At 37.8% G+C, this 71,758-nt stretch overlaps 4 protein-coding genes across 4 annotated transcripts; all 4 read right to left on the bottom strand.

The window, feature by feature from the left end:
* Positions 1-40,116: 40,116 nt before the first annotated feature.
* Positions 40,117-41,782, bottom strand: LOC127562139 (C-C motif chemokine 3-like). The gene is made up of 3 exons (XM_051997606.1): positions 41,642-41,782; positions 40,938-41,049; positions 40,117-40,492 (listed from the first exon to the last, which is right to left on the bottom strand). Exons 1-3 carry the CDS (start codon positions 41,712-41,714, stop codon positions 40,387-40,389), a joined length of 291 nt encoding a protein of 96 aa, XP_051853566.1. The 5' UTR covers positions 41,715-41,782; the 3' UTR covers positions 40,117-40,386.
* Positions 41,783-46,555: 4,773 nt separating this feature from the next.
* On the bottom strand, positions 46,556-48,293 carry LOC127562138 (C-C motif chemokine 3-like). Its single transcript, XM_051997605.1, has 3 exons — positions 48,093-48,293; positions 47,398-47,509; positions 46,556-46,952 (listed from the first exon to the last, which is right to left on the bottom strand). The coding sequence occupies exons 1-3, from the start codon at positions 48,271-48,273 to the stop codon at positions 46,847-46,849; spliced, it is 399 nt and encodes a 132-aa protein (XP_051853565.1). The 5' UTR covers positions 48,274-48,293; the 3' UTR covers positions 46,556-46,846.
* Positions 48,294-53,437: 5,144 nt separating this feature from the next.
* On the bottom strand, positions 53,438-55,270 carry LOC127562137 (C-C motif chemokine 4-like). The gene is made up of 3 exons (XM_051997604.1): positions 54,986-55,270; positions 54,288-54,402; positions 53,438-53,840 (listed from the first exon to the last, which is right to left on the bottom strand). Exons 1-3 carry the CDS (start codon positions 55,056-55,058, stop codon positions 53,753-53,755), a joined length of 276 nt encoding a protein of 91 aa, XP_051853564.1. The 5' UTR covers positions 55,059-55,270; the 3' UTR covers positions 53,438-53,752.
* Positions 55,271-62,193: 6,923 nt separating this feature from the next.
* Positions 62,194-63,804, bottom strand: LOC127562136 (C-C motif chemokine 3-like). Its single transcript, XM_051997603.1, has 3 exons — positions 63,676-63,804; positions 62,994-63,108; positions 62,194-62,579 (listed from the first exon to the last, which is right to left on the bottom strand). The coding sequence occupies exons 1-3, from the start codon at positions 63,746-63,748 to the stop codon at positions 62,465-62,467; spliced, it is 303 nt and encodes a 100-aa protein (XP_051853563.1). The 5' UTR covers positions 63,749-63,804; the 3' UTR covers positions 62,194-62,464.
* Positions 63,805-71,758: the final 7,954 nt, after the last annotated feature.

Below are 71,758 nucleotides of genomic sequence, written 5' to 3'. Positions count from 1 at the left end.
AAATCAAGAAGTTAATAGTATAAAGAGCTAGATTTAGTAGTTCTCTAGGGTTACCTGTGGCTCCCCCTTTCTTTTGTTTTTGGAGCAGCGTCTTAATATCTCTGTTTCTCCTCTCTACTATTGCCTGTCCTTGAGGATTAAAGGGTATGCCAGTGGTGTGTAAAATCTTATACTGTGCACAAAAGTGTGCAAAATGTTTGGAGGTGTATGCAGGACCATTGTCTGTTTTTATTGCTTGTGGCACACCCATAATGGCAAATGCTTGCATGAGAAATTCAGTGACCACTCGGGCTGTCTCTTTTGCTGCTGGTATGGCAAAAGTGAATCCTGAAAAGGTGTCTACCACAACATGGATAAAAGACAGACGACCGAAAGATTTATAATGGGTCACATCCATTTGCCAGATTTCATTGGGTCTCAAACCACGAGGGTTCTTCCCTGGAGGCAGTGTAGGAGCATGGAAAGGAAGGCAAGCTGTACAGCTTTTTACTATGCTCCTAGCTTCCTCTTTTGTAATCCCAAATTGTAAACGCAAAGCTCGAGCAGCCTGATGGTATTTAGAATGGGATTCCTGGGCCTCCTGAAATAAAGGTGTACTGGCTAACATAGTTAAAAGGCTATCTGCCTTTGAATTCCCATCAAAAATAGGGCCTGGGAGCCCACTATGTGAGTGGACATGCAAGATATAAATCTTACCTGGATGTTTTCTCACTTGCTCCTGAAGTTCCTTAAAGAGCTGATATATATTAGAAGCTGCAAATTTTATTTGGGCTGTGGCAATTCTTTGTACCACACCTGAAGTCAGGAGGATACTGTATTTCTAAGAATACTTTGCCTTTACCAGCTACTTATTCCATGACTATGATGGACAGTGTTGAAAAAGTCTCAGAAGTAGGAAATCATTTAGTTGAATATGTATCTGAATAGAATCAGGGTCTCAGAGGCATCTATTTCAACCCATATCTTAAAAGTTATTTCTTTTATAATGTTCTTAGAAATTGTCATCTGGATTTGCATTGGAGAACTCCAGTAAAAGACCAAAGTCTTCAGAAGTGTTCTATTCCATGTTTAGATACCTCTGATGTTTTTTTTTTTTTTTTCATATATCAACCTAAAACAAAACTCATTCCTTCTAGTTTTACTTTCTAGAGCCAAGGAAAACTCTATTCCTTCTTGCATATGTTAGCCCTTAAGATAAATACTTAAAGATAAGTACAGTGGTATTTTGGCACTTGTCATTAATTGGATACGATGAGGGGTGAAAATGATGAGTAGTGAATGAATTTTTCCCATAGAGTCCAGTCCAATACAGCAGCCTAACCATCCCTCCTCATCCAATTCCCCAAAGGAGCAAAGTGGGGCTTCCAGTATTGCTCCTCCTTCTTTTCCTCCTGCTGCTGCTGAGCACAGCTGCTCCATGCTCCTTTCAGTATTACTATTTTGGGAGCCAGGAGGCATGTGCTATATATCTGCAGGATATTCCGCAGGAACTTCCCCCGTCCTATGACTTGGGTTTCTGACATACAAGTAACCTCCAACTTGACAGCCCTCTTCAGCCTTTGATCGTAAGGATCTGGCCACAGGGGCTGGGCAGTATTTCTGGCCAAACTTACAGTGCTTACTGCTCAACCTAGACAACCACCAAGTGTGAGGAGTGCAGAACAAATATCAAGTGCTGTAGCATTTTTTTCTCTTGGAAGAGAATTCCATGAGAATTTGAAGAGTTTCAAAGAAGGTGCTGGGGTTACCACTATACAATGTACCTTCTAAATTCTCAGGTTAAACAAGTTCTCCCTCACTATTTCTTCAAGGAAAAACTAAGTGATTATATTTCAGAGATTCTTAGACAGATATTGGTTGGAAAGGCTTTTGAGATCCTTTTGTAGTCAGATTCTGTAATTCTATGAACCTCATTGCCTGTGGCTTAGTTTCAGATACCTGCTTTAAGTCAGAGTTCTATGGGTAAACTCCCTCTCCAAGTTCTGCTGTAGAATGATAGAACTGGATTTTCAAACCCTAATTCAGGCAAACATTGGACCCACCCTGGTTAACACTACTGTAATGACCCGTGTGTTTAAAGTCAGCCGGAGTCAGGAATTCAGGTTAAGGGAAAAATCTTCAATATTTATTGAAGTGAAGAGGTGAATAAAGATTGCTATAGCAAATATAGGCTAGAAAGATTGCGATAGCAAATATAGGCAGTTGCGACAGGAAGCCAGCTAAGAGAGAGCGACGGGAGCCGAGCCAACAGGAAGGGGAGGAGATGGCTCAGTGGATAGAGCACTAGCCTTGAAGTCAAGAGGACCTGAGTTCAAATCCAGCCTCAGACACTTAACAAACAGAAAAAGTAAGTGGAGGCAACTGTGGCAATGGCAGTCCCAAAAGTCTCTCCTTCCCCTTCCTTCTCCACTCCCCTGCCTCCACCCACCAAAATCGTCATTTCCTATACAACACATCAGGACTTGCACAAAGAGTGGGTGGGGGCCATTCTCTCTCCAAGCTTATCTATTAATAGAGTATGGTCCAATTACTATTTAGCCTCATGTGCTTGGGACCTCAGTGCATCAACTCAAGCCTCAGCCCATTACAAGTCCCTGCAGTTCTCTCTCTGGGTTTAAATGGCTCTTTTCATCACCAAACCATTGCAACGGGCCTGAATCACTTCATTGTTGAAAAGACCCAGGTTCATCAGAACTGATTATCATATAATCTTGTTGTTGCTGTGTATAATGATCTCCTGGTTCTGCTCATTTCACTTAGCATTAGTTCATATAAGTCTCTCCAGGACTCTCTGAAATCTTCCTGCTAATCATTTCTTATAGAACAATAATATTCCATTATATTCGTATTCCATAACTTATTCAGCCATTCTCTAACTGATGGGAATCTGCTCAGTTTCCAGTTCCTTGCCATTACAAAAAGAGCTACCACATTTTTGCACATGTGGATCTTTTTTCCTTTTTTATGATCTCTTTGATTTCCTCTAAGTTTGTAGATGAGGAAGTTGAGGCTTAGAGAATTTAAGCGATTCCTCTAAAGTTATATTTGCAGTAAGTCACAGAGACAGGCTGCCTGACTACAGATCCCATGCTCTTTCTAGTTCCTCATTTTACCTTTCAATGGATTGTAATAGTGCAAGGACAAATGAATGAGGGATGGCCACCATGCTGTGATGATTATTTGTTTTATATGGAGGGGTCCCTGAGGACTAAGAACAGGACCGGTCAACATGGAAGGAGCGGGAATTATGGTTTCTAATAGCAAGCCTCACTTTGGGAATCTCTCTGCAATGGAATCCAAAGGTAGGATTCCAAATGCAATTCTTACAATTTCACTAGTAAGCTGAATGAGGGATTGAGGACCGGAAGCTCTTTTTTCAGCCCTGCTGAGAGAGTGGACAGATGTCTTCCCTTCACAGACAGCTGAAGGGTAGCCAGAATCTTAGTCATTTCCTTAAGGGTTGAAGTCAGAACTCAGAGGCAGCTAGAGAGTGGAGGCTCTTTTCTGCCATGAGCATGCATCATCATCCCTGAGTCATATCAAATTGCATTTTAGAGAGAGGAAAGAAAGATCCCATCAATTGGGAGAAGTTTTCCAGTCCTCTCATGCTTGACTAGCCTGTTTTCTAACAATAACTTCCATTATTGTGGGCAACACTATTCAACTTTAGTTGGAGTAAGGCATTGTGGCTACAAGCGATCTGTGATCTTCCTAAATTACAATTCAGTATACATTTGCGTAATATTGTTGGTGGATGACAAAATTATTGTGGGAAAGAAGCGATGATTGATGTAGTTTTACTTTTTTTTTTTAACATCTGATCTATGAGACCTGAGTGTGTATATTTGCTATGGTAGAGGAGGAGCTTGTGGAGAAGAAGGGAGATGGTGGGGACTACATTATTGGTGATGCTCCTTCAGAATCTAATCAGACTTTATGGGGAAGTAATGGGTATGGTTATTAGGACGCAGACTTAGCTTGAGAAACTGAATGTCATACTTCCAAACTAGATAAAATATGAAAGCAACAATGGAAGATGGACTTCTTCAGTCATACCCATACTTTCAGAGTCTTGATTTCTAAATGGGACCCAGCCACTGGTCACAAGACTCCTTACCTATTTTAATAAGGGAAAGTGCTTTCCTTGGGATGCTTTGGACCTAGAGAACAATAAAAAACAAGGTGGGGGAAAGGAGGGGATTGTCATAGGAGAAATGGAATTAATTTGAGTTAAAAAAAAATCTCTTTGAAGCCTGTTTCACAAGCTTTAAATCGTGGCAAAGTTTAAGGGCCATTAGTTTGAATTGGGGAATAATACAGCAACCTCTTAAGAAATGCAAGTAAGGCTTGAGTTCTTGCATTGTTAATGATTTATTAAGATGGAAGCCTGGCCTTCCCTTTCTCTCCCACCCTTTAATCTTTCCCTTCCTGTCCACCCTCTCCTTCCCCACCTTCACAGCCCATCACTCCTCCCCTGCAAGCTTCCATAATCTATCTGATTTTCTTTTTTTTTTTAATATATATATATATATATAATAACTTTTTATTGATAGAACCCATGCCAGGGTAATTTTTTACAGCATTATCCCTTGCACTCACTTCTGTTCCGATTTTTCCCCTCCCTCCCTCCACCCCCTTCCCCAGATGGCAAGCAGTCCTTTATATGTTGAATAGGTTACAGTATATCCTAGATACAATATATGTTTGCAGAACCGAACAGTTTTCTTGTTGCACAGGGAGAATTGGATTCAGAAGGTATAAATAACCTGGGAAGAAAAACAAAAATGCAAGCAGTTTTATTTATATATATATATATATTTTTAAATAACTTTTTATTGACAGAACCCATGCCAGGGTAATTTTTTACAACATTGCACTCACTTCTGTTCCGATTTTTCCCCTCCCTCCCTCCATCTCCTCCCCCAGATGGCAAGCAGTCCTATACATGTTAAATTATCTGATTTTCTAAGGTAAGAACTCCAGCAACATATGATCAACTCCCAGTGGACTTTTCTTCAGTGATTTCTTCTCTAGTGTGATTCTGATAAATGAAACAAACAAAAACACATACAAAATTAAAGCAAGATTCTTACATACTGAGTGAGTCTACAACTGCCCTGACTTGTCTAGCTGCTTTCCACTATCCATAGCCATCATATTAACAGAAGCATGTGACAGGATCTCTGGGGGAACCTTGGTCTCCCTTGCCAAGAGCAATTTCAAGTGTTCCTTAGGGCCTTTCTGGCTCATTTAGCTCATACTGGAGAGTTTCTTCTTTCTATGGTTGACAATTTTTGATCCAACTGATTCCTTTCTGCAATAGTGTGCGTCATAACTTTGCATGTGGTTTCTTAATTGTGGGAGCGGATAAGGGAGAGAATCTAGAACTCAAAAATCTTAAAAACAAATGAAAAAATGGTTTTGAATGTAACTGGGGAAAATTATTAAATCAATTAATAATAGTCTGTGTCATAGATAGCCAAGAAAGCCAGCTGGGAATGAAAGTCAGGCCTAAGTGGAATAGCCCAAATTCCCATATCCTCATTTCCTAAATCGTTTACTTTCATCACTGAACAGTTATCATCATGATGCTTTAAACATTATATAAATCCCATTGAAAGATAAGATACCTGCCCTCGATGTGTTATAAACTTAGAAGATACTAAAAGCAGATATATACTATAAAGCAAGGCAGTATGAGATAATTTTAAAATAAATTGGTATTCATATAGACTTTTAAGATCTGCAAAGCATTTTATAAATATGAACTTATTTGAATTTTATATCACCTTGTAAAGTTGGTATCACAAATATCCCTATCCCTTTTTACAGATGAAGCTTTGTGGTTCAGTGAGGATAATTGACCAGACAAGGGTCTGGTTAAATAAGTGACTACTCTTAGTGTCAGAATCAGGATTCCTATCTGGCAAGATTGTGGAATTAATTCACTGGTTACCTTAGTTCAAATCATTGGCCCATAGATCTAATATTGGAAGGAACCCCAAACATAAAACCACAGATTCAGAGCTAGAAGAGATGTCAGAAATGATCTAATCCTACTCCTTATTTTCCAGATGAGCACTGTGACCTCAGTGGAGATTAATAAACTTGTCCCAGATTACCCAGGCAGAAAGCATCACAGATAGGATTTGAACCCAGATTCTCTGAGTAAGAGGCAATTATCATTTCAGTATGTGATGTTGCCTCATCCCTGGCTCTGCCACTTTCTAGCTATGGGGTCTTAAACAATCCCTTTCTGTTTCTGGGCCATCTATAAAATGAGAGGGATGAATTAAATGACCTCAAAAGCTCCTTCTTGATATTTATGAAAGTGCTTGGAAGAAAGTGCTGTTATCAAATACTTCCTAATCGAGGGGGGAAGAAGCAATTTGACTATTTGGTATTTTTATTATTATTATTGCTATATGGATTGTTTTCTCAGATTACTTACATGAGAGAAGATAAAGAGATGAATGGAATGTTAGAGAAATCAATCTTTCCCTTCAATGCCAACATTTTCCTTGGGAAGGACAGTTAAGTGGAGGGGTGAGAGTTTGATGAGGAGACCCCAAGAAGGAAGAGATGCCCAGAGACACAATTAGGCTTTTGCTCATCAATGGTTAACTAGACCTCTGTCAAGGTAATGAAATGAATTGGAAACAGGTAGTTCTCTTACCTAAAAATAACTGTCTGAGCAGAAGTGGTCACATCCATCGCTGACGCACTTTTCATTAGGCTCACAGTCCCAGTCCCCATCACAGAACTCTACACATTTTCCTAACATCAGGAAAAAATCAAAGGGAGAAAAGTAAACCATATAGTATGTAACAGCAAGTAAAACCAGCTATGCATAAGGATTCATTTTGATTTAGAAAACCACATGCTAACATTATCTGTTGTATTTTGGTTTTGTTAAACATTTCCTAACTATATTTTAATCCAGTTCCTGACAGAACTGCTGTCCCTGGTCTAGTATTTGAAACTTTTAATTTAAACAAATCTTGTGTTTTTGCTCATTTCAGCTCTTTGGTGAGAACTGCTAATGAGTAACAAGGTTACTGTTGTTTGGGGGAGAGGTCTTGTGTGTGTGTGTGTGTGTGTGTGTGTGTAACATAATTAGAAATTCTGGAGTTTGGGAAATAGATCAAAGCTGGAATCATATATGTAAAGGTGATCCTTGAAGTCAAAAGAAGGAACAGGATCATAGAAGGAGAAATTGCAGAAAAGGAACAGCTGAAAAATCAAGGACAATAATGTGGGAAATGTGCATATTATGGTGGGAGAGAAAGATAGAAAATGAGGCTAATGTAATTTTATTGAAGCCAAAGGTTACGGTTTCAAAAAGAAAGTGATTACCACTGTTAAAAATTTAAGAAAAGTCAAAGAGGATGAGGACTTGGTGGGGGGAGTAATTTAAATTTGCTGATTAGGGATGTTATAGCTGACCTTTGACACAACAGTTTTAGCAAAATAATGTAAGGATTGAGTTCAAAAGAATTCAAGGAAGAAGTAGGTAGGGAAGTAGATACCATGAATATAGATTAATGTTCCTATAAGTCTGGCATTTGAATAAAGAGATAGGAAAGCAGATCCTATCTCTCTTAAGGTTTTGCGGGAAGTTTTGCATTTACATATTGGCTTTAATTTAAGTGACACATGCAAACCAATAGAGAGGGAAAGACTGAAGATACAAGAGAAAAGGTGACTGATAGAAAAGGTAGGGAGGAATGAGATTGAAGATACAATGGAGAAAGGATTAAAGAGTCATCAAAATAGAGCTGGAAGAATCTCCAAGTTATTTCTACTTATGTAACTATGAGAAAGTCACACAAATTCTCTTCAACTGTAAAAGGAGAATTAGATTAGATTAAGAATTCTTTACCTTTTTGTGTGTTGTGGAGCCCTTAGATAGTCTGGTGAAGGCTATGAACCCCTTCTCAAAATAATGGTTTTATAAGTATAAAATAAAATACATAGGTTTAGAAAGGAAGACAATTACATTGAATAAAATCATCAAGCCATTGAAAAACCAATTCATGGATCCTAAGACTAGATTATCAATTCTTCTAGGTCTAGACCCTGAAATTTTTAGAAAGAAATCAGGATACTTCTTTTGAAGCAACTCAAAAGGAAATTATAAAGGGTGAAGATCTAGGGAAAGTTTGATGTGGAAAGGAGAGTGTTGATAAAGCCATCCCTTATCTGGTGATTTCATGCAGAAGATGTCTCGGGATTCCCTGCTTTGGTCTTCCATTTTCCTTCTTTCTGGTTGCCTTCTTTAAAGAGAACTTTTTTCCTGACTTACCCAAGAGTGAAGTACGGATCTCTCTAGCTTCTTGCTGGCCAATGCTGAAGGTAAGGAGGACCAGAAGAAAGAGGAGGCCACTTGACAACTTCATGTTGGATCCCAAAGCTTTCAGGTAACCAGAAAGTCAGGCCAGAGCTAGTAGTTATACCGAACCTTATAAGAATTCAGGTTCAGGGCAGGGCATAGTTACCTAGAGAGGATGGGCCCTGGCAATGAACTGACATTTCTGGAAAGTGTGATTCATGTTGCCAAATTCATATGTAAATACTGTGTAATGAAAACAGGCCCTTTGAGCCAAGGACAGCCCAAAGAAAGAAAGAAAAGGAAAAAAAAAAAAAAAAAAAAAAAAAAAAAGGAAAGCAGTGAATGGCAGAACAAAGAAAGTTACTAACTGTTCCTTTTTCCTTCCCACCTTCTCCTGACAGAATTTCAATTAAGTAATAAATTACAGGTCATGTTGAAGATTAAATATAAGGTGGAAAGTAGGCTAGTGATCTAGAATTAGACAGTCTCACCTGCCCTCACATATCTTCCCTAAGACCTGAAATTTTTTACTTTTTTTTTTTACATTATTTGAAATTTCTGTTTTGATCTGTTTTGGTCCAATAATAATTGATTTGATCCAATCCAATCCGATGATTATTTATTCAGCAACTACCAAGTTCAAGGCTTCAGGGACACATAAAACAAATAACAGTCCCTGTCCTAAAGGGGCTTATATTCTCCAAATAAGCAAATAAATCTATGCATGGGAATTTTCAGAGAGGAGGATAGAATACTAACTAGGGGAGGAAGATGGGACATAGATCTGGAAATCCCCTAAGCTAAGCCATTAAGAAAGCTAAGGATTTTAATCAACAGAAGTGAAGAAGGAGTGAATTCTAGGCATCAGATAAAAAAGCTTCCTATTTGAAAATGTAAATATCACTAGAAGAGTGAAGAGTATTCACCTCTGTGTGATTTCTCACATTTTGCAGAAACAAGAAATTGATTTGAAGTTAAAAGTACTTAGGTTCAAATTCACCTTAGCCACCAATTCATGATTTGAGCAAGTGATTTCTCACACTTTGTACCTCATTTTCTTCTTCTATGAAATGGAGTGGGATGAGATTTTTCTAAAGTCCTTTATAGCTCCTTTTCCCCCTCTTCTTTTTGTATATAATGCTGGAAACCCAATAGAGACACCAAGGTCCACCTAGACCACCTAGGTTGAGACTTAGTACAGACCTCTCCACCATAAGACCAATGCTGGAAGCATCAAAGTGTTTTCAAGGGTGAGAATACCTACTGGACTGAGATTTCGTACTCTTTATTACTTGTTTTCTCACTTCCTAGAAACCCAAGTCAATACTGTGGTCAGCCACTTTAATTTTTTATTCTGCTATTTTAGAACCATTTTGCCCTGACCAGCCTTCCCTGAGGACTATCACCATATGACTTAATTGCTTCTGTTCCAGAGTCCTAATCTAATACTGGTTTTCATCATTTTAAGATCCTGGAATATGTTGTGGCTGACAAACTTTCATTTCCAATTATAATTGAATTCATTTCAGATTAACTATGCTTTGAAAGCATTTCCATTACATAAAATATAAATTTATTAGGCAAGCATAATGTATTATGACTATAGATAATGCTAATAAGGAAGCCTTTTAACAGCTGAGCTTGCATTTCCTAATGTCTGTGGTTCAAGGTCACTGTCTATTAACCTTCTCCTCCTCCTCATGAGGCAGTAGAAAGAGTCATGGATTTAGTCAATGGCCCTGGGGTCAATTGTGCCTCTGCAACTTAATACCTGTTGAACTGTGAATTTTAACTTCTTTGTACTCATTTTCTCATTTGCAACATATGGAGCATTAGATTCGATGACTTCTGAGATTACTTCTTGTTCTAAATGACCTGTGAACCTCTCTGTGTGTGCTCTTTCTCCCCCCACTCCCTGCACTTAATAGAATTTTCCCCCAATTACATGTAAAAATAGTTTTCAAGCTTCATTTTTGTAAGATTTTATCTTCCAGATCTTTCTCTTTTCCTCTGTTCTGTCTCCACTCCCCAAGACAGAGAGCAATGATACAGGCTATATATATATAATCATGTTAAATATATTCCCACATTAGTTATATTATGAAAGAAGAATCAGAAAAAAGGGGGAGCATCATAAGAAAGAAAAATAAAAAAAACAAATTTTGAAAAATGAAAATAATATGCTTCAATTTGCATTCAGACTCCATAGTGCTTTCTCTAGATATGGATGGCATTTCCATCACAAATCTTTTGGAGTTGTCTTGGATCACTATATTGCTGAGAAGACTTTGTGATGCTGGAGAAACTGAGGCAAGACAGAGATTAGGGTTTTTAATATTTTTATAGTGAAGAATTTGGACTAGCCATAGTCAGCTGGCTTGGATGGAACTCTTGTCTCAAAGCATCCAGCCACCAGCAAGTAATTCCAGAGACTTTTATAGGGCTCCAGCTATGAGAGAAACAAAGGCAAGGTGGAACAGAACACTGGGTGAGTGGAAATTTCAGGAAGGACCATAACTTTTTAATTCTGACAGGTTGAGCATCATGAAGGTGGTTGAGCAGGAGACAGGAAGTCTGAGACCAGGAAATTATCAAGCATTTTGATAAGCCATCTGGAGTTTTATGATTCTTTGTAATGTGAGAGTGGCCAGAGGCCCCATTCTCTCAGTCCCAATGGAGCAAGAAAGGGGGAAGGGTTGCCACCAGGGAAACTGAGGCAGAACAATTCAAGGAAACTGAGGCATTACAAGCTAAACTGATCATCTTTGCATGTGCGCTTAACCTCTTCATTATTAACTCTGCCACTCCTTAAATTTCTGTCCTCTTTTGCCCATTCCTTCCTACAACTCACCTTGGTATCTAGAATCATTGTCCTCTCATTAACAAATTCTCATCCTAGATCTCTTTCTGGATTTTTTCCATTTTCTTGAGTTAACAGAAAACTGGCTGTCACAAAAGATGCTATATCCCTGACCTACCTTTCCAGTTGCTAGTTGTTTCTTCTCTCATGCCCATCATACTGGGCCAGAAAGAGTTAATGCATTTTTGGTTCCTTATTGCCATTTCTAGACTCTACTTACCCAGCGAAGTACACTCCATCCATCTATAAAATTTTGTCTCAGTGCTTTTTCCTATGACATTCTTTAGCTATAAACCAGTCTTTATTTCTATCCTAACCCTCAGAGCTGAGAATTTTGATTCTGTTGCTTCTCAGTTGATCAGCCTACTCGATTCCCATGACCTTTTAGATTTATTACACCTTGACTACCCACAGGTGTGGTCATACCATAACTCTCAGCACCTCCCTGTTTAAAAACTTTGAAATTCCTCTCTGATTATTATCTCATCTTTTCATTCTTCCTTCTGCATCATTCCTAATAAATCTACATTCTCGTTGTGACTTCCAGTCCTTCTATCCTATCCTATTCACTCAGTCTAAATACTTCTATTTTGACCTTATTTTCTTTCCTTTTAAGTACTGATCCTGCGGTTGACCAGTTCCACAGTATTCTATCTTTCACCTTTGACTCGTTTATCCCTTTGCCCTACTTTGGTCCCATCCTATCTTTACCCCTAAGTCATAGTCACCATCCATCTTCAAATGAAAGTCATTTGAGGGCATTACATGACTTTGCTAAATCCACTGATATCATTTAGCCTTGATGGGGTCTTCAGCACAACAGGGGAATCCTTTTTTTCTTCCCTCATTGGCCATCTATTATCCCTCCTGGTGATGGTACCAACATTTTGCTTCTCTAAGGAAGCTCCCCAAACTGGCCTCACAACTTTTCATCAGCAAAGGGCCACACCTTTAGGGAGAAAACATCCCATTTGTCCCTTTTACATTCTGAACTGTTCTTCAACTTCTTTGTTTCAGTCTTTGAGGAGGAAGTGGTCCTTCTGGCCAACTTTTCTAATTGTACCTTGAATCCTTTACTGTTTGGGATCTTCTAATCGTCTTCAACCTCCTTTCTACCTTTTTTCACATTTAAAAGAGAAAACCAAAGGCTTCACTTAACTATTTGTCTCCTCAAGCTACCATCTTCAAATTGTCCTCTATTTTATTGCCATCATTCTAGAAAACTCATCTATATTGTGTGTTTTTACTTCTTCACTATCAGCTCACTTTGTGACTCCTTGCAGTCTGACTTTTCATACCACTGCTTTACTGAACCTGCTCTCTCAAAGGTTACCAACAATCTTAATTTTTCTCAGGCTCATCTTTTTTGATATTATTGCCCCACCAATACTCTACATTCCAGCCATGATGGACTGGAAATAACCTGCTCAAACTCAACTTTTCATTTTGTCATCTCCCAAGCCTGGCATATATTCTCTGTTCATTTCTTCCTTTCAGAATCATTATCTTCTTTCAAGACAAGACTGAAGTATCATTTCCTCTATGAAGTCTTCCTAGATTCCCCTTCCATTTCTGTAATATATTTTTCTGTGCAGAGTATATCCCCTCAGGATAATGTAAACTCCTTGAGGGCAGAATTTTGGTCTGTGTATCTCCAGCACTTGGTACAGTGCTTTGAACAGAGCAGATGCCTAATTTATTATTGTTGAATCGATAGTCCCAGAGTTCCAGAAGAAGAATACATGGCCTATTGCAACTTGGATCTTTTTAAAAATTTTCTATCTTATCCCTCATGCTTTTTATTCCAAAGAGCTCCTTTTTTTCTCCTCAAGGCAGTTGGAATAGTGTCTACTAAGATGGAGGTCATAGGCTGTAAGATGGAGGTCATAGGCTGTAAGATCTGTCAGACACCTCCTCCAGTCTCTGGGATTTCTCATTTTATCAAACAGCTTTTGTTCCTTCCTTCTGATCACAAAAGAGTTCTTTTTACCCCTTATTGCAGTTAATCCCTCTTGTAAATTTCTTTGTATCTTCCTCTTAATTCTTCTAGAATGGGACTCCATTATTTGCTTTCTATCATTCATGTATCATCTGTTTTCTTCCTCTTCCCCTAGTTTTTTTTTTTTTTTTATCATTTGCCTACAAATAGTCTCTGTTTTCCCCAGTGCTAAAAAAAAAAAGGGGGGGGCTGTCAATTAATCCTTTAAATCTATCCAGTTACTATTCCATCTCTTTTTCTCTTTCCTGCTTAACTTCTTTAAAAAGCTATCTATATCCAATCCTTCTGCTTATACACTCTTTCTCTTCAACTCCTGTCAATTTGACTTTTGTCTCCTTAATCTACTGAAAGGTCACCAATGATCCCATAAATATCAACTACAATGATGTTTTGTTCTTTCTTTTTGAATTTTGTGGCCTTTATTACTAAAGATTATTCCTTCCTCTTATATATATCCTCCTTTCTTGGCTTTAGAGATATCACACTCTCTTCCCCATACTACTCTAACACCTCCTTCATCTTTCTTAATTCTCATCATCTGTCCAACCTATTCTAACCTTTAGAATTGCTGCTGCATCTTTAGGGGTTAGTAGTACTGTACCATTTCCATTTCCACTAAGGGCACCTACACATGCCATTTGTATTGGGTTAAAGTGGCGTGGTGCATAGCTGGATATGACAGAGCTGGATTTAGGAAAGCTCATCCTCCTGAATTCAAATTAGACATTAACCAGCTGTGTGACCTGGCCAAGTCACTTAATTCTATTTGCCTCAGTTTCCTCATTTGTAAAATAATCTGGGGAAAGAATTGACAAACCACTTCAGTATCATTGCCCAAACAACTCCAATTAGGTTCATGAAAACTTGAATACAACTGAAGTGACTAAAGAATAAATCCAGGGAAAGAGAGCCAGACTTTTTTTCTTATACTTAAAAGCTGGCTCATTAATTTCCCAGGGATAATTTTACTTGATGGTTCATGGATAGGGCTTCTCCATATGAATAGAATTTTTAAAAGTACTATATATACAATATTAATCTTATATGGGGCTATACATACAAGAAATACAAAACATAAAAAACACACAAGTGCTCATTAACAGGATTGTATCACTTAACTTTTATCCATTATTCCTGTTGAGGCTGGGAAAGGGAACCCTAAAAGTTTGGGGTCATAGATCTGTGTCACAAAGTGTCTCAGAAGAATTTGTAGGCTTGAACCCATTTCCTAGTCAAGGGGTAAAATTTTATTGTAATTGTAATGCCATTACAAGCAGGCTGAGTTCCAAAGGAGTTAGCCAAGTGCCTCTCCAGGACAGGTTTTCTGCCTGATGCTGCCATCATCATGATCAACTGTTCTTCTCATTGGAACCGGGAAGTTTGTATCTGTCAAATTCACAATTTTACCTTCAAACTTTAGTCATGTCCCCTTCAAGAATGGTGTTTGGATCAATACTATAGGACAATCAATTCTGATGAACATGACTCTTTCCAACAATGAGATGACTAATGCCAATTTCAATGATCTTGTGATGAAGAGAGCCATCTACATCCAGAGAGAGGACTGTGGGAACTGTGCATGGATCATAACATAGCATTTTCACTCTTTTTGTTTTTGTTTACTTGCATTTTGTTTTCTTACTCATTTACTTCCTTTTTGACCTGATTTTCCTTGTGCAGCAAGAGAATTGTAGAAATATGTTTACACATATTGGATTTAACATTTATTTTAACATGTATAACATATATTGGATTGCTTGCCATCTAGGGGAAGGGATGGGGGAAGGAGGGGAAAATCTGAAACACAAGGCTACGGAAGGGTCAATGTTGAAAAATTATCCATGTATATATTTTGAAAATAAAAAACTTAAAAAAAATTTTTTTAATGGTATTTGGTCTTCTTCAAGAAAGGAAAGTGGAACAGTCAGTCAGGGGATTGGGTACAAATTCATCTAACTGAGGCCATATTCCCTGAGGGAGGCAACAGAGGATAAGGGAGGGGAAGGAGTATAAGGATTGCTGATTCCCCTATCCTTCTTCATGGAAATCTAGAATTAGAATGTAGTACTTCCCACCTAGAAGGGTCAAAACCTAAACACCTAAACAGAAACAGTTTTCTTCTTTTAACTGACCCAGCCTCTCTTATGGTGTCACAAGGTTAGTGAGCCAAGGTACCACTTAGGATTTAACTCATAGAACTAAATCACAAAGCTCTTCCAGCACTGATTCACCACGCACCCAGAAGTACTCTCCAGTAAGTACCTTGGAGAGGACTAGGAATTGCAATTATGAATATGGTCCATAGGTGGTGCTTATAAAGAAATGAGCCCTCTTAAACTTTCAACACTCTTAATGAGGCTATGTGTTTGGCTTCCTTCTCTTGGCCATTCTATTCCCATGGCAACCTCATTCTTTTTTTTTTGAGGCAATTGGGGTTAAGTGACTTGCCAGGGTCACACAACCAGGAAGTGTTAAATGTCTGAGATCAGATTTGAACTCAGGTCCTCCTGACTTCTGGGCTGGTACTCTATCCCTTGCGCCACCTAGCTGCCCCAACCTCATTCATTCTTATCTTTTATCTATCTTCTCTATATAGATGATCCCATAATCTGTTTCTCCAAATCTGACCTTTTCTTGAATTTCAGACTTTCATTCTGAAACTGCCTCCAGGACATCTGTGCATTGGTATCCCCCAAGCATCTCAAACTGGACATGACCATTCCTTCTAAGTCCAGTCATCCCTCTGAATTCACTAGTTCTCTTCAAAGCACCACCACATATCCTGGATTGAATACTCATAATTTTGGATTGTCTTTGACATTCCCCTCTCCCTTACTTCTTATATACAATCAATTACCAAATTTAATCAATTCCATCTCTCAGCATCTCTTGAATATGTTCCCTCCTTTCCATCCCTACTGAGCTCATGTGAGTAAAGTAGACTTCTATAATAGTTTCCTAACAAGTTTTTCTGCCTATACTTGCCTACTTTGAATATGTCCTTCACACCCTTGCTCAGAATCATTTTTCTTGCTCATCGGTCATATCTGAGATGGTCATATCACTCACTCTGTGCCTCCATAATGAAGTTCAAATTTCCCTGTCTGACATTTGAAGCTTTCCTCAATCCTAGCCACTCACTACTTTATCTAGTCTAGATAGAGCAATCCATGAAGACTCATCATGTGCTTATTAGGTGCCAGGCATTTTGCTAAGTGCAGGAAACAAGACAGTCTCTACCCTCAAGGAGTTTATATTCCAATGTGAGAAGAGCATGCATAAAGAGGACCTAGAAATCAAGGTGGAGTATCTCAAGGGAGCAAAGCTAGACTGGAGACAGAGGGGAGCCTGAACTGAAAAAAAAGCATGGCCTGAGACCCACAAGTTAGAAATACTAATCACTTATTTCACATTATTTGCCTTCACCCACTTCATTTCAACTAGATTACTTTCTGTCTTCTCAAACGCACTGTATTCTTCTGCCTTATAGTCCCCTGTTCCTGAAGTGGCCCCTTCAAAATCACTTTGAATGCCATCTTCTGCATAAAGCCTCCCTTAATTTTGCCCCTGCCTCCCTGGCAAAGGCCTTCTTGCTCAGAGTTCACAAAGTACTTGGTTTATCACTTCTCATGCACGTACTATAAACGACATTTTAAATGTAGCCAGTGTTTATTTTATTCATAAAGTCATAGATCTGAGCTAGAAGAGATCTCAGAGTCTATTTAGTTCTAACCCTTCATTTTGTAGATGAGGAAACTGGAGTTCAGGCAAATTGAGTGACTTTCCTTGACGGGTCAACGGTACATTTCCCTGCCTTACTACTAAAAATCAATCAGGGCAGCTAGTTGGTAGAGTGGATAGAGCACCAACCCTGAAGTCAGGAGGACCTGAGTTCAAATCTGGCCTCAGATACTTAATACTTCCTGGCTGTGTGATCCTGGGCAAGTCACTTAATCCCAATTGCCTCAGCAAAAAAAAAAAAAAAAAAAAAAAGTCCATCAATAAACATTTCCCTAAGTATCTCCTATGTGCCAAATACTATACTAGATACAAAAAGGGAAAAGACAGACTCTTCAAGGAGTTTATAATTTTAAGGAGAAGAAAACATACAAACAAATATATACAAAAGAAATTACACACAGGATAAATAGGAGATAATTAATAGGGAGAAAGTCCAAAACTGAGAATTCATCATTAAATGCTAGGTCCTAAGCATACAAGGACCTTGCCCACAAGGAGTTTACATTCTATCACAGTGGTTCTTAAACTTTTTTTTTTCCTTTTTTATTTTATTTTATTTTATAATAACTTTATTGACAGAACCCATGCCAGGGTAATTTTTTACAACATTATCCTTTGCACTTGCTTCTGTTCTGATTTTTCCCCTCTCTCCCTCCATCCCCTCCCCTAGATGGCAAGCAGTCCTATATATGTTAAATATGTTGCAGTATATCCTAGATACAATATATGTTTGCAGAACCGAACAGTTCTCTTGTTGCACAGGGAGAATTGGATTCAGAAGGTAAAAATAACCCGGGAAGAAAATCAAAAATGCAAATAGTTCACATTCATTTCCCAGTGTTTTTTCTTTGGATATAGCTGCTTCTGTCTATCATTTATCAAGTGAAACTGAGTTAGGTCTCTTCGTCAAAGAAATCCACTTTCATCAGAATACATCCTCATACAGTATTGTTGTTGAAGTGTGTAATGATCTCCTGGTTCTGCTCATTTCACTTAGCAGGTTCTTAAACTTTTTGATCTCAAGACCCTTTAAGATTCTTTAAATTAAAGAAGGTGTCTTCTCACCAAAAAGATTTTTGTTTAGGTAGGTTTTATCTATTACTATTTACCATACCAGAAATTTAAGTTGACCTTGCTCCAAAACCCTCCTGGGCACATCAGAACATAATTTGAAATGATTGTTCTATCGGGGAGATAATATGAACATCCTAGGTGTGGCTAGAACAGCAGGTGAATGAGCAACATTCGTTATCAGCAGGTCCTCTCCTTCTCCTTGGAGAGATGATGAGGTACTGCAGCTGTGCCAAAGATGTGTTAGCAGGCCATTCTAGGCACACCTGTTAAGTTTGCATGTAGGCATTATGTAAAATAGTTGGAGGAAGACCAGACAGCTTCTGCTACGTGTGTGGGGGAGGGGGCAAGGAATGTCCTGTAAATGGGAGAAGATCAGAGATTCTGAGAGGTGGAAGGGAGGAGACATGCACTGTAGGTATGCTGGGACAATCTGGACAAAGACATGGGGATGGGAGATGGAAGGTCATGTGTGAAAAGTAGTGAGACTCTTTTTGTTGTTGTTTGCTTGCATTTTGTTTCCTTACTCATTTACTTTTTTTTTTTATCTGATGTCTCTTGTGCAGCAAGAGAATTGTATAAATATGTTTATACTTATTGGATTTAACATATATTTTAACATGCATAATATATATTTGATTAATTGCCATCTAGGGAAGAGAGTGGGGGGAAGGAAAAGAAAATCTGAAACAAGGCTATGCAAGGATCAATATTGTCAAATTATCCATGTATAGGTTTTGAAAATATAAAGCTTTATTGAAAAAAACAAATAAAATAGTTAACCCTAAGAATCTAAGTATAAATATAATAATATTTTTTTTAAAGAGAAGTTGTGAGGATGGTTGATTGCAGCACAAAACACCATGAGGACAGGGGTATCAGAATGGAGCATTTCTTCCAAAAGAAGGCTCTGCAAACAATAGGAGTAATATGTTTGTTGAGAAGAACTGAATGGTAATGAGTCATTCCTTTTTATATTTTGGATTGTTTTAATTACCCCTTTACTTCTCTAAGGAAGCCCAGTTGTTGACTTGGTTGACTGGCATTTAGAGTAGAATAAGGAAAAGTTAGTTGTCATATATAGAGCCCTCCATGGGACAGAGTAAGTGTGGATGGGCTAAGACAATACAGCCTTTGATTAACCAGTGCTAGTACAAGGCTAGGGCAGCTAGGTGACAAAGTGGATAGAGTAACAGCCTAGAACTGGGAAGATCTGAGATTAAATATGGTCTCAGAGACTTCCTAGCTGTGTAATCTTGGGCAAGTCAATTAACCCTGCTTGCCTCAATTTTTTCATTTGTCAAATGAACTGGAAAAGGGAATGGCAAACCATTTGGGTGACTTTGCCAAGAAAACCCCAAAACAGGTCATGAAGAGTTGAAAACAATTGAAAACGTCCCAATATCAACAAGTTAGAAGTTACTAGGTGCCTGTGAAATGGAGAGAAAGTTTCCTAGGAATTGGGAGAGAAGTCAAAGAAGGGAGTTTAAAAGGACCCAAGGAAAAAATACTCATACCAAAACTTTTGACACAACAAGGCCTCCCAGCGATTGTCTCAGTGATTTTCTTTCCTAGGAATAACTTTTTGGTTTTTGTTTTACTATTTTCTCAGTGCTGGACCAAGTTATGACCCAGATAGAAAATAAATATAATAAATAATAGCTTTAATCACCAAATGGGTGTGGTCTTAAACTGAGCCTTGGGAAAGACCACAGTTTTAAAAAGCCTGGGTCTTCCATTGCATCTAGGGCCATCTCCAGACGTCCTGGTCTAGATCTGGCCACTGGACCCAGATGGCTCTGGAGGAGACAGTGAGGCAGATGACCTTGCACAGCCTCCCTCACTTCAATCTGAGTCATTTGCATGTCATGGCATCCTCTTCCTGATATCACGGTCCTCTTCTGGAACAAGAGACAAACAACAATATTAATATTCAATCTACATAAAATAGAATTTATTCTGGGAAAGGACATAGAGTAATAATAACAATACTAATAACAACAACAATAATAATCACTGTTTTTCAGTCTTTTCACCTTTCATGACCCCGTTTGGAGTTTTCTTGCAAAGACACTGGAATGGTTTGCCATTTCCATCTCCAGCTCATTTTACAGATAAGGAAACTGAGGCAAACAAGGTAAAGTGACTTGTCCAGAGTCACACAGCTAGTAAACATCAAAGGCCAAATTTAAATACAAATCTTGTGGGCACCTAGGCCCAGCACTCTATCCACTGTGCCTCCTAGCTTCCTTCATAATAACAATAATTGCTAGCATTTATCTAACACTTTAAGGCTTGATTATTCCTCAACATTACAATATAATCTTCTGTTGTTGATGTTTTATCTCAACTTTTTAATTGCCTGAATTTTGCTTCAACTACAAAGAGAGGCCAGAAGCTAACTATAGATAGAAATAACTATTCAGTTTAGGCGGAGTCCAAACTCTACCTAAAGTTAGAAATTTTCCAATTTTCAACGGGTCTTGGAGCAACTATGATTGAACTTATAAATTTTTGTCAATCAAGATCTTATCTAAGGAACAGTGACTGCCCTGACACTGCTGCCTCAAGGAGAATTACGGCACATTCCATCCCTTCATCAAAATTTTCTGATTCCCCTGAAGGGATTTGAGGATTCCTAGGTTCTTCCATTGGCTCATATCCCTACCAATAGTGTGGTCCCACTCTAGCGGACCCATGTTCTCCTTTAGGCTATACAGAAACCTGGACCTAATGAAAGGGACCACAGTTTGGATGTTATCAAAGTTGCCTTCAATGTGGAGAAGGACCTGAGCTAGCCACTGTTAGAGCTATGTGCTCTGGGGTCCAGCTAAGGGATTCAAATCTCTGTTACCTCTTGGAAATCTACTTCATGGATTAAAGCATCCAAATGGGGGCAGGGGATACAGTACTGGCCCTGGAGCCACAAAGACCTGAATTCAAATTCAGAAGCTTGACATGTACTAACTATGTGAACCTAGTCAAGTCATTTAATCCCATATTTCTCCCAAAAAAATATAATAATTTGGATGCTCACCTGACCTCTAATGCTTACCTATTTTCAAGAGGTGAATAATCATACCATAGCTGGTTTGAACTGGTTTTAACATACCTCTGGCCCAAATCTGGGCTGTGCAAATAAGAAACACTAGAAATTTTCCTGCTTTGATATGGGGAGTTATACTGAAGTCCTATGTCTAGCCTTAAAACAAAGTGCCGACACTAAAGCTTTGTTGTGACAGGGAGAAAAACCAATATTAACAGTAAAAATGACCGGATTGCATAATGTACCAGTAAAAAACTGATTTGGGAAGACTAGAGAGTGGGTGCCTATATTAAATGTCCAGAAATTGGCCACTGAAACTAAAAACTTCAGGCACTTACCTCAATTTCCTCATTTTATGAATTAGGAAACAGGTCCAGAGAAGACAAGTAACATGCAAATAGAAAGTGACATGCAAAAAAAAAAAGCCTCAAAATCCTTTAGCCCTCTCCACACACACATTAGAGGTTGAGGGAAGTTCTGGATTTCCCATGTGATCTTGAGCAAGATCTGAGCCTGTGTTAGATGAGGCTTCATCTACAAGACAAGGACAATAATGGAATACTGGCTTGTACTATCAACCTGAAAGGCTATTTGGAAAAAAAACTTTTGTAAAATGTTTACAAATTTGATGATGACCTAGGTGCTAAGATCAAAATAGAAGCATCTCCTTCCCCATCCCACTCCCCAGTCATCCTTATCTCTATCCCAGTAGAGAAGCTATGATTCCTTCTACCTCTAAGAGTAATGTGGAAGTGGAAGCTTATTTAAAAGTTCTTTTTTTGTGTTCAATTGAGAATATGAATAAGTAATATTTACTCTAGCCTACAGTCCTTCCCAGATTTTTCCCTTAAGGAAAATGCAAGGTGATAAATGTTTATTGACAATTGATTATTTTGACTAAAAATGTAAAAAGTCAAGAACAAAGACTGTTTCTGGTGACAGGGAATAAGGATTATAGTCAGATATAAAGAGAACTTCTTGTCTTGTTGACATCATTATCCCTGAAGTAATTAATGTTATGAGCAATCATTGAGAAAGAACTAAGCTTTTGAACACAAGGAAGATAATCATTTCAACTCTTGAGGATAGTGGTCTAGAAAATAGTTTTAGAAGAAAATTTAAGTGACTATCATTCTAGAATTTTGGCTTCCAAAACTTATTTTAATATGATAGTTTTTTCCTTCTTCAAGATTCTTATGGTACTCTACTGGTTTGGACATCAATTTCTTTTTGCAAGAAATGCTTTAGATTAGATTAATGTTAAATTAATAAAATAATAAAAATTAATTTTAAGAAATTGTTTCTGACATCCAGCCATTCTGGAGAGCAATTTGGAACTATGCTTAAAAAGTTATCAAACTGTGCATACCCTTTGATCCAGCAGTATTTCTACTGGGCTTATACCCCAAAGAGATACTAAAAAAGGGAAAGGGACCTGTATGTGCCAAAATGTTTGTGGCAGTCCTATTTGTAGTGGCTAGAAGCTGGAAAATGAATGGATGCCCATCAATTGGAGAATGGCTGAATAAATTGTGGTATAGGAATGTTATGGAATATTACTGTTCTGTAAGAAATGACTAGCAGGATGAATACAGAGAGGACTGGTGAGACTTCCATGAACTAATATTAAGTGAAATGAGCAGAACTAGGAGATCATTATATACCTCAACAACTATACTGTATGAGGATATATTCTGATGGAAGTGGATTTCTTTGACAAAGAGAAGATCTAACTCAGTTTCAATTGATCAAGATTGGACAGAATCAGCTACACCCAAAGAAAGAACAGTGGGAAATGAATATAAACTGCTTGCATTTTTGTTTTTCTTCCCGGGTTATTTATACCTTCTGAATCCAATTCTCCCTGTGCAACAAGAGAACTGTTTGGTTCTGCATACATATATTGTATCTAAGATATACTGTAACCTATTTAACATGTATAGGATTGCTTGCCATCTGGGGGAGGGGGTGGAGGGAGGGAGGGGAAAAATCGGAACAGAAGCAAGTGCAAGGGATAATATTGTAAAAAATTACCCTCGCATGGGTTCTGTCAATAAAAAGTTATTTAATTTTTTTTAAAAAGGAAAGAAATTTGCCTTATCCACAAAAAAGGAAAAAAAAGAAATTGTTTTTGGCACACTGATGGTTGAAATGTCATATACAATATTAATATTTTTCTTTTGATATATGTGACCTATAATAAATTAGAATAATGGGATTGTGAGGACTCATGCCGCAGGTCCCAAAGTGGGTGAATAAGTCTACTTGGCTCCTAAAGAATTTGGCCATAACCCAGTTTCAGCAGAAATTGTCTGACTTTCAGAATACAAAAAGATGAAGATCTTTTTTGATTCTACCATCCCAGCAAGGACTACTGCCATTCATACAACAGGCATATGTTAGAATGGAAAGGGTGGTGGTTTCCTCCCTGAGTTCTGTATCTGGTTTTTCTTATTTGCATTTCCAAGCTTAGCTGCTTTGCAGATATGGCTACCAATTGACTTCTGGGGAAGCTATTTAGCTCCTTACTTAACCACAGTCTTTCACTCTGTCCTTGGGATCTTGAGGAACTGTGGCCAGGAAGAGAGATTTGCATCTGTTTTTTTTTTTTTTCTTCCCCTGCTGATCTAATAGACAAACCCACCCCCTTACCAGAATAGACAGTGTTCTAAGCAGCTAAATGTAGAAGAAGACAAACATACTGTCTTTGTTTGCCATTAGATATATATCAATGTTATCAGTTATAAAGCTCAAGCTGATTGGGCTTAGCCAAAATTGACTATTAAGTAGTCTAGGGATCCATACACAAACAATGTGCTCATTTCTTTTATCATAGACACTCATATCAAAGGGGGCCACAGCACTCTTTAAATCTGAAATTTATAGTGGTACATATTTTGCTAGATCTTCTACAGATTTTGAAATGGCTAGGCATTAATTGGAACTTATGGCCTTAGTGGAAGCCTGTACTACTAGGGAATAAATTGAGTGCCCTCTTCCTTCTTTTCCCCTTCTCTTCCTCTATCCCTCCCTTTTTTTTCTGTCTTCTTCCTCCCTTCCTTCCTCTCTCCTCTTTCCCCCTCTCTCCTCTGCCCCCATCTTTTTGCCTCTGATCATCTGTCTTCACTTTTCCCCTCACAAACCAAAGTTGATAGAGTCCTGGTAGGGAAGATTGAGGGATGAATGAGCCCCTTTTACAGATGTTTCTCCAGGAATCCCTGGGACATGTTTTCCCCTTCCTGAGTAGAATCAAGTACTTTTTCAACCTTCTTAATGAGACATATAATATCAGGGAGACATATAATAATTTGAAACCTCAAAACAATGGCTGTATGTTGCATAGCTCAGATTTAAAAAAAAAAACTTGTATAAAAGAGATATTTACTGAGAAGATACAGTAAGAACAGAGCCTCTTGAATCAAAGACACGCTTCTCTAAACCATCTCTGTCCCTGGGGAGAATGGGTTTAAACTTACAGAGATTGCTTACAGAGATTGCTTCAAAACATTTACTCAACCAAGTCTCCTTCCATATGTGACATAACTAATAGATAAAGTTCCTCCCTTGTTTGGAGAAAATGTTGTCTCAGCTGTCTGGTGTATACACTGCTATACTCAGTCAAGCTTAGCCTACTGGTTAGCTGTTATATGGGCTCCCATTCCTGGATCTCTGGACACCTGATCTTTCAAAACTCACTGTGGATCATTACTGTCACTTAAGGCCTAGGAAAAAAAAATAGATACAACAGGGATAGGAGAATAGCTGTATTGGGTGCTCATAGCTTCACAGTAGCTCCAGTGAGAAAGGGTCCTCCCTTATCTTCAAGCCCAAGCAGTTCATCCTCCACATTCAATTGTAACTGGGTAGAGAAAAGTGCATAAATGAGTCTATATGGTCTATGCTGAGAAAATAAGTCCCCCAGAGCAACATACCTATTCACAACTCCCACTCTACGTAAGTTATGTTACTTCTTTATATTTTTGTTTCCTTGTCTATAAAATAAAAGTTTATTATATGTTTATAAAATAAAAGTGTTAGATTAATTCTGTGAATCTACTTTCCCTCTCTTCTCATTCAAATTACAGGCTGATCTAAACTCTATCTGGAAATTTAAAGACTATGGGAGGCCATTTATGAGTGTATGGAGAAAAAACTTGAAGAGTCTGGGGGATGGAAAACTGAACATTTGTGTGTATGACTTTTTTCTTTTCTTTTCTTTTCTTTTTTTTTAATTTATGATATAAGATTCCTCTACTTAAGGCTGACTAGACTTCCAGTATTGGACAGAACTGTTTTGACTGAAGGCCAGATAAGCCAGAGGACCTGGGAATAGAATATGTTACTCTGGTGTTATTGTTATTATTGGACATTTTTAGACTCACATGAGAAAATGATTAAAATATAATTTAAGATAGCCGGGCATGAGGAAGGATTAGGGCAAGGGAAGAAGTGGTTCAGTGTAAAAGGATACAACTGGGCCTTAGATGAGTTGCTTGGTAGAGAGACAGCAGGAGGAGGAAGAGTTTATGAGATATTTCCTCTTAGGCTTGGCACATCCATATTACTCCATGCCTGAGTTCCATTTCATGCATTTTAAGGGGACGCTCATCTGCTCAAACACATCTGATCAGTTCTCCATTTCTGATGTTCCAGGCGGGAAGTTATCAAGAATCAGCTAGAAAGGTCTAATTTGAGTACAGATCAGGATATTCCCAGCATGGAAGATCCCAGAAGGACAGGATGAGGATACTAAACAGAAAGGAGAATCATCATAGAAATTGTCCTTCAATGGTTAAGACATTCGACTTATCGATAAAACAAGACATAGATATCCTTTGAATTTATTTGTATTTCTTTTTATAAAATTGAAAATAAACAATTTCTCTACAAAAAAGGGGGGGGTGAAGAAAGGGAAATCGTGCTATCTGTATTTCCTTGCTTTTAACAAGTCTATGGCCATATCTATTGTGGAAGCTTTTGTCTTCTTTGGAACAAGATTTCATTTCTAAATATATCAACTGCAAATAGCATTAATTTGCCTTGTTTATGCCTTTGACATGGTTCTCTCATTTCTCATAGCTAGAATTTCTAGAACTATGTTACATAATAGTGAGGAGATGAATAATCTTTGTGAAGAAGAAAAACTAAATTCTGCATTTTAGGCACAAGCTTTCCAGACAGAATTGTTATTTATTTATGATTTTTGTACTCTTTGCATTTTTCTTCTTAGAAAGAAAAATGTCCAAAATAACAGTCATGCTTTCAGTCTTCTCTTTAACACAAATCATTTTGAAATCACGATTTACAGGATTCTAGCATGGAGAATATTTCCCAGTTAAGATTGAGCAAGGGTCCAGAGTTTAAATAATGGGTCAGTAAACAACTTGCTTTATCAAAAAGAACAAGTTAGAATTTTCCACCAAACTTTAAGGAATATTTTCCTGTTGTTGTCATTCAGTCATATCCAATTTTTCATGACCCCATTTGTGGTTTTCTTGCCAAAGACACTAGAATGATTTTGCCATTTCCTTTCTAGCTCATTTTACAGATGAGGAAACTGAGGCAAAAAGAATTATGTGATTTGCTCAGGATCCCACAGCCAATAAGTGTCTGAGGATAGATTAAACTCAGACAGACGAGTTTTCTTAACATCAGGCTCAACACTATTCACTGGACCACCTATCTGTCTTATCATTTTTCCTGTCAACATTCCATCCCTCTTTGGCCATTCCCTTCAAGGAGTCTTCTCTCTTCCCAAAGGTGAATCCAAGAGTATTTCTATTAACCAAACTAATCAAAGAAGCTTCTTCCTTCTAATCATTACCCTAATAAATTCAAGGCTCCAGGAAAAAAGATCCTGCTCTTAGGTGAACCAATGGAGGGACTTTTGTTCTTAACTGTAGATATATGGTACAGTCTTAGAATCAGGAAGACTGAATTCAAATCCTGAATCATATGCCTACTAATTGCATAACTCTGGCCAAGTCACTTAACTTTAGTGTGCCTCAATTTCCTCAACTGCAAAATGCATCCACACTTGCATAATGGTATTGACTTCAGAGAATTATTTTGAGGTTCAAGTGAAATAATGTTTCTAAAGCACTTAATCACAGTATCTGCCACATAATAGGTGCTTAATAAATGTTTCTTCTTCCTTTCCTCATCTGGTGGCACTTTAGACTTCTCTATCATGCCCTTTCATCTAATATTTGTCAGTCAGAGAAGCAACAATCAGTCAATAAATATTTATTAAGCACCTACTATATACCAGTCACTGTGGTAAGAGCTAAGAAGAGTCAAAAAACAGTCCCCAGGCCTTCAGAATCTCACAATCTAGTAGGAGAAAGAAAAGCAAAAAATGTGTACAAACAAGCTACAGACAGAATAAATAGGAAAAAATGAAAAAAAAAAAAAAGAGGGGGGGGAACACACTAGAATTAAGAGGACTTGGGTATCTTCTTCTCTCATTCCCCCTTTCCCCTTTCTTTTTCTGTGTTGCTTTCCGTTAAAATGTAAGTTCCTTAAGGGCAAGGATTGCCTTTGTGTTTGTATTCTCATCTCTTAGCACAGTCCTAGACATATAGTAAGCCTTAAAAAAAATGCTTGTTAACTGCTTCCTGGGCTTGTCTGGAGAGAAAAAGAACATTTTGTTTTAGTAATGAGTTTTAAAAAGACTGATGAGATTTATTTTATGCCAGAATATCTGTAGGCATTATTGACCATGAGATTTGTGTTAATAAATTTACAATTCATTTTGACCATAAAAAGGAAGAAAGCATTTCAAACTGGTACAGTCTCCAATGCCATTCACCAGCTATGAAAGGCAGTGTGTCAGACCTCACTAGTCTTGGAGTCTTCCAACAGCTGTGACTAAAGTCCCAGGAACCTCTCCCTTGGTTTTCAGAGGGCAGCCAAGAAAAAAAGGTTTATAACAGTATAGTATATAGTACTATATATTGCCCCACATTGCTATCTGACACAAAGGGAGATAAGATCAAGTTAAAAAATAAGAATTTTATTTGCTGTATAGTATTTATGGCACTGTATATTTCATGTGCCTTGAAAAAGGAATGTTGTCTAAAATCAATATTTTTTGTATTTAAGATGTTAGCACAAAATTCTAGGGAATTACTAATGAAAAAAGTTTTGCATGTTACCAATTTTATTTTGTATACTTCATTTTATGGATTATTTCTTAGTCACTATGTTAGGAAAAGTACAAATGATCAGAATCAGTATTACTCCAGGTAAGACAAGTCACTTCATTTCTATTTGCCTGGATTTTCTTTACTGCAAAATGGGATAGCAGCAGCACCCACATCCCAAGGTTATTGTGAGGATCAATTTTTGGTTGTTAAATAGCATGCCTATGCCTGTAGATACCCCTTGTGTCAGAGACTCTCTCATGACATTCCCAAGAACACAGTGAAAGATTTTTCTACTTTCTCACTTCAGAGCCCCCATTTGAGAAACTGAAAGAATGTATTCACAGCACCTTTCAACATAATAAAGCAAATTTTCCACTTATTGGAGAATTCAGCTATTTACATTTAAATAAGTACCTTTTAATTAATAAATGTCATAACGTTTAAATTGTTTCCTTTAGAATTCTCTGTTCATACATCCATTCCTATTCACTCTCTCTCTCATGTGATTGTAAGTGGTTCCTTCTGTTTTTCTCAATCTACTTTTTAAAAAAGCTTAATCTTATTTCATAAATCTTTATTTCATAAAGATTTTTCAATATTTCTCTCTCTCATACTTGATCTAAACTAAGGTATAAAATTTTATTACATTAACATTCTTCAATTTATTTCCCATTCCTCTCTTTTTGGACATTCACAATCATAGAATTAAACATTTAGAGTTGAAAGAAACATTAAAGGCTAGGAAATCTAACCACTTCACTTTCCAGAAGAGGAAACTGAGGTTTACTGAGGTTCAGCAATCTGTCTAGTTCTACACAGGGGTTACAGTGTCTGAGGGAGGATTTAAACCCCGTTCTCCATGTTTCCAAAACTAGTGCCCTCTTCACTGCCCTTCTAGAAACAGCTGGTACTACAATGGATCGAGTGTTTTTCACTGTGTGACTTTGGATAAATCATTTAACCTCAATTTTCTTCATTTCCTTAACTGTCAGAAGAAGATAATAATAACATCTACTTTGCAGAATTGTTGTGAAGCTCAAGAAGATCTAAAAAGCACTTAGAACAGAGCAAGGCATATAGTAGGTACTGTATAATTGTTCATTCCCTTTTCCATTGCCTTCTCCATCTACCATGCTATGTTGCTTCTCCATCTGATTGCTCTAAAGTGTGTTTTTGAGGTTTTTGTTTTTGCAATGACAAATAATACCCTGTAGAATTCTTGGAACAAGCTGCCCGTTGGTTTGATTGTATTTGGTAATGCTTCCCTGAGTACACTGTCAATGGTGGAATTGTTCAATTACTCTAGTTGTTCAGTTCAATTAGTATTTCTCCATATTCTCAGACAGTTTGGACACAGAGGCTATAAGGTACGTCTTGGAAACCTAAAACCATCAAGCATTCAGGAGCCATGAGAGAAATATAAATTCTAAACGACATGAGACCCAAACTATCTGTTTTTTTAGATGTCTGGAAAAACACTTGTTCTGTGTCCATCTTCTCTCCACATTTGGAATAAAGTTCCAACTCCCAGAAGATCCAGGACTGGCTAATGAAGTTGGCTCCTAGAGAATGGCAACAAGAGAGAAAAGGGAATCATAATTCTCAGTGCTATAAAGGTGGGGAGAGCCTGAAAGAACCTTAGTTTCCCCTTCTTTTGCCTCCTCAAAATCTCCAAAGTGGGATCGGTCCCAAAAAGAAAGGGAGAGGGATAGATGAACCCCTTTGCTTATATTTCTCCAGGAATCTCCAGAGTATATCCTTCTTGGACATGGTGAGGGAAAACATTGAAATTAAGGGGGTAGCAGTTACTGGGGACCCAAAAAGTGATCCAGTAATCCCAAGGTTTATAATAATACTGGCCCCTTTAAAGTTTGCAAAGAGATTCCTATCCATTTTCTTACTTGAGTCTCATGATATCACTGCGAGGATATTATTATGCCCACTTTATAGGTGGAAAAACTACAGCTCAGAGAGGTTAAATCATAATATTGTTGTTCAGTCATTTCGATTGTGTTCCTCTCTGTTAGAGATCCCCATGTGGGATTTTCTTGGCTGAGATACTGGAGTGTTTTGCCATTTCACTCTAGGTCATTTTACAGATGAGGAACCTTAGGCAAATAGGGTTAAGTGACAGGCTCATTGTCACACAGCTGATAAGTATCTGGGGCCAAATTTGAACTCAGATGTTCCTAACTTCAGGTCCACTGGTCTATCCACTGCACTTACTAGCTGCCCCAAGTCATAATAGCTAGAGTTTAATACAATGCCTTATGGGTTGAAAAATGCACATCAATGAGCTAGAAAGAGCCAAAAGCAGTGGGTGGTTGTTAGAGATAGAAGTAGGAGCAAACCCCCAAATTCATAACAAGGTTCTAGAGATATCTTGGAAACAAGATCTGGGTTTGGGGCTTCAAATGTTCATTTCAGAACCACAGCTGAGAATCTGAGCTAGAAAAGGATACAGAATTAGTCAGCAATTATTAATAATGATAGTTTTTGTCACTGAGTCATTTCTGTCACATCTGACTATGACCTTATCTGAGGTTTTCTTGGCAAAGATACTAGAATAGCTTGCCATTTCCTTCTCCAATTCATTTGCTAGAGGAAGAACTGAGACAAACAGGGTTAAGTGACTCACTAAGGATCCCCCAGCTAGTGGGTATCTGAAACTGGATCTGAACTCAGCTCCTCCTCACTCCAAGGTCAAGGCTATATCTACTTTGCCACTTAGCTACCCCAGTAATAATAGTTGACACTAGCGTACCACTTTGTGAGTCACAAAATACTTTACATATGTTATCTAATTTGAGCCTCACGATAATCCAGCAAAGTGGGTGCTATTATTATCCCCATTTGACAATTGAGGAAACTGAGGTAGACTGAAGTTAAGTGATTTACACAGAGTCACATAGCTAGTAAGTATCTGAGACAGGATTCTAACTCAGACTTCCCCATGCCAGATCAGTTTTGTGTGCCATCTATTTGCCTTTGTAGTGCTGAAGGTCTGTGCAACAGGTTCATACAAGGCTTTAACCTGGACTTTCACCAGTTGGCCTGCTCTCCTGGCTCTCTTCAGCTGGGAATCTCTCTATTCTGTTACTTTCTTCATTAATGATCTTGGAATCTATAGGGTGGTAAATAAGCATGGAATGCTAAACTGGAAGAAAACCAAGATGAATACCAAAATGAATCTGTAAGGCAGTGTTTAGGGGGGATGAGAAAAAAAAACTTGTTATATCAGAATTTTCCTGTGGAGTGTAAACTAGTCATCTTGATACAGCTGTGTTATAGGATCCTAGATTTAGAGGCAGAAATGACCTGAAAGGCTGTCTACCCCACCCCTACCCCCACCCCCACTTCATTTTACAAATAAGTCCTGAGAGGTTTTGATTTGTCTGAGATCACACATGTAAGAAGCAACCAGAGATGTTATTTAATTGAGGTTTTGTTTTGTTTGAGAGACAATTTGGGATTAAATGATTTGTCCATAATCACACAGCTAATAAGTGTTAAGTGTCTGAGGCCAGATTTGAACTCAGATACTCCTGACTCCAGGGTCAGTGCCCCATCCACTGTGCCATTTAGCTGCTCCCCCAGGCTTTATTTGAATCCAGAAAATCTGACTCCTTAGCCACTTGAAACAAGTTATTACATTCTATTTGTCCCCCCCCCAGGTGATAGTCAGTAGCCAGGTAAATTTTTACCTAAAGATACTGCACTTCAAAAGTATGAAATCAACCAGGGTCTAAGCTGGAGCTAAAGTGGGAAGGGGACACAATGAATCCAGAAAATCTCCAGAGAACTGATGAATAGCATGGATGGTAAGGAATAGTTTTATTTCTTTTGTTTTTATTATCTTTATATATATTAAATATATTATATTATACATATAATATATATTAAATACATATTTATCATCTTGGTCAAGTCACCAGAGACCACATGGAAATCATCGTGCTTGTAAATAAGGGCAAAACAGTCATGAGATCCAACACTGCTACTCCCCAGGAACACAAGGGATTTGGCAGAGAAGGCAGCAAAGCCTTTGGGTTTCTCTATGGGATCCTTGGCTTAGTCACACACTGCCCAGGATTGCATAAAAAGTGCACAACTGTAGCTACCCAAATCCCAGAGGACTGTATGCAAGGGTGTGAAGAATTTGCTGGAACTGATAGCAGACACACAGCAGAACAATGATCAAAGATCCAGCCTGGGATGATACAAAGTTAAGAATAAATGCATAGGAATCTATCATCCAGATGGTTTTGGAGTCAAAGACTCCTATGTAGCACTAATGGTCTGGGGACCATTGTATATATATATACACACACAATAAGTAGCAGATCATCTGAAGAGAGGAAAGTACCAGAGATTGGGGGGATAAGGAAAGGCCTCATGGAGAAAATGATAGTAAAGATGAGCTTTGAATGAAATTCAAGATTCTAAGAGGCAGACATGAGGCAAGAATGCATCCCTGGGCCAAAGAGTAGAGATAGAATGCTGCATGTGATGATCTATAACATGGGCAATAAAGAGGAAGCACTGTGTTAGAAGCTAAAATCAAGTAAGAACTAGGTTGTAAAGAAAAAGCTTTAAATATCAAAGATAATGCTTTATATTTGCTACTTGAAGTTATAGAGATCCACTGAAATTTATTGAGGAAAGAGATGCTGTAGTCAAACTTGTGCCTTAGAAAAATCAAAATGATGTAAATGTCTATGTTTGATGTAAAAAGCACTTTCATTGCAATTTCATTCCAAATTATATTTTCTAGTCTTACTTTAGAGGTGTGTGTGGGGGTGCAAACAGGGCTATATCTTCCCTTAAAAGTAAAGTCCCTTGTGCTAGGAATTCCACAACCTGGAGAAGAAGAGTCCATACTGGAAGATACTTTTAGGTCTGTCCCTGGGACCTGCACTTGCTTTACAGGACAGGGAAAGGCTGCATCAATAGCAGGAATGGGAGGTCAGTTGAACTGGGTGGAGCTGCATCAACTTGAGACCCAAGTTACTGTTTCCTGTACTACTCAAGAAATATGAACCTTGCATCAGAGACCAAAGGATGAGAGGAGCCTGTGGAAATGTCACATTTCTACCGGAAACCTAAAGCAGTCTCTTATTGGACTACCCAGTGAACAAGCATTGACAATGGTCATGGTGTGCCTCAAGAAAGCTATCTTACCAGAAAAGTAAAATAGAAACGCTCAGACATTGTGCAACTGGTAAAGTCCCAAATTGCTACATCATTCAATTTTCATTGAGAAATGTTTTTAGATGCCTGATGGACATGTAAAAATGGGGGAAAAAAGAAGACACTTTTCAGAAACAGGATGTTGACGTGCCTAAACAGCTGACTTCGGAGTCAGGAAGAGCTGAGCATCATAGATTGGTGTTAAACTCAAGTCCAAATGAGAGTCACTAAGCCACGTACAAGGACCTCTATGGGAAACATAATGACTTAAAAATAATATATTTTTAATATTTTTATTAATAGAAAAGCATATCAAAATCACAGAAATTATATTTTAATCTGATTTGGGAGATACTTTGGGAGTATTGTGGACCATGCGAGGGTTCATGAGCCATTTATTTGACACCTCTGCTCAAGGCAACTCTTTCTTTTTTGTTAAGGTTTTTTTTAATTTTCAAAACATATGCATCAATAATTTTCAACATTCACCCTTGCAAAAACATAACTTATTCAGCCATTCTCCAACTGATGGGCATCCATTCAATTAAGACAACTCTTTAAGGAGAAGGGAGAAAAGAAGGAAGGGCCAAGTTCTGTGCCAAGTATATTATCTCATTTTATTCTCACAACACTCTTGCAAAGTAGGTGCTATTTGAGAAATAGCAAGTAGTTGAAAAATTGAAGCAAACAGAGTTTAAGACTTTAAGACTATAACGTTGCAGAGAAGGGTTCCATCTGTATTGGTAAGGCATTTAGTCCCTAAGTGTTCATTACACTGATAAAATCACAAGTCTAGTTTAAAAAATAATACAAGACCCAGTGACAAAGTAGCACTGTCTAAAGCCACTGAACTCAAGCAGCTGACATTCTATTGCTAATTTTAATCATTTTAACTTTTTAAATGTCATTTTAATCATTTTAATGTCATCGACTTTGGCAGGCTAGTCAGTCTAAGGATCCCTTTTCTTTTCTTTTCTTTTCTTTTTTTAAAATAACTTTTTATTGATAGAATGCATGCCAGGGTAATTTTTTTACAGCATTATCCCTTGCATTCACTTCTGTTCCGATTTTTCCCCTCCCTCCCTCCACCCTTTCCCCCAGATGGCAAGCAGTCCTTTACATGTTGAATGGGTTGCAGTATATCCTAGATACAACATATGTGTGCAGAACCGAACAGTTTTCTTGTTGCACAGGGAGAATTGAATTCAGAAGGTATAAATAACCCGGGAAGAAAAACAAAAATGCAAGCAGTTTATATTCATTTCCCAGTGTTCTTTCTCTGGGTGTAGCTGCTTCTGTCCATCTTTGATCAATTAAGGCTCTCTTTATCGAAAAGATCCACTTCCATCAGAATACATCCTCAAACAGTATCGTTATTGAGGTATATAATGATCTCCTGGTTCTGCTCATTTCACTCAGCATCAGTTCATATAAGTCTCATCAGTCCTCTCTGTATTCATCCTGCTGGTCTTTCCTTACAGAACAATAATATTCCATAACATTCATATACCACAATTTACTCAACCATTCTCCAATTGATGGACATAAGGATCCCTTTTCAAAAGATTGTTTTTAAATGATGCAAAATCATTTGCTAATGCAAAATTTCAGTTAAAGGTGAGTGAAAATAAAAATACATTTCCCCCCACTTCACTCAGCAACAATTCATGTAAGTCTCTCCAGACCTCTCTAAAATCATCCTCCTGATCATTTCTTATAGAACAATAATATTCTATAACATTCATAGACCACAACTTATTTAGCCATTCTCTAGCTGATGGGCATCCATTCAGTTTCCTGTTTCCTGCCACTACAAAGAGGGCTCCCGCAAACATTTCTGTCAAATAGTGAGTTCTTATCCCAGAAGAAAAAGACTTGGAATTTTGATATTGTCTTACTTATCTTTTTCAGTTCTAGGTATGGGGAATAGGTATGGACCCAGTAACTCCAGCCATGGAGACATAGAAACTCAAGAAGCCAAGCCACAAGCTGCAACCAGTTTCTCAATCAAACCCTGTGAGACCATGGTCCCAGGGATGCGGCAGGAGATTGACTTGGTATTTGATGAGATAATGGTATGTAGCTGTAATCTAGATTGTGAGCTCCTAAAGAGTTGGAACTATCTCTATTTTGTATCCCCAGTACTTAACACAGCACTCTGCACATAGTAGAGGTAAAGCAAATGATTTTTGATTAATTAGTATATTTATTCATTCATTCAAAAATAAAACTGGATTAGTAGAATCAGATTGTGGAAAGCTTTAAATAGCAGACTAAGATGTTTGTTTGTTTTTTAATCCTAGAGACAAATGGAGTCATTGAAATTTTTGAGCAAGAGATTGACATGACTAGACCTCTGCTTTATGTAAGTTATTTTTGCCTCTGTGCAGAAGAATAATTAAAAAGGACAGAAACTATTACAATAAGTTAGATGAGAGTTGATAAAAGCCTGAGCTACAGTGTTGACTATATATGTGGAACAAAGGGAGTAGACACCAAAGCTGATAGGAAGGAAGAACCAAAATGATTTAGGACTAATTGGATACCCGGGTGAGGAAAGGGAAAGAGTTGAAAGTAACTCTGAGGTTACAAATCTCAGTAACAGTCAAGATGAAGGGCCATTTAACAGAAGAAGGAAAGTTCAGAGGAAGGTAGGATTCAAGGAGAAAAATAATGAGTTCTGCTTTAAACATGTTAAATTTGAAATGTCTAGCAGGCAGATGATAAGGCATAACAGGAATTAAAGAGATAGGTGAAGGATTTACATACAGATTTGGAAGTCATTGGTATAAAAATGTTGCTTGGATCAATAGAAACAGACTTGGGATAGGGCTTGATAAGATGTGTTAAAGAGCATGCTTATCTATGAGAGTTTCATCTATATTAAAAGAATCAATATTGAAATTCTGAATGTATAGTCTGTAATGACTATGGTTAATGAGATCAGATAATCTACTGTTCAGCTGGCTAGAATACTATTATTTTTAAGTTCTAATAGTCTTAATCCCTGGCAGATTTGTTAATGTGTAGAGCCTTCTGGCTCCTATTCAGGAATGAAAGGGATGGCTAGAAATTCATAAATGTTAGTACACTGGGTCTTGTTTGTTACTCATTCCATTACTTTCTGTATCTCAGTTCAACAATACCTTCTACTCTATTGTGTCACTTGGCGTACTGTTATAAACATCTAGAATAGTTCTTATCCCATTGTTAGATGCTTCCATTGATTTAAAATGGAACACTGAAAACTCCATATTTTTGATTAACTAGAGCAATTAAACATGTTTTTTATTGTAAGATGCAAATCAAAATAGTAGAATAACAAATATAAGTTATGCTTCAAATAATTGGATTTAGAAGCATAAAGGGAAGGGAGAATTATGTTCTCCATTTATATTTTAACCAAAAATATTAATAAAAGGAGCCAGATGGCAAAGTAGAGACAAGGACTCATCAGAACCCAACTGTCCTTCCCAAATAACTTTAAAATAAGATTTTAAATCTAATTCTGCCATGTTAGAGATAAGAAAAGATCAGGATGAGACATTTTTATGACTTAAAACAACTTGGGAGATCAACAGAATAATGACTTCTATCTCCTTATGTGATAATATCACCTGAATACATTTGTATAATATTTTAAGGTCACAAAGTACTTTTTCATCTATTATCCCATTCCATCTTTTTTGTTTTTCTAAAGCAAAAATTGAAATTAAATGATTTCCTTGGGGTCACATAGCTAGTAAGTATCTGAGACCACATTTGAACTCAAGTCTTTCTTACTTCAGAGCAGGTACTGTGCCACCTAGCCACACCACCTCATTTCACCTTAAAGACCTCAATTAATTTATTTATTATTAATCATAATTATAATTAATTAACAAGTTCAATTAAATAATTAATTTGGCTTCTGAGGTAGGCAGGCTAATTGTTGTTATCACCATTTTATTCATAGTGAAATTGTGTCTTGAAATACATGTGAGATCTTGTCTAAATTATTTTTTCTTGACTTTTTTGGTTTTCCCAGCAGTTTGGCTGAAGAGACTCCTTACCTAGTAAGTGCTGTCTTTGGGTTTACCATAATCTGTGCTGTCATTTTTTTTTTACTTCTGTATGAGAGCTAAGAGAAAAGGACACAGGGGAAGAATTCATACAATGACAACAAAATGTGGAAAGAAGTAATTTTGAAACAACTGAGAATGCTGATCAGTGGAATGACTAATCATATTTCTAAAAGACCGATGATAAAACTTGTTTCCCACCTTTGCCAGAATGTGCATATTTAGCACTAGAAAGGGGCAAACATCATAACCATGATTGTTTATTATGCTAATTTATTACATTTGGCAGGTTCCTTTTGGGATGAATAAATGGAAATTTGTGGGTGTAATCATGATGCAAAAAAGAAAAAGATGAGTATCAATGGAAAAATAATACATAGGAGACAGTAGAAGAAAGAAAAAAGTTCAAAAGAGGATCCAGACAAGCAAGGAAATTTACTGACCATTGTGACAAATTACCCACATACTAAATAGCAGTTCAGGAAATTTTAATTTTTCTCTATTGCTTCTAACATCACATATATAACTATTTGTTTGGTATTTCAAACTCTGCAACAATCAATCTTTCTTGTTCCTGTCTCTGTGTCTGATTCCCTTTAGCACTCTGTCTTTGTTTTTGCTGTGTATTCATCTATCTCTTTCTCTGTTTATCCCTGTCTTTCTATGTCTCTATCTCTTTGTTGCTTTCTCTGTAGCTCTTTCTCTGTCTTGATTCCCTCTAGCATTCTGTTTCTGAGTCTGTGTCTTTCTATCTGTCCATCTGTCTATCTGTCTATCTCTATCTCTTTCTCTCTTTGACTGATTTCCTCTAGCACTTTGTCTCTGTGTCTTTGTCTTTCCGTTCATCTGTCTGTCCACCTATCTGTCTCTCTCTCTTTCTCTGACTGTATCTGTCTTTCTCTCTCTTCAACTTAATCTCTTCCTTTTCCTCACTCTCTTTGAGCTTGTGTTTGATAAGAGAAACACAAGATATGAATAAGTGTCCTCAATCAATCCAAACACTCCTTCTGTCTTCAAACCTGTTCATCCAAGGATTTTTAAAATTTAACCTCAAGTGTTTGATTGACAGTTGCTTGAGACTAGTCATCTATCATCCACTTACTTTGAGAGTGGGGCCACTTGACATTTTTTTTTTACTTAAGCAACAGCCTAACCCATATATAATTTCCATTCTGACACTGATTTTCCATTGTGTCTTGAGCATATGCCTTACACATATACTGTTTCTTGACAGTTCTCTCAGCATCATAAAATCGTAGAATTGAAGATTTGAAAGGGACCCCATTAGACATACCCTACTACAACTACCTCTAGAGGTAGTCACCCAACCTCTGTTTAATGACCTCAAAAGAGAGGAACTAAGTGTGATTTGAGGCAGCTGATTTCAGTTTTGGACAGCTTTAATTATTGTGAGGTTGTGCTATTATTAAGTTTCTATTTATTTATTTGTTACTTCTACCCATTGCTCATGGTGAAATAATGGTTCCATAAAAACTAAGCATGTACTTGAAAATCAGTACAATGAATATCCTGAATTTTTTTCTCTCTTCACTGGCCATCCTACAACTCATTCTTAAATGACAGGGACTCTTGACTCCTATTCTTCCTTATTGCTTTCCTTAGCATACTAACAGCTTGCAATTTTTTAAAATAATTATAACTTTTTATTGACAGAACCCATGCCTGGGTAATTTTTTACAACATTATCCCTTGCACTCACTTCTGTTCCAACTTTTCCCCTCCCTCCCTCCACCTTCTCCCCTAGATGGCAGGCAGTCTTATACATGTTAAATATGGCACAATATATCCTAGATACAATATATGTGTGCATAACTGAACAGTTCTCTTGTTGCACAGGAAGAATTGGATTCAGAAGATAAAAATAGCCCAGGAAGAAAAACAAAAATGCAAACGGTTTACATTCATTTCCCAGTGTTCTTTCTTTGGGTGTAGCTGCTTCTGTCCATCATTGATCAATTGGAATTGAATTAGATCTTCTCTTTGTCGAAGAACTCCACTTCCATCAGAATACATCCTCATACAGTATCATTGTTGAGATATATAATGATCTCCTAGTTCTGCTCATTTCACTCAGTATCAGTTCATGTAAGTCTTGCCAGTCCTCTCTGTATTCATCCTGCTGGCCATTTCTTACAGAACAATAATATTCTGTAACATTCATATACCACAATTTACCCAACCATTCTCCATTCCAAATATTTTTCTTAAGCTGTGTGCCCAGAACTGAACATGCGCCACATGCCAGAATATGAATGGCATTAGACATTCTTACTCCTGGAAGCCATGTTTCTCCATGTAGATTGGACATTTGGTAAACATTCAAAGTGCTGAGTCAAAATGAGATTGTCATACACTTCAATTATCAAATTTTATTTCTTTCAGACCAAATGCTGTCTGACAAGTCTTCCCTTACCTAGTATGATAATACAGAAAATCCACCTGAACAATCCTATTTCTGTCACAGTAACTTTTTTTCCCCTGAGGCAATTGGGTTTAATTCAAAGAGATAGGAAGTGTTAAGTGTCTGAGGTCAAATTTGAATTCAGGTCCTCCTGACTTAAGGGCTGGTACTCTATCTATTGCATCACCTAGCTGCCCCCAACAATCCTATTTCCATTGAGAAAACCAAAAACACTCAGAAAACATATGGCTTGAAAAAGTTTTATTATGAAATCTTTGTCCAAAAGATGGTTATGGAATCCAACATATGGCCTCAGGATTCAAAGGAACCAAGGGTTGGCCTCTAACAGAGATCTCCATGGGAAGACAAGTATCCTCCAAAAGTGCAAATAGTACTAATAAATACCCAAAATTGCCACCAAATAATTTACATAAATTAAATTTCACTTATATAAAGCTTCCAGGAATGCTGGAGTCTGGGGAGATTGCTTCTGAGTGTGGAATCCTTTGGCTCAGTCTATTTTCCTGTAGAGTTAGATCTTGAGTTCACGTAATTAATATAGTCCTGCACCCAGGCATCTCTGGGATTGGCACACACCAACGTTCCATTATTAGTTGTGAACCTGTGGAGTGAGGGGAGAGCACATGAGAGACCAAAGACCTTTTTAGCTGGAGATGAAAGGAAGATTTCTCTGTTACCCTCTTCCCAACTCCCTGCAGATTTCTAGAAGGGATTAAGGGACTACTATTCCATCTTCTGAAACCTCCATCAGACCTCTTGAGTCCATCTGTCTTTCTAGAGACATCTTTAGAAGAGATTATCTTGGTCTCCTTCTCAGCCTCAGATTCCTGTTGTTTCCCTTTATCTCTCCATTGGAGGGAGTTGCTTCCATCTTGCTCTTGGGAGGACCAAACCTGGGCATGGGACCATATGGACCACTGCTCTCCCTTTTATCTATCTGAGTGGCCTCATGTAGCCATTTGGCCAAATTGTCAAACAGCTTCATTTTCTCTTTCCATCATCTCACTCTTTTTCACCCTAAAGAGATTCAGTGGGTAGATACTCACACCACAGCTGGTTTGTAACACTGGCTGCCGGTCTCAACATAACTTTGCACACGATGTCTTGGGATCCGCTTGTTATAGTCATAGCAGCAGAGGGGAGAAGTTATGACGCTCCCTGTAAAGGAATGAGATCCCTAAAATTAATAAGGTCATACCTTTAGGTGCTAGAATTATCTCAGCAACATGCTTTCCATCAGGCACACTGTGGATGTGGTCCCTCATGTCTCCCTACCCTGGTTCTCTCCAGCACCAGGTATGATTCTCATACCACCTGGAGGAGAGTCAGATCTGCTCTTCTCCTCCCCAGAAGGGAACACAGAGAAAACCTGAAATATGAAAGCTGGAAGGGATGGCAGAGATCCATGCAATTTCTAACGTTTATAGAGGAATCCAATTGCCGCAGATCCCATAGGTATTTAGTGTCAAAGTCACTAGCAGCCAGTCTTGGGCCCTTTCTTATCTTTTCTCTTGCCTTGAGCTTACATATTTACCAGCACATATTGTTAAGGGTATGTTAATGCTTTCAAGTTCAAAATGCTTAGAAGGCCTCCCTGTTCCTACTTTCCCACTCTCCCCTCTCTAGCCTCCCTCTCCATACCTCCCTTACCAGACTCCTTTGATCATACTGTGGGTGCTCTTTGGCCAGAGCTCTATTTAGCTCATGATTGGAGGATACAGCCATAGAAGGCAAGAAGAAGCCCACTTACATGGTGCAGAGGATGCGAGAGAGCTGAAAGCCATGACTATGAGAATGGAGAGGGCAGCCACAGAGACCTTCATGATCCTGAGAGAGAGCAGCTGGAGGAGCAGAGCACAGGCTGAGAGACACTGCAAATCTGTGCCTGGATCGTGTCTGGATCCTCTTTTTATACAGGACTGGGAGTTCATGAAAAGATGGAATCAACAGAAAATGAAGGAAATTTCCAAGAAAGAGATGATGCCATAGTGAGAGTTTGGAAACTAAAATTCAAACTTGCCTATCAAGAGCTGACATTTTCTTCCTCATTGTGGTTTCATCATGGTGGAAGTGATGCTTATGAAGAGACAAGATAAAGAGAGAAGGATGTGAGGAGTTGGAGAGTGGTGCTCACTAGGGATGCGATGAACTTGAGTTAGTAGCAGAGACAAGCAAAACCAAACAGGAAGGTAGTAATATTAATCATCTATTTAAAGGAGGGTATTCAGAATGAGTTCCATATTGACATGCCTACCTAAATCACAAGATTGTAGATTCAGATGTAGAAGTGATCACCTAGCCCAAATTTCTCATTGATTATATCCTATGTAGGCACTATGGATCTTTATTGAACCCTCAATCTCATTGAGAAGTTAAGTTGAATTTGGCTCCATGTTTTCCCCATCCCTATCCCACTCCTGCCTTTTAGCTTATAAAAACTTCTTCAGAAGGTTCAGGGGGTATTCCCTAATTCCATAAAATGGAGCTTTGTTTGTTTCTCTCTGAAATTATCCTTTGAGAATCAATTGAATCATTCAGATTTAAGCGGTTTTTACAAAAGAATATTAGCTAAAGTGGTTCCATAAAAACAGCTGGTACAAAAGTCTGTGACACATTCCCTCAAGGACATCCGGAGTCCAGGGGAAAGTGAGTTCCAGATTAGAGAGTATAAAGATGATTAAGCAATGTGATGACTGAAACTTGTGCTTGTGACAAAGGTATAAATCACAGCCTCCATTCATGAAACAGTTAAGCAGCTCCATTAAGCATGATGAATCTTCTTGGCTTGTGATGTGGACAATGACATCCAGGTGAAACAAGACAATTGATAGGAAAGCAGGGAAAGATAGGAAGTCCCAAATCTTCCAGAAGCATTGCACCAATACATGATACAAGTTACCAATAAAGCAAGCATGATATTCATCCAGCCAATTCAGGGATGTAGACCAGGAGTGGTAAGAAAACCTGGCCAAGGTTTAAGCCAAAATCTCTCCTTAGGGATTTCCTTGTGCACAGCAGAGTTACTCTAGGAAGCCACACTTGCCCCAGTTTCTGCAATTTATCTCTTCTCAACTCCCTTAATAATTCATAGAGGATTCTTGGACTGAGGCTTTTTCCTTGACCTATTCTAACATAATTCACATGCAAGATCATTCCAATTTAAAGGCCATTTAGCACCCCAGTTTATCGCCAATATGTGAGTGAAACGTGTGTGTGTGTGTGTGTGTGTGTGTGTGTATGCTTTGTGTCTATGAATGTATGCACACAGAAATAAATACCCTCCCATTACCTGTTGTTTCTCCTGTGTCAGCCAACAAATATCCAGGAATTATGTAATAGACTATATATATACATATATACTCTAATTTCACAGACTCCACATTTTACCAGGAGAACCATGGAAGAATTTATTGCAAATGCTGGTCGAGCACAAATAGGAAATAAGTACTCTGAGATCAGGGCTCCTATCTCCTTATGTGATAAAATTACCTGCATACATTTGTATAATATTTTAAGGTCACAAAGTAATTTTTCATCTATTATCCCAGTTCATCGTTTTTTTCCCTAAAGCAAAAATTGAAATTAAATGATTTCCTTGGGGTCACATACCTAGTAAGTATCTGAGGCCACATTTGGCCTTTCTTACTTCAGAGCTGGTACTCTATCCTCAGTGCCACGATACCACCCCACCTCATTTCACCTTAAAGAGCTCAATTGATTAATTTATTATTAATTAACAAGTTCAATTAAATAATTAATTTGGCTTCTGAGGTAGGCAGGATTATTGTTGTTATCACCATTTTTTTCATGGTGAAATTGTATCTTGAAGTACATGTGAGATCTTGTCTAAATTATTTTTTCTTGACTTTTTTGGTTTTCCCAACAGTTTGGCTGAAGAGACTCCTTACCTAGTAAGTGCTGTCTTTGGGTTTACCATAATCTGTGCTGTCGTTTTTTTTTTTTTTTCCTTCTGTATGAGAGTTAAGTGAAAAGGACACGGGGAAGAATTCATACAATGACAACAAAATGTGGAAAGAAGTAACTGAAACAACTGAGAATGCTGATCAGTGGAATGACTAATCATGTTTTCCAAAAGACTGATGATAAAACTTGTTTCTCACCTTTGCCAGAGTGCACATACTTAGCACTAGAAAGGGGCAAACATTACAACCATGATTGTTTATTATGCTTATTTGTTACATTTGGCAGGTTCCTTTTGGGAGGAATGAATGCAAATTTGTGGGTGTAATGCAGATTAGATGCAGAAAAGAAAAAGACAAAAGAGTATCAACGGAAAAAATAATACATAGGAGACAGTAGAAGAAAGAAGAAAGTTCAAAAGGGGATCCAGACAAGCAAGGGAATTTACTGACCATTGTGACAAATTACCTACATACAAAATAGACCATTAAGAGCAGTTCAGGAAAGCCTAATTTTTCTCTATTGCTTCTAAATCGCATATATAACCATTTATTTGGTATTTCATCTTCTGCAACAATCTTTCCTATCTCTGTTTCTCTGTCTGATTCCCTTTAGCACTCTGTCTCTGTTTTGCTGTCTCTGTCTCTTTCTCTGTCTCTATTTCTCTATCTCTTTCTCTGTATCTCTGTCTCTGTTTCTTGATTCTGTTTCTAGCATTCTGTTTCTCTGTCTGTGTCTTTCTATCTGTCCATTTGTCTATCTCTTTCTATCTCTCTATCTCTGTCTTTCTGTCTGATTTCCTCTAGCATGCTTTTTCTGTTTGTCTCTGTGTCTTTCTGTCTTTCCATTCATCTGTCTGTCCACCTATCTGTCTGTCTGTTTCTCTCTCTCTGAATAATTTAACCTCTTCCTCTTCTTCACCCTCTTTGAGCTCGTGTTTGATAAGAAAAACACAAGATATGAATAAGTATCCTCAGTCAATCCAAACACTCCTTCTGTCTTCACATCTGTTCATCCAAGGATTATTCTCATTTAACTTCAAGTGTCTGATTGACAGTTGCTTGATACTTATCATCTTTCATTTTACAACTTACTTTGAGAGTGGGGCCACTTGACTTTTTATTTTTGCTCAATCACTAGCCTAACCCATATATATAATATATTTGCATTGTTATGACAATTATTATTTTTAAAAAGCATCATTTGAAAACTAAAAGTGGAAGTACTAAGAATTCACACCTGCTGATTTCAAATCAAAATTAGCCAATTTAACAGGGATTTTTTCCAACTTTAAAACAAGTACTTCTCTTTTTTTAATAACTTTTTATTGATATAACCCATGCCAGGGTAATTTTTTACAGCATTATCCCTTGCATTCACTTCTGTTCCGATTTTTCCCCTCCCTCCTTCCACCTCCTTCCCCAGATGACAAGCAGTCCTTTATATGTTGAATAGGTTACAGTATATCCTAGATACGATATATGCGTGCAGAACCGAACAGTTTTCTTGTTGCACAGGGAGAATTGAATTCAGAAGGTATAAATAACCTGGGAAGAAAAACAAAAATGCAAGCAGTTTATATTCATTTCCCAGTGTAAAACAAGTACTTCTTAAAGTTAAATATACTGAATCTGTATAGAAGCCCAGTTTAGCTATGCTGTACATGGTCATTCAGATTGTGAAAATAGGATTTGGACCTAGTAATTCTGACTCCAAATGTAATAAACTTTTTTTGATTATCACATCATGTGGAATAATTTCCTTTTTGATGACCCCTTTCCTCATTCTCTTTTCCATTCTGACACTGATTTTCCATTTGTCTTGAGCATATCCCTTACATATATACTATTTCCTGACAGTTCTCTCTCAGCATTATAAAATCATAGAATTGAAGATTTGAAAGGGACCCCATTAGACATACCCTACTACAACTACCTCTATAGGTAGTCACCCAAATCTATTTAATGACCTCAAAGGAGAGGAACTAAGTGCCATTTGAGGCAGCTGGTTTCAGTTTTGGACAGCTTTAATTATTGCAAGGTTGTGCTATGATTGAGTTTCTATTTATTTCTTTGTTACTTTTACTCATGAGCAATGGGTAGAATGGGTAGCATAAGCATTGCTCATGGTGAAATAGTAGTTCCATTAAAAACTAAGCAAGTACTTGAATATCAGTACAATGAACATCCTGAATTTTTTTCTCTCTTCACTAGCCATCCTACAACTCATTCTTAAATGACAGGGACTCTTGACTCTTTTTCTTCCTGATTGCTTTCCTTGGCACACTATCAGCTTCCAAATATTTTTCTTAAACTGTGTGCCCAGAACTGAATTTGGGCCACATGCCAGAATATGAATGGCATTAGACATTCTTACTCCTGGAAGCCATGTTTCTCCATTTAGATTGGACATTTGGTAAACATTCAAAGTGCTGAGTCAAAATGAGATTGTCATACACTTCAATTATCAAATTTTATTTCTTTCAGAATAAATGCTGTCTGACAAGTCTTCCCTTACCTAGTATGATAATACAGAAAATCCACCTGAACAATCCTATTTCTGTCACAGTAACTTTTTTCCCCCTGAGGCAATTGGGTTTAAGTTGACTTGGCCAGGTCACACAGTTGGGAAGTGTTAAATGTGTGAGGTCAAATTTGAACTCAGATCCTCCTGACTAAGGGCTGGTGCTCTATCCATTGCATCACTTAGCTGCCCCCAACAATCCTATTTCTGCTGAGAAAACCAAAAACACTCAGAAAACATATGGCTTGAAAAAGTTTTATTATGAAATCTTTGTCCAAAAGATGGTTATGGAATCCGACAAATGGCCTTAGGATTCAAAGGAACCAAGGGTTGGCTTCTAACAGAGCTCTCCATGGGGGGACAAGTATCCTCCAAAAGTGCAAATAGTACCAATAAATACCCAAAATTGCCACCAAATAATTTACATAAATTAAATTTCACTTATATAAAGCTTCCAGGAAGTCTGGGGTCTGGGGAGATTGCTTCTGAGTGTGGAATCCTTTGGCTCAGTCTATTTTCCTGTAGAGTTAGATCTTGAGTTCACGTAATTAATATAGTCCTGCACCCAGGCATCTCTGGGATTGGCACACACCAACGTTCCATTGTTAGTTGTGAACCTGTGGAGTGAGGGGAGAGCACATGAGAGACCAAAAACCTTTTCAGCTGGAAATGAAAGGAAGATTTCTCTGTTACCCTCTTCCCAACTCTCTGCAGATTTCTAGAAGAGATTAAGGAACTACTATTCCATCTTTTGAAATCTCCAAAAGTCCCCTTGAGTCCACTTGTCTTTCTAGAGACATCTTTAGAAGGGATTATCTCAGTCTCCTTCTCAGCCTCAGATTCCTGTTGTTTCCCTTTATCTCTCCATTGGAAGGAGTTGCTTCCATCTTGCTCTTGGGAGGACCAAACCTGGACATGGGACCACATGGACTACTGCTCTCCCTTTTATCTACCTGAGTGGCCTCATGTAGCCATTTGGCCAAATTGCCAAACAGCTTTATTTTCTCTTTCCATCATCTCACCCTTTTTCACCCTAAGGAAACTCAGTGGGTAGATACTCACACCACACCCGGGTTGTAACACTGGCTGCCGGTCTTAACATAACTTTGCACACGATGTCTTGGGATCTGCTTGTTATAGTCATAACAGCAGAGGGGAGAAGTTATGATGCTCCCTGTAAAGGAATGAGATCCCTAAAATTAATAAGGTTATACCTTTAGGTGCTGGAATTATCTCAGCAACATGCTTTCCATCAGGCACACTGTGGATGTGGTCCCTCATGTCTCCCTACCCTGGTTCTCTCCAGCACCAGGTATGATTCTCATCCCACCTGGAGGAGAGTCAGATCTGCTCTTCTCCTCCCCAGAAGGGAACACAGAGAAAACCTGAAATATGAAAGCTGGAAGGGATGGCAGAGATCCATGCAATTTCTAACATTTATAGAGGAATCCAGTTGCTGCAGATCCCATGGGTATTTAGTCACTAGCAGCCAGTCTTGGGCCTTTCTGTTCTTTTCTCCTGCCTTGAGCTTATATATTTACCAGCACATATTGTTAAGGGTATGTTAATGCTTTCCAGTCCAAAATGCTTAGAAGGCCTCCCTGTTCCTACCTTCCCACTCTCCCCTCTCCAACCTCCCTCTCCATACCTCCCTTACCAGACTCCTTTGATCATACTGTGGGTGCTCTTTGGCCAGAGCTCTATTTAGCTCATGATTGGAGGATACAGCCATAGAAGGCAAGAAGAAGTCCACTTACTTGGCACAGAGGATGCTAGAGAGCTGAAGGCCATGACCATGAGGATGGAGAGGGCAACCACAGAGATCTTCATGATCCTGAGAGAGAGCAGCTGGAGGAGCAGAGCACAGGCTGAGAGACACTGCAAATCTGTGCCTGGATCGTGTCTGGATCCTCTTTTTATACAGGACTGGGAGTTCATGAAAAGATGGAATCAACAGAAAATGAAGGAAATTTCCAAGAAAGAGATGATGCCATAGTGAGAATTTGGAAACTAAAATTCAAACTTGCCTATCAAGAGCTGACATTTTCTTCCTCATTGTGGTTTCATCATGGTGGGAGGGATGCTTATGAAGAGACAAGATAAAGAGAGAAGGATGTGGGGAGTTGGAGAGTGGTACTCAGTAGGGATGCGATGAACTTGAGTTAGTAGCAGAGACAAGCAAAACCAAACAGGAAGGGTAGTAATATTAATCATCAATTTAAAGGAGGGTATTCAGAATGAGTTCCATATTGACATGTCTATGCCCACCTAAATCACAAGATTGCAGATTTAGATGTAGAAGTGATCACCTAGCCTAAATTTCTCATTGATTATATCCTTTGTAGGCACTATGGATTTTTATTGAACCCTCAATCTCATTGAGAAGTTAACTTGAATTTGGCTCCATGTTTTCCCCATCCCTATCCCACTCCTGCCTTTTAGCTTATAAAAACTTCTTCAGAAGGTTCAGGGGGTATTTCCTAATTCCATAAAATGGAACTTTGTTTGTTTCCCTCTGAAATTATCCATTGGGAAAATAGATGTAGATCTAGATCTTTATTTGAACCCTCAATCTCATTGATAAGTTGAATTTGGCTCCATATTTTCTCCATCCCTATTACACTCTTGCCCTTTAGTTTATAAAAATTTCTTTAGAAAGTTCACGGAGTATTCCCTAATTCCATAAAATGGAGCTCCCATTAGTTTCTTTCCCTCTGAAATTATCCTTTGAGAATCAATCGAATCATTCAGATTTAAGCAGTTTTTACAAAGGAATATTAGCTAAAGTGGTTCCATAAAAACAGCTGGTATAAAAGTCTGTGACACATTCCCTCAAGGACATCCAGAGTCCAGGGGAAAGTGAGTTCCAGCTTAGAGAGTATAAAGATGATTAAGCAATGTGATGACTGAAACTTGTGCTTGTGACAAAGGTATAAATCACAGCCTCCATTCATGGAACAGTTAAGCAGCTCCATTAAGCATGATGAATCTTCTTGGCTTGTGATGTGGACAATGACATCCAGGTGAAACAAAAGAATTGATAGGAAAGCAGGGAAAGATAGGAAGTCCCAAATCTTCCAGAAGCATTGCATCAATACATGATACAAGTTACCAATAAAGCAAGCATGATATTCATCCAGCCAATTCAGGGATGTAGAGTAGGAGTGGCAAGAAGACCTGGCCAAGATTTAAGCCAAAATCTCTCCATAAGCATTTCCTTCTGCACAGCAGAATTACTCTAGGAAGCCACACTTGCCCCAATTTCTGCAATTTATCTCTTCTCAACTCCCTTGATAATTCATAGATGATCCTTGGACTGAGGCTTTTTCCTTGACCTATCCCAACATAATTCATGTGTAAAGTCATTCCAATTTAAGGGACATTTAGCCCCCAATTTATTGCCAATATGTAATTGAGTGATGATTTAAACTAAAGTGTTCCCATTTTTTAAATGGCATTAGGTGGTTTAGTCATATATGTGTCACAAGTTTTTTATATATCACATATATACATATGCATACATATGTATGTATACACAGAGATAGATAGCCTTCTTCCACCTGTTGCTTCTCTTATGCCAGCCAAAAGATATCCAAGAATTGTGTGATAGAGTATACATATATTTTAAATTCACAGAGCCCATGTTTCACCAAGTGAACTCTGGAAAAAATTATTACAAATGGTGATCATTTACAGAGAGAGGGAGTGAGGATTCTGAGGGCCTGACTTATTCCTCTGTCTCCTTATGTGATAATATTATCAGTAGATATTTGTATAGCATTTTAAGGTCACAAAATACTTTAACATCTATTATCCCATTTCATCTTCTTTTTTCCTAAAGGGAAATTTGAAGTTAGATCATTCTCCTAGGGTCACATACCTAGTAAGTGTCTAAGGCTGTATTTGAACTCAGTTCCTCCTGACTCCAGGGGTGGTATTCTAGTCACTGTGCCATCTAGCCACCCCATCTCATTTTACCTTAAAGAGTTTAATTGATGAAACTTCTTGGCTTCTGAGGCAGGCAGGCTCTTTATTGTTATCCCCATTCTACTCATGGTGAAATTGTGTCTTGAAGTATATGGTGTGAGATCTTGGTCTAAATCTGTTTTTTCCAAACTTTTCTGGTTTTCCCAACATTTTGATTGAAGAAAGTCCTTACCTAGTAAGTGTTGTCTTTGTTTTACCATAGTTTGTGCTGTCATTATTTTTCTACTTCTGTATAGAGAGTTAAGTGAAAAGGAGACAGAAGAAGAATTTATACAATGACAGCAATAAAGGGAAAAGGAGACCTTTAAAATAATTAAGAATCCTGATTAGTGATTCCATCTTGCTCTTGGGAAGACCAAACCTGATCATGGGACCACATGGACCACTGCTCTCCCTTTTATCTATCTGAGTCACCTCATGTAGCCATTTGGCCAAATTGCCAAACAGCTAATGATTAATGACATGTTTTTCAGAAGACTGATGGATAAAGCTTGCTTCCTATTTTTGCCAGAGTATATATAGACAACAGAGGACTAGAATAGGAGGGACAATTTTCAACAATGGCTAATATTTACATTTATTTTGTGTGAATATGTTTATTTGTTACGTTTGGTTTCTTTTGGAGGAAAGAATGGTGAACAGTGGGTGTAATAATGATGTGAAAAAGAAAAGACTACCAACAGAAAAAAATACATAGAAGGTAGTAGTAGAAGAAGAAAATTCAAAAGCAAATCCAGACAAGCAAGGGTATTTACTTACCACTGTGATAAATTACATATATACTTAATAGACCATTTGGAGAAGTTCAAGAAAATCAAGTGTTTTTCTATTGCTTCTAAAATCATACATATAACCATTTCTTTGGCATTTCATGCTCTGAAACAATCTTTTCTATGTCTGTTTCTCTCTGTCTTTCTGTCTGTCCATCTTTCTATCTCTGAGTCTCTCTCTCTCTCTCTCTCTCTCTCTCTCTCTCTCATATATACATACATATATGTGTCTTTCTGTTTCTGTCTCTCTATCTTTCTCTTCATTTTGATCTCTCCTCTTTCTCCCTTCTTTTTGATAAGAGAACCACAAGATATATATAGGTATCTGTGGTGTTTTTCTTCTTTAAAATAATAATGGTTCTCTCTGGGAGAAAGCAGATTTCTCGGGGAGGTTTTCTGGAGGCAGCCTTAGTTTCAGTTGAAACTAATAACCATCCAAAACGCAACCAGGTCTTAAAAGTTCAGATCTTTTATTGCCTCCAATATAGCCCGGTTAGCTTGGTTCCAAGAGCTCCCTCCAAATGTTTCCAAATCCAAAGGTTTGTCCTTCAGTCTCTTGGTTCCAAGAGCTCCCTCCGAATGTCTCCAAATTCAAAGGTTTGTCCTTCAGCCTCCAGCCAGCCAAGTGAAAAATGGAATGAATCTCTCTTGCCTCTGAGAGAGGACTTCTGGCTCTCAATCTCCCAGAGTGGTCTGTGTCTGTCCCAGCATGCTCCTCTCCAATCTAATTCAGCTGAACTCTCTTAACTGGGCCTCTGCTTTCTTCTTATATATCAGAGAGTGGGATTATGGGTTTTCTCCCATAGTGCTCTCTGGCCCTAAGAGCTTCAAGGGAGATGTGAATTCGGATATCTCATACTAAACCCTGAAATCTCTCAAAGTTTGAACACCAATGAGTAAAGGTGTGAACACAAGCATTGTATCAATTAGTTCTACTTAGTACCTTGTTTCAGGTTCTGGCCCAAAAACATCTCCTTGTAAGATCAGATCAATGATACTGAACCATGCTAAGTTAGATAATTATTATCTCTATCAACTCTAATGACTTAACAATTTGTAAAGATTCCAACAGGTATCCTCAATTAATCCAGACACTCTTTCTATCTTCATATCTGTTCATCCAAGAATTTTTTGTCATTTAACCTAAAGTGTTTGATTGCCTATTGCTTGAGACTTCTTGTTTTTGACCTTATAACTTATTTTAAGAGAAGTGGGGCTACTTGGATTTTTTGCTCATTCAGCAGCCCACTCTTATTAAAAAAAAAAAAAAAGACTATGTATACAAAAATCCATGTTTTTATAAAATATTATTTGAAAGCTACAAAGTATCAGAGTCAAGACAAAAATTCAAACCTACTGATTCTAAATCAAAATCAGTTTAAAACAAGTACTTGGTAGATTAATATTAAATATGCTGAATCTTTGTAGAAGCCCAGCTTAGCTAAGCTCTGCATCATAACTCGGACAGTGAAAACAGGATTTGGATCTAATAATTCTGACTCCAAATGCAGTATTTTTTCCTGCGGTCATGTGAAATAATTCCTGTTTTGATGACCTCTTTCCTCATTATCTTTTCCTCTCTGACATTAATTTTCCATAGTACCCTGAGAATATCCCTTACATATATGCTATTTTTTGACAGTTTCCTGACAACATCAAAGAAATGAAGAGCTGGAACTGATACAACAATCCAGTCCTCTACTAGAACTTCCTTTTTAGATAGTCACCCAAGCTCTGTTTAATGATCTCCAAAGGAGAGGAACCAACTGCCATTTGAGGCTATTAGTTTCAGTTTTGGACAGCTCTAATTGTGGGGAAGTTTTTAATTGTTATTAAGCCTTTATTTACCTCTTTGTCATTTCTAATTGCTCTTGGTAGGTACAGACAGTACAAGTGTGACCATCTTCCTCATGATGGCCCTTCAAATACTTGAATACTAGTACAATGACTGCCCTAAATATTTCTCTTTTTTCACTAACTATCCTTCCATTCATTCTTAAATGACAGGAACTCTAGACCCTTCTTATTCCTGATTACTATTCTTTAAACATTATTAGCTTCCCAATATCTTGCTTAATCTGTGGTGTTCAAAGTTATAATAGAGGCCAGAATATGGTGAGGTTAGAAATCGTTATTTCAGGAACATATGCCTCTTGATGTAGATTAGATATTTAGGGGGCCAGTCAGGGTGCAGCATCAGAGATTGTCATACATTTCAACCACTATTTTTTTTAATTCAGAACAAATGCTGTCTGAGTAATCATCCCTTATTTGGTATGATAATAAGAGGTCCAACAGAACAATCTGATTTCTTGTGAGAAAACCAAAAAGACACAAAAAGCATGTGGCTTGAAAAAGTTTTATTCTGAATTCTTTGTCCAACACATATTGGTGGAATCCAGCAGATGGCTCCAGGATTCAAAGAAACCAAAGTTTAGCTGCTAATCAAAGTTTCAGTGGGGGACAGGTGTCCTCCAAATGTGCAAATAGTACAAATAATACCCCAAAATGGCCACCCAATAATTTAAATAAATTAAATTTCACTGATAAAAATATCTCACTCAGGAAGGCAGGCATCTGGGGAGATTATTTCTGAATGTGGAATTCCTTAGCTTGGTCCATTTCTTTTTAGGGATTCATTGTTCTAAACTCTGAGGCCTTCAATTCAGCTCTGGGTCAGCTATGTACTTCTGAACCCAGCTATCACTGGGATCTGCACACATCTCCCGTCCCTTTTTGGTCAGGAACCTACAGAGCAAGGAGAGAGAATAGGAGAGATCATGGAGCTTTTCAGCTGGAGATTAAGGGGAAGTCTCTCTGTTGCCCTCTTCCCTACTTTCTGTAGCAATCTGGAAGGAACTAAGAAACCATTCTCCCAAGTTCTGACAACTCTATCAGACCCACTGAGTCCATTGTCTCTTTCTAGAGACATACCCATTAGAGATTTTCTCAACCTCCTTCCTGACTTCGAATTACTGTTGCTGCCATTCTCCTCTCTCCATTAGAGAGCGTTGTTTACCTCTTGCTCCCAGAAGGACCAAACCTAGACATGGGACCACATGGGCCACTGCTCTCCCTTTTATCTACCTGAGCTGTCTGATGTAGCCATTTGGCCAAATTGCCAACAAGCTTCATTTTCTCCTTTTATCATCCTACCCTGAATACCCTAGGAAGCCTCATTGGGTAGACACTCACACTACAGCTGGCTGGGAACACAGGCTGCTGGTCTTGTAATAGTCTATCACAAATTTTCTGGGGATCTGCTGTCTGACATGGGAGAAGCAGCAGGCGGTGGGAGTGTTGGAGCCCACTGTAAAGAAAAGAGTTGCATGAAATCAGTAAGACCATACAGTCACCCTGAAGATTCCTTGGGTGTTTGCATTATTTCAGGAACAGACTCTTCATCAGACACACTGGACATGTCATTTCTCATATCTCCCCTGTAGTACTAGACATGGTTCTCTGGAGATGGAGGAAGATGAGACCTGCAATTCCCATTCCCAGGTGGGTATCGGTGGAGGAAACATAAAAAGCTAGAGATGGATGGGATGTCAAACATCACACTGTCCAGATTCTGTTTTAGAGAGGAAAATGCTTGTCACAAGTAATTTAGTGTCAGAGCCAGAACTAGGACCAAGCTGGATGAAGTCTCAGTCTAGTGATTCTTGCCTGTCTTGCTTTTACATCTTAAATAGCAAATACTGTCAAGAGAATATTCCTAATTTCAAGTCCAAAGGCATAAAAACCCTATGTGCTCCTGCCCCTGAAATACAGGGCTTCCCCTCCCCACACTCCCAGATCTCTGTGATCACACCAAGCTAATCTGTCAGGGTTGTCCCAGAGTATTACTAGAGCCTAGGTACAGACACAGAGGCAGAAGGAAACTCACTTACTTGGTATAGAAGATGCCAGAGAGCTGAAGATCATGACTATGAGTATGGAGAGGGCAACCACAGAGACCTTCATGATCCTGAGGGGCAAAGGGGGCTGTAGGAGCAGAGCACAGTCAAAGAGACTCTGCAGGTCTGTGTCTCAATCTCATGTTTGAACCCTGATTTTATAGGGGTATCTGAGAGAGCCCATGGAGATGGAGGCAACATAAGAAAGTGGAAATTCCTCTGTAGAATATATGATGTCATGGGGGAATTGTTAACTCAAAAGTTACAAAGGAAATATAAGGCTGGTGTGAAGAAACTCAGGTACTCACCCAAAGGGCAGTTTCATCATTGGAGAAAAAAGAGGGGAGATACAGAGAGAAGTGTGTATGTGGTAGGGCGGTAAAGGTGTTAAGGGGGAAGTGGTGAACTTGTGTCAGAAGCAAAGTCAGATGAAAAAAGTGCAAAATCAAATAACAAAGGTTTAGTCATCATTTATCTAAAGAAGTATTCTTACTGCCTTGATACCATAACAACCTGTATTTTAGGAGTGTAGATTTAAAGCTAGAAATGTCATTAGTGATTTAGTCCAACACTTTCTTTTTAAAACTAAAGAAACTGTGGTCTAAAGAGATGTGACTAAACCTAGATCACAATGGCAGTTAGAAGCACTTCTTGGATATGATTCCATACCTACTGACTCTACATCTTTTCACTCAAGAAGACAAGCCCATAGCAGAAACTCCTGTCCTCTTATCAAGATCCCCAAGGAAAATTTTTGTGTAAATGAGGACAGAACAGGAACAGGCAATGGAGACATTTAATTTTGTTCCATTCCTTTTTATATGATGCTATTAGCATCCATTTGCATAACTTTTTAAGGACACAATTTTTGACATTGACCATTTAATCTTCACAATAACCATGTAAAGTAAGCAAGCTTGGTTTTCTTATCCTCTTATTTCTAAACCTTACTAGCTGTGTGATCTTTAATCTCACAGCTAACAGAGTAATAAGAGATAGTGTAGAAGAGTGGCTAAAAATTATTAGTTATCGTAATTAAGTATATTGTTTAGTTTCCATAACGAGTGAGTAACAGAGGCAGGATTCAGTCTTGCCCTTTCTGACATCAAGGAAATTCATATAAACTGTGGGGGACACTTAAAGGGAGAGAGGCAAAGTGATACTGTAGTGTGGCTGTAAGTATGAAATAATGAGTAGATTTATTCAACATCATATTAATTCAACATCATCATAGATGTGTCCTTTTTAAAAAATAAAAATGAAGTTGATTTACAATCAACAAAACATTATGTGGAGAAATACTTGAAAAGTGGATATAATAGATAGTGTTGCCACTAGATGAATTCAGGAATGATTCGAAGGAATCTCCATCCATTTCCCTCCAGTTTGCTTTGGATACAATCTTTCATGTCTAGGTATGGTGATTCTTTGGAGGATATTGCAATATATACTATAAGATGCTATATCTGATTTCTGTCTGACTGCCTTCCAGTTTTCCTAGAATATTGGGTCACATACTAATCTTTCCCCACGTGGGTGACATTCTCAAGTTGGTCAAACTCTCTTTTGGTATATAGGCAAGCTCCTGATTCAGAATGAAGTAAATGGAAGTAGGAGAAAAACTGATGCAATGACTATAATATTGTAGAGGAAAGCAACTTTGAATGAGTTAAGAATGCTGATGATTGCAATGACTCATTATTCCATGAGAAGACTGAAGATGACCCCGTCTTTCCTCTCTTTTGGCATGGGGGTGACAAATTAGAAGTATCAAATCAGTCAAGCATTTTCAGTCATTGCCAATGTTTTGGGTTGCTTTGTTATTTTTACTTAATCTGTTATATGAAAGGGTTTCTTTTGGGAAGTGATGGCAGTTAGTGGATAAGGATGGCCATCTAAAAGGAAAATCAAAGTTCAGGAATGAAAAAAAATTTAGAAACAAGAGAGAGCAGAGCAGAAATAAGAACAGAAAGAGATGCCAACAAGCAGGGAAGTTTCCCTACTATTGTGATAAAGTTAATATATATTTTAAAATAACCAAATATGAGCATTCATTGATATTTTATTATTTGTAACAAAAAGGAAACACTTTATGGTCTATAAACTTCATTGCAATGTTTTTTGTATGAAAGAAATTAGAGGAGACACTACAACATGAGTTTAAGGATCACTCCCTTTTAGTCAATAGTTTTTCTTGCAAAATTCTGCTTAGTCCTGGTATAGGTTTGAACTGTGGCTCTTCTCTATGACTCCTTTCATGTGCAGAGAGTCCAAAGTTACTTTTTCTTATGCTCAGTGTTGTCTGAGTTATGGGAGAGGAAAAAAAAGGGAAGGAAAGAATATCTTCTCAGCCAAGAAGGAAGAGGGAGAAGAAAATCAAAACAGATCTAGCATTCTCCCTTCATAGTATATTTTTTTAAAAATGGACTTCTCCTTTCTCCACAGTGTTTCATTCAGAAATAGGATCTCACTCACACGACTAGACCAGATTTTCTTGATTTTCTGTCTTTTTCCCCTTCCCCTACTAGAGTAGGTAGTGTGATATAATGGATAGATGGCTGAACTTAGTTCAAATCCTACCTCTGAAACTCACAAGCAAACAGAATGTCCTTGGGCAAGTCACTCAATCATGTTTATCCTTGAAATACCTCATTCTCTCCCATAATCCTTGAAATTCTCTGATCTCAATTCATGTCTCCAACCATCTCGAAGTACATTTCACCAGGCAATCCAGTTAACATTTTGAACTCAGCACAAGTGTTACTTCCTACAAAAATCCATTTCTAATTCCCCATGTAGACAATGCTTCTCTCCAGCCCCTGTAGTTACTGTAAATTTATTTTGTAAATAGATTTTAAAATTTATTTCTCTGGCTATGTGTAGTTTCCCTACACTGGACTTCATATTCCCTTGAACTACAAATTCCTTCTGGGTAAGGATTGTTTCATTTTTTTTCCTATCTGGGACTTCACCACCTAGCATACATCATATGGTAGCCACTTAATAAAAACTTGTGGAATCCCAATAAATGTTGTAGAGGTATTTGCTGTCCAAGATAGAAAATTGGCCTCATTGACCTCAAAGTTCCTGCCAGTCCTGCATTTCTTCAGTTCTACGCTTGCTCTTTTTTTTTTTTCATTTTATATTCTCTTTTTTAATCTCCTTTTTTTTAAAAGCTTTTTCTTTTCAAATTTGGTATTTAATTGAGGGTTTTTAATTTGCCCTTTTTCTACCTTTTTAATTGTAAAGCCAATTCACTGATCTTCTCTTTTTCTATTTTATGGAAGTAAGCATCTAGAGATATAAATTTTCCCCTAATAATCACTTTGGCTGCATCCCACAAAATAAAGTATGTCGTCTCATTATTGTCATTCTCCTGGATGGAATTATTGATTGTGTCTATCATTTGTTGTTTTTGCTCATTCATTCATTAGGATTAGATTATTTAGTTTCCAATTAATTTTGGGGCTATTTTCCTCTGGCCTTTTATTGCATATGATTTTTATTACATCATGATCTGAAAAAATGCATTTAGTATTTCTACCTTTCTGCATATGACTTTGAAGTTTTCATGCCCTAAAACATGGTCAATTTTTGTAGTTTCCATGAATCACTGAGAAAAAAGTAAAACTCCTTTCCATCTGCATTCAATTTTCTCCAAAGATCTATCATACCTAACTTTTCTAACATTGTTTTCCTCCTTAACTTCTTGCTTATTTATTTTGTGTTTTGATTTATCTAGTTCTGAGAGAGAAAAGCTGAGATCCCCCACTTGTGTTGTTTTGCTGTCTATTTCTTTTTGCATCTCTCTTAACTTCTCCTCTAGGAATTTGGCTGCTAGACTACTTGGTCCATATATGTTTAATATTGATATTCATCTTCATTATATATGGTAGCCTTTAGTAAGATATAGTTTCCTTCCTTATCTCAATTAGATCAATTTTTACTTTTACTTGATCTGAGAACAGGATTGCTACCCCTGCTTTTTAAAAAAATGTTATTAAAGCTTTTTATTTACAAAACATATGCAGGGGCAATTTTTCAACATTGATCCTTGCAAATTTTTCCATTCTAAATTTCTTCCTTCTTCCTCCCCACTCCTTCCCCTAGATGGCAGGTTGTCCAAGACATGTTAAATATGTTAAAATATAAGTTAAATGCAATATATGTATACATATTTATACAGTTATCTTGCTACACAAAAAAAATCAGATCAAGAAGGGGAAAAAAACCTGAGAAAGAAAACAAAATGCAAGTAAATATCAACAGGAAGAGGGAAAATGTTATGTTGTGGTCCACACTCAGTTCCCATAGTCCTCTCTCTGGGTGTATATGGCACTCTTCATCAGTGAACAATTGGAAGTGGGTTGAATCATCTCATTGCTGAAGAGAGTCATGTCCATCAGAATTTAGTTTCATCTGTTATTCTCTCTCTTAACCTCGACTTCCTATCTTCCTCACCCTCTCTGAGTTTTTTGGTTTGTTATGGGCCAGAACTCTGAACAAAGAATTCTTACAAGGTATTAAGTCAGTGGAATTGACAGAGACAATAGTTATCTAATTTAGCATGGTTCAGTATGATTGATTTATTTCTACAAGGAGATGTTATGGGCCAGAACTTGAAACAAGGTACTAAGTGAAATTGAGGAGACAGTGGTTAAGTCTAGTTTAGCACTGATTTAATCCTACAACAAATAATGGTTTCATAGTGACATAATGATTGGTGTATACTCAGTGTGGGGCATATAAGCAAGAAGCTCTCAGAGCCAGAAGGACAAGCGCACTAGAAGCTCTCAGAGCTTCACCCAGGATTCAGTCGGGAGATTCAGAAGCCAGAGAAAGTGGCAGGAGCTTAAGCTCTCTGAATCAAGGAGAGAGATAGGCCTCTAAGAAAGCTAACTGGGCCCCAGGAAAGGACACAAGACTTGGAAAGAGACAATAAAGGATTTGGACTTTAACATCTGGTTGCACTTGTGGTGATTACTCTGAACTGAAACAAAGGCTGCCTTCAGAGACCACAAGGAAACCTTAACAGAGAACATTATGTTTTAGAGGAGAATATTACATTGGTTGATAAGAAAAAAAATATGAATAAACATATTTCTTCAGCCAATCCAACACTCTTTGGGTCTTCACACTGTTCATCCAAGAATTTTTTCTAATTTACCCTAAAGAATGGCATTGACTAGTTGCTTAAGACTTCTTCTCTATCACCTTATGACTTACTTTGAAAGAGATAGGGCCACTTGATTTTTTCTTTGCTAAATCAACAGCTCATCCTTATATAGCATATATATGCATTGACATCCAAATTCATGTCTTTATAAACTCTCATTTGAAAAGGAATAAATATCAGAATCAGGATAAGAATTCGCACCTACTGAATCTAAATCAAAACTAGCCATTTTAGTAGAGATTCTCCAACATTAAAGGAAGTACTTGTTAAATTAATATTAAATCTACTGAATCTATATAGAAGCCCAGCTTAACTAAACTGTACATGGTCACTCATATAGTGAAGAAAGGATTTGGACTTAATTATTCTGACTAAATGCAACACTTTTTTCTGCTGTTTTGTCATGAGCAATAATTCCCATTTTGATGACTTCTTCCCTCATTTTCTTTTCCTTTCTTTTTTTTTAATAACTTTTTATTGACAGAACCCATGCCAGGGTAATATTTTACAACATTATCCCTTGCACTCACTTCTGTTCCGATTTTTCCCCTCCCTCCCTCCACCCCCTCCCCTAGATAGCAAGCAGTCCTATATATGTTAAATATGTTGCAGTATATCCTAGATACAATATATGTATGCAGAATTGAACAGTTCTCTTATTGCAGAGGGAGAATTGGATTCAGAAGGTAAAAATAACCTGAAAAGAAAAACAAAAATGCAAATAGTTTACATTCATTTCCCAGTGTTCTTTCTTTGAGTGTAGTTGCTTCTGTCCATCATTGATCGATTGAAACTGAGTTAGGTCTCTTTGTCAAAGAAATCCACTTCCATCAGAATACATCTTCATACAGTATTGTTGTTGAAGTATATAATGATCTCTTGGTTCTGCTCATTTCACTCAGCATCAATTCATGTAAGTCTCTCCAAGCCTCTCTGTATTCATCCTGCTGATCATTTCTTACAGAACAATAATATTCCATAACATTCATATACCACAATTTACCCAACCATTCTCCAATTGATGGGCATCCATTCAATTTCCAGTTTCTAGCCACTACAAACAGGGCTGCCACAAACATTCTAGCACAGACAGGTCCCTTTCCCTTCTTTAGTATCTCTTTGGGGTATAAGCCCAGAAGTAACACTGTTGGATCAAAGGGTATGCACAGTTTGATAACTTTTTGGGCATAATTCCAGATTGCTCTCCAGAATGGTCCTCATTTTCTTTTCCTGTATGACTCTGATTTTCCATTGTGCCCTGAGCATATCCCTTACATATACAATATTTCCTGACAGTTCCCTGATGACATCAGAAAAATCATAGGATTGGAGACATGGAAGGGAACCCACCACACATCTAGTTCCAGACATAACCAATTAGAGCTTCCTCTACAATTGGTCATCTGATCTTTGTTTAATGACCTCCAAAGAGATGAACCAACTGCCATATAAGGCATCTGGTTTCAGTTTTGGAAAGTTCTAATTAGTGGGAGATATATCCTATTATTAACCTTCTACGTCCTTGTCATTTCTATCCATTGCTTATTTGGGCACAAACACTACAAGTCTGACCCTCTTCCTCATGATAGCTCTTCAGATACTTCAGTATCATTACCATAAGTGCCATTAATTCATTCATTTATTCAATAGCCATCCTTCAACTCATCCTTAAGTGACAGGAATTCTGGACCTTTCTTCTTTCTGATGACTATCCTTTAAACACTATTGGTAGCCCAATATCTTTCTAAACTATGGTGCACAGAATTGAACATAGTATTAGAGGCCAGATTATGGAGGGATTAGCAATCCTTATTCTGGGAACCTATGCCTCTAGATATAGATTAGACATTGAGGAGCCACTGAACATGCTGAATCAAAAGGAGATGGTAATACACTTCAACCACCTTTTTTTCATTCAGAACAAATGTTACGAAAATCATTTCCCCCTTTCTAGTATGATAATACAGGAACTTCATCTGAACAATCCTATTTCTCCTGAGAAAACCAAAAACACACAGAAAACATATGGCTTGAAAAAGGTTTATTCTGAATTCTTTGTCCAACACATATTTGTGGAATCCAGCAGATGGCCCCAGGATTCAAAGGAACTGAAGGTTAGCATCTAACCCCCATGAGGGACAGGTGTTCTTTCAAGTGCAACTAGTGCCAATAAATACCAAAACTGCCAACCAATAATTTACATAAATTAAATTTAACTGATTAAAACAACCCAAGAAGGCTGGGGTCTGTGGTGATTGCATGTGAATATGGAATTTCTTAGCTTAGTCCATATTCCTTTAAGATTCATTGTTCTGGACTCCTGAGGCCTTTAATTTCAGGTCATTCACATAATTTTGAACCCAGGCATCGTTGGGGTTGGCACATATTTCCCTTTTCATTTTGGTCACAAATCTGTGGAATGAGAGAAGAGATGAGAGACCCAGAAGCTTTTCAGCTGGAGATGAAGGGAAGGGTAATCAATTGTTCACTTCCCAGCTTCCTCTAAATGTCTGAAAGGGATTAAGGAACCACTTTCCCATTTTTGAAAAACTCCATAAGACCTATTGAGTCCATCTGTCTCTTTCTAGAGACATGCCCAGGAGAGATTTTGTTAGCCTCCTTCCATTTATCCCTGGCACTTGGAGGCAGTTATTCCTGGGAGAAGCAAACATAGGCATCGAACCACAGGGGCTACTGCCCTCCCTTTTATCCACAGTCTCACCAGAGTTGCCCATTGTACCTCTTTGGCTAAATTCCCGAATGGTTTCATTTTTCTTTCCTTTATCCCCTTTATCCTTTACGGACACTCAGGGGGTAGATACTTACACTACACCTGGCTGGGAACACTGGCTGTTGGTTTCATAAGAGCGAATCACAAGTTTTCTGGGAATCTGGATGCTGACATAGCGGAAGCAACAGTTACCAGGATCGGTGGGACTAACTGTAAAGGAAAGAATTGCCTTAAGTTAGTACAACCATACTCTGACATTGCACATTCCTTAGATGCTTTTCATCAGGTATGCTCCTTCATGTCTCCCTAAGCCTGGTGCTCTCCAATACCAGGTCTGATCCCCATTGCACCTCGAGGAGGGTCAGACCTGCTCTTCTTGTCTCCATAAAAGGAACCTGGGGAAAACCTGACATAGGAGAGCTAGAAAGAATGGCAGAGATCTACTCATGCAAATCCAGTCTGTTATAGAAGAAGCCAGTTGCTGCAGAAAGCAAGAGTATGCAGTATCAAAGTCAGAATTAGAACCTCGTTGGACTGAAGACAATCTGGTGCTCCTTTTCTTTTCTCCTGCCTTGAACTTACATGCCAAACAGCATTGTCAAGGGCATGTTAATGCTTTCAAGCCCAAAATCTGTAAAAAACCTCTTACATCTTCACTCCTCTCTACACCCTCACCAATTTCTTTTATCACACTATGGCTGTCTCTGATCAAGGCTCTGTCCAGCTCACAAGCAGAACCTGGGTAAAGCCACAAACAGTAGGAACAAGTCCACTTACGTATTGCTGAGGATTCGGGAAAATTGAAGGCCATGACCATGAGGATGGAGAGTGCAACCACAAAGAACTTCATGATCCTGAGAAGAGAGAGGACCTGGAGGAGCAGAGCACAGGCTGAGAGACACTGCAGCTGTGTGCCTATCTCATGTTTGGGTTCCCTTTTTATGGGGTTTTGGGAGTTCATGAAAAGAGGGACCCAACAGAAAATGAATGGAAATCCTAAGAAAGAGATGATGTCATTATGAGAAATCGGAAACTAAAATGCAAAGTTGTTATTAAAAGCTGACATTTTCTTCCTCATTGCCATTTTATCATTTTGTGTGGGGGCAAACGAATTATGGGGAGAAGGAATGAAGAGAGAATTTAGATCTAGAAAGGCCCTTAGTGATCAGCTAGTTTAAACTTCTCATTGATTATAGCCCATGTATCCTCTATGGCTTTTTATCCAAACACTCAGTTCCACTGATGAGTCTGTTGGATTTGGCTCCATATTTTCCCCATCCTTACACCCTTCCTTAGCTTATGAAAGCTTCTTCTGAAGACTCAGATGTTATTCTCTGGGGTAAACTGGAGCTTCAATTAATTGGTTTCTCTTTGAGATTATCAGTTGAGAATTAATTGAATCATGCAGATTTAAGCTGTTTTTGCAATAATGCATGGTGGTTCCATAAAAACAACTGGTACAAAGCATCTTTCAAAAGCCTGGGACTCACTGTTCCAGAAGAACATCCAGAATCAAGGGGGAAATAGGCTTCCGCTTAAAGAGTGTAGAGATGATTAGGCAACATGATGACAGAGAATTGTACTTGTGACAAAAGTATAAATCATAGCCTCCAGTTGCTGCATAGTTTTCTTCCATTCATGGACTAATTAAAGAGTTCTATTAAGTGTGATAAATCTTCTTGATTTGTGATGTAGACCATGATGAAACAAGGACATTGATAGAAAATAATGGAAAAATAAGAAGTCCAAAATCTTCCAGAAATATTGCACCAATACATAATGTAATCTACCAATACTTGCTATTCTTCTAGCCAAATCAGGGATGTAGCTTGGAAGTAATAAACACATCTGATCAAAATCTCTCCTTAGATATTTCCTCCTGCACAGCAGAGGTATTCTTGGAAAGTAAGGAAACCACACTTGGTGCAATTTCTGGAATTTATCTCTTCTCAACTCCCTTGACAATTCATATTTGACCCCTGGGCTGAGGTTTTCTTGACCTAGCCTAACATAATTAATGTGTATCAGTGATACTCAAACTCTTTTTCTCAGTATCTTTACAGTATTAACAACTATTGAGAATATGTCCAAAGAGTTTTTGTTTATATGGGTTACATAATAGATATTTATCATAAATAGAAAAAAAACTAATTTTGAATTTGTAGACCCTCTGAAAGGATTTCAGAGACCTTCCAGGATTCACTGCACTACCCTTTGAGAACCACTGTGTAAAGTCATTCTACTTCAAAGGTGTATTGAGACATGATTTGACCTACCCAGGCTAAAAAGGAGTTGTGTGCTTTTGTTTCACTCATATAATAAATTTTATAGATAGATAAATAAATATAGATGTACACACACATATGTATATGTGTGTGTGTATGTTGTGTGTATAATGTATACACAAAGATCACTATCTTCCCTTCACTGTTGCTTCTCTTGTGCCAGCTGGCAGACACTCAGGAATTATTAGACAAAGTATACATAACTTTAACTTCTCAGATTCCAGATTTCACTAGAGGAACCATGGAAGAATTTGTTGCAAATGCTGCTCATCAACAGAAGTGGGGAATGAGAACTCTGAGGACCCAGCCTATTCTTCTGTTTCCATATGTGATGATATTAGCAGCATACATTTATATAACATTTTAAGTTAAGTCACAAAGTACCTTGACATCTATTAATCCACTTCATTTTTTTCTAAAGAAAATAGTGAACTTAAGTGATTTCTTTAAAATTACATGCCTAATAAAAGTTTGAGGCTGGATTTAAACTCAGGTCCTCTTGACTCTAGAGTTGATACTCTATCCATTGTGCCATCTAATGACCCCACCTAATTTTGCCTAAAGATTTCTTTTTTTTTTTAATTTTTATTTAATGATTACTTTATATTGACAACATTATCCCTTGCACTCGTTTCTTTTCTGATTTTTTTCCCCTCCCTCACTCCACCCCCTCCCCTAGATGGCAAGCAGTCCTTTATATGTTGGATATGTTGCAGTATATCCTAGATACAATATATGTTTGCAGAACCGAACAGTTCTCTTGTTGCATAGGGAGAATTGGATTCAGAAGGTATAAATAACCCGGGAAGAAAAACAAAAATGCAGATAGTTCACATTCGTTTCCCAGTGTTCGTTCTTTGGGTGTAGCTGCTTTTGTCCGTCATTTATCAATTGAAACTTAGTTAGGTCTCTTTGTCAAAGAAATCCACTTCCATCAAAATATGTCCTCATACAATATCGTTGTCGAAGTGTATAATGATCTCCTGGTTCTGCTCATTTCACTTAGCATCGGTTCATGTAAGTCTCGCCAGTCCTCTCTGTATTCATCCTGCTGGTCATTTCTTACAGAACAATAATATTCCACAACATTCATATACCACAATTTACCCAGCCATTCTCCAATTGATGGGCATCCATTCATTTTCCAGTTTCTAGCCACTACAAATAGGGCTGCTACAAACATTTTGGCACATACAGGTCCCTTTCCCTTCTTTAGTATTTCTTTGGGATAGAAGCCCAATAGAAACACTGCTGGATCAAAGGGTATGCACAATTTGATAACTTTTTGGGCATAATTCCAGATTGCTCTCCAGAATGGTTGGATTCATTCACAACTCCACCAACAATGCATTAGTGTCCCAGTTTTCCCACATCCCCTCCAACATTCATCATTATTTTTTCCTGTCATCTTAGCCAATCTGACAGGTGTGTAGTGGTATCTCAGAGTTGTCTTAATTTGCATTTCTCTGATCAGTAATGATTTGGAACACTCTTTCATATGAGTGGTAATAGTTTCAATTTCATCCTCTGAAAGTTGTCTGTTCATATCCTTTGACCATTTATCAATTGGAGAATGGCTTGATTTCTTATAAATTTGAGTCAGTTCTCTATATATTTTAGAAATGAGGCCTTTATCAGAACCTTTAACTGTGAAGATGTTTTCCCAGTTTGTTGCTTCCCTTCTAATCTTGTTTGCATTAGTTTTGTTTATACAAAGGCTTTTTAATTTGATGTAATCAAAATTTTCTATTTTGTGATCAGTAATGGTCTCTAGTTCATCTTTGGTCACAAATTTCTTTCTCCTCCACAAGTCTGAGAGATAAACTATTCTATGTTCCTCTAATTTATTTATAATCTCGTTCTTTATGCCTAGGTCATGGACCCATTTGCCTAAAGATTTCAATTAAGCATGATAAATTTTCTGGGCTTCTGAGAAAAGCAGGCTTATTATTTTTATCTCCACTTTATTGATGATGAAATTGCTTCTTGAAATATATGGTGTGAGATCTGGGTCTAAATCTATTTTCCCAGGTATACCATAGTATGTTCTTTCATTTTTTCTGCTTCTGTGTGCAAGTTTAGTATAAAGGAGACAGGGGAAGAATTTATACAATGATTGCAAAAGATCTGTGGAAATTACTGAGTATGCTGAATATTGAGATAATTTATAGTGTTTTTCAAAAGACTGATGACAAAATTTGCTTCCCACTTTTGTCTGACTGTCCATAGACTAGAGAGCACTAGAACGGGGCAAACATTGCAGCCATGGCTGATGTCTTTATTTGTTATGTTTGATAACACTTATTTGTACATTGTACATTGATATTACGTCTCTGTTTCTCTGTCTCTTTCTATCTCTGTCAATCTCTTCCAACTCTCTGTCTCTATGTGTGTCTCTCTCTGTTTTTCTATGTCTCTTACTGGCTGTGTGTGTTTCTGTTTCTGTCTCTCGGTTTATCTGTCTCTATCTGTCCGTCTGTCCGTCTGTCTGTCTGTCTCTTTTCCAATCTAATTTTATCTGTCATTCTTTCTCTAAACTTCCATTTCCCATCTTCCTCACCCTCTCTGAGCTTCTGGTTGATAAAAGAAACAAGATATGAATGTATTTCTTCATCAATCGAAACACGCCTTCTTTCTTCACACTATTCATCCAAGGATTTTTTCTAATTTACCCTAAAGGGTGAGATTGACTAATTACTTAAGACTTCCTACCTATCACTTTATGACTCACTTTAAAAGAGATAAGTGCAATTGATTTTTCTTGGCTAAATCAATAGTTCATCCTTATAATATATGCATGGACATGCAAATCCATGTCTTTATAAGCTCTCATTTGAAAACTGCTGAATTTCAGAGCCAAGATAAGAATTTATACCTGATGAATCTAAATCAAAATTAGCCAATTTAATAAAGATTCCTCCAACATTAAAGGAAGTGCTTGTTAAATTAATATTACATATACTGAATTTATATAGAAGCCCAAGTTAGCTAAGCTGTACATAGTTACTCAGATAGTGAAGACAGGATTTGGACCTAATGATTCTGACTCTAAATGCAACATTTTTTCTGCTGATATATCATGAGAAATAATTCACATTTTGATGACCTCTTCCCTCCTTCTCTTTTCCTGGATGACACTGATTTTCCATTGTGCACTGAATATGTCCCTTACATATACACTATTTCCTGACAGTTCCCTGATGACATCAGAAAAATCATAGGATTGGAGACATGGAAGGGAACCCACCAGACATCTAGTTCCAGACATAACCAACTAGAGCTTCCTCTACAATTGGTCACCTGACCTCTGTTTAAGGACCTCTAAGGAAAGGAACCAATTGCCAAACTGATTTCAGTTTTGGAAAGCTCTGATTAGTGGGAGGTGTGTCCTATTATCAACCCTCTATTGACCTTGTCACTTCTACTTATTGCTCATGTGGCCACAAACAATACAAGTCTGACCCTCTTCCTCATGATGGCTCTTCAGATACTTCAGTACTGCTGCACTAACTGCCATTAATCCTTTCCTTTTTTCATTAGCCATCCTTCAGCTCATTCTTAAGTGACAGGGACTCTGGACCCTTCTTCTTCCTGATTATTAACCTTTAAACATTGTCAGCTTGCCAATATCCTTCTAAACTGTGGTGCACAGAATTGAACATATTATTAGAGGCCGGACTATGGTGGGATTAGCAATCCTTCTTCTGAGAACCTATACCTCTCGATGTAGATTATTCATTTGGGGGCCACATACTGAATCAAAATGAGATGGTAATCCACTTTAACCACCATTTTTTCATTCAGAACAAATTGTCTGTCCATTTCTAGTATGATAATAAAGGAACTCCTCCTAAACAATCCTATTTCTATTGAGAAAACTAACAAGACACAGAAAACATATGGCTTGAAAAAGGTTTATTCTGAATTCTTTGTCCAATACATATTTGTGGAATCTAGCAGATGCCTCTAGGATTCAAAGGAACCAAAGGTTAGCTGCTAAGCAAGTCTCCATGGGGGACAAGTATCCTTCAAAGTGCAAATAGTACCAATAAATATATCCCAAACTGTCATCTCATAATTCATATAAATTAAATTTCACTGATTAAAAACAACCTAGGAAGGCTGAGGTCTGGGGAGATTGCATCATAATGTGGAATTCCTTAGCTTGGTCCATTTCCTTTTAAGATTCACTGTCGTAAGCCTCTGAAGCTTCAGTTCAGTTCTTAGTCATGTATGCACTTCTGAACCCAGTCATCATTTGGGTTGGCACACTTGTCCTGTCCCTTTTTGGTCAGGAACCTGTAGAGTAAGGAAAGAGAATATGAGAGATCAAGGACCTTTCCAACTGGAGATGAAGAGGACATCTCTCTTTCCTTCTTCCCAACTTTCTGTAGATATCTGGAAGGGAGAAAGGAACCATTCTCCCATCTGTCTCTTTCTAGACACAGCCCCAGGAGAGATTTTCTCAGCTTCCTTCCTGACCTCAAATTATTGTTGCTTCCATTCATCCCTCTCCATTAGAGAGTGTTGTTCACTTCTTACTCACAGAAGGACTAAACCTGGACATGGACCACATGGGCCACTGCTCTCCCTTTTATCTACCTGAGCTGTCTGATGCAGCCATTTGGTCAAATTGCCAAATAGCTTCATTTACTATTTTCATCATCTTACCCTATATCCCCTAAGAACTCTCAGTGGGTAGATACTCACACCATAGCTGGCTGGGAACACAGGCTGCTGCTCTTATACTATTCTATCAGAAATTTTCTGGGGATATGATGTCATGGGGGAATTGTTAACTCAAAAGTGAACATAGGAAATATGAGGCTGATGTCAAGAAACTGAGGTAATCACCTGCAGGGAAGTTTCATCATGGGAGAAAAAGGAGGAGGGATAGAAATGCGCATGTGATAGGGCGGTAAAGGTATTAAGGGGGAAGTGGTGAACTTGTGTTGGAAGCAGAGACAGGTAAGAAAAGTGCAAAATCAAATAGTGAAGGGTTAGTCATCATTTATCTAAAGGACTATTCCCACTGCCTTGATATCAGAATAATCTATATTTTAGAAGTATAGATTTAAAACTAGAAATGTCATTAGTGATTTAGTCCAACATTTTCTTTTTAAAACTAAAGAAACTGTGGTCTAAAGAGATGTGACTAAACCTAGATCACAATGGCAGTTAGAAGCACTTCTTGGATATAATTCCATACCTACTGACTCTACATCTTTTCACTCAAGAAGACAAGCCCATACAAGAAACTCCTGTCCTCTTATCAAGACCCTCAAGGAAAATTTTTGTGAAAATGAGGACAGAATAGGAACACGCAATGGAGACATTTAATTTTGTTCCATTCCTTTCTATATGATGCTATTAGAATTCATTTGCATAACTTTTTGAGGGCACAGAAATTTTTGACATTGACCATTTAATCTCCCACAATAACTGTGTAAAGTTACTAGCTGTGTGATCTTTCATTTCACAGCTAACAAGAGGTATTGTAGAAGAGTGGCTACAAAATTACTGGTAATTGTAATGAAGCATCTTGTAGTTTCCATAATGAGTGAGTAACAGATTCAGGATTCAATCTTAGCCTTTCTGATGTCAAGGAAATTTATATAAACCATGGGGGACACTTAAGGGGAAGGAGGCAATGGGATACTGTAGTGGGGCTGTAAGTATGAAATAATGAGTAGAATCCTTAGATATTAATACAATATCATCATGGGTATGTCCTTTTTAAAAACTAAAAATGAAGTTGATTTACAATCAAGAAAACATTATGTGGAGAAATGCTTGAAATGTGGATATAATAGATAATGTTGCCACTAAATGAATTCAGGTATGATTCTAAGGTATCTCCATCCATTTCCCTCCAGTTTGCTTTGGATACAATCTTTCATGTCTAGGTATGATGATTCTTTGGAGGATATTGCAATATATACTATAAGATGCTATATCTGATTTTTGTCTGACTGACTTCCGGTTTTCCTAGAATATTGGGTCACATACTAATCTTTCCCTGAGAGGGTGACATTCTTGAGTTGGTCAAACTCTCCTTTGGTATGTATGCAAGCTCCTGATTCAGAATGAAGTAAATGGAAGTAGGAGAAAAACTGATGGAATGACTATAATATTGTAGAGGAAAGCAACTTTGTGAGTTAAGAATGCTGATATTGTAATGACTAATCATTCTATGAGAAGACTGAAGATGACCCCGTTTTTCCTCTCTTTTGGCATGGAGGTGACCAATTAGAAGTATCAAATCAGTCAAGCATTTTCAGTCATTGCCAATGTTTTGGGTTGCTTTGTTATTTTTACTTAATCTGTTATATGAAAGGGTTTCTTTTGGGAAGTGATGGCAGTCAGTGAATAAGGATGACCATCTAAAGGAAAATCAGAAATGAAAAAAAAAATTAGAAACACAGAGAGAGCACAGTAGAAATAAGGAGAGAAGGAGATGCCAACAAGCAGGGGAGTTTCTCTACCATTGTGATAAAGTTAATATATACTTTAAAATAACCAAATATTAGCATTCATTCATATTTTATTATTTGTAATAAAAAGGAAACACTTTA

This window comes from Antechinus flavipes, chromosome 4 (genome assembly GCF_016432865.1).
Source record: "Antechinus flavipes isolate AdamAnt ecotype Samford, QLD, Australia chromosome 4, AdamAnt_v2, whole genome shotgun sequence".
Lineage (NCBI taxonomy): Eukaryota > Metazoa > Chordata > Mammalia > Dasyuromorphia > Dasyuridae > Antechinus > Antechinus flavipes.
This window is presented reverse-complemented; position numbering and strand designations above follow the sequence as displayed.

Excerpts from the sequence above, each read along its gene's own strand:
- LOC127562139 (XM_051997606.1), bottom strand. The coding sequence starts at position 41,714 with ATGAAGGTCTCTGTGGCTGCCCTCTCCATTCTCATAGTCATGGCTTTC. Across the intron at positions 41,050-41,641 it reads TCTCGCATCCTCTGCACCAT|GGAGCGTCATAACTTCTCCC; the intron begins GTAAGTGGGCTT and ends ATTCCTTTACAG. Across the intron at positions 40,493-40,937 it reads TGTTACAAACCAGCTGTGGT|GTTCACAACTAATAATGGAA; the intron begins GTGAGTATCTAC and ends CTCACTCCACAG.
- LOC127562138 (XM_051997605.1), bottom strand. The coding sequence starts at position 48,273 with ATGAACTCCCAGTCCTGTATAAAAAGAGGATCCAGACACGATCCAGGC. Across the intron at positions 47,510-48,092 it reads TCTAGCATCCTCTGTGCCAA|GGAGCATCATAACTTCTCCC; the intron begins GTAAGTGGACTT and ends ATTCCTTTACAG. Across the intron at positions 46,953-47,397 it reads TGTTACAACCCGGGTGTGGT|GTTCACAACTAACAATGGAA; the intron begins GTGAGTATCTAC and ends CTCACTCCACAG.
- LOC127562137 (XM_051997604.1), bottom strand. The coding sequence starts at position 55,058 with ATGAAGGTCTCTGTGGTTGCCCTCTCCATACTCATAGTCATGATCTTC. Across the intron at positions 54,403-54,985 it reads TCTGGCATCTTCTATACCAA|TGGGCTCCAACACTCCCACC; the intron begins GTAAGTGAGTTT and ends TTTTCTTTACAG. Across the intron at positions 53,841-54,287 it reads TGTTCCCAGCCAGCTGTAGT|GTTCCTGACCAAAAAGGGAC; the intron begins GTGAGTGTCTAC and ends CTTGCTCTGTAG.
- LOC127562136 (XM_051997603.1), bottom strand. The coding sequence starts at position 63,748 with ATGAAGTTCTTTGTGGTTGCACTCTCCATCCTCATGGTCATGGCCTTC. Across the intron at positions 63,109-63,675 it reads TCCCGAATCCTCAGCAATAC|TTAGTCCCACCGATCCTGGT; the intron begins GTAAGTGGACTT and ends TTTCCTTTACAG. Across the intron at positions 62,580-62,993 it reads TGTTCCCAGCCAGGTGTAGT|ATTTGTGACCAAAATGAAAA; the intron begins GTAAGTATCTAC and ends CTCATTCCACAG.